We start from the raw sequence: 72,089 nt of genomic DNA, 5'->3' as shown, positions 1-72,089 counted from the left end.
ATATTATCACATTATAATTGGTAATTTGTTATAATTCAATATAGCTTTATTTGATGTTGGATAAACTATAAGAAAATTATTTGTAAGATAATCGTTTATAAAGATTATTTACTTAACTGGCATGATTCTTTTTGTTAGTGTGAATTCACCTAACTTCCTCTGCTATAGCTAATAATATCACCAAAGCATTTTACAATTATATACCAAAAACTTTGAGATGTGGCTCTTTTTATCATTTCTGTTCCCTTTATTTTACTTTTTATGTCTATTTTTGTAAAATATTTCTATGTATATGCATAATCCATGTATTTGAATACTTCTAAAATACTAGGTTTACAAAACACGTCTTTTTTTTCAAAATGTTTCATAATGACTTTTATACTCCTCATGCTTCCTTTATTGCTAGCTAGTTGGAAAAATATATAGGTTACTAGAGTAGAAGTCAGGAAGAACTGTCTTTAAATCTGACATCAAATTTTTATTAGCTTTATGACCTTGGGCCAGTCAGTTAACCTTTGTCTGCCTCCATTTTGTCATCTGTGCACCTCCCAGGGTTGTACAGATAAACTAAGAGCATTTATAAAGTCCTTTGCAAATCTTAAAGTTCTATGTAAATAGTATTAATTTTTTTACAAAGTTAATTTTTTTGTAAATTAATAACTCCTTTTCTCAGATTTTTTTTTCATATTTATAGTCAGATTCCCAGATAAGGAGAACAAACTTACATTTTCCTGAGTACTTTATTGTGTTTGTATAACTCCAACCTTATTAACTATGGAACAAGTACCTACTTTACAAACAAAATTGATCTTTCCCTTTATATAGGATGTTCTTAAGCTGAGATTTATGAAATTCATATTTAAATATTTTGAAAACTGTTTTAGTGTAATTATTTAAATTTTAAGGTATTTTTTCATTATTATCTTATTCATTTAAAAATGTTATTCCAGGAAGGGTTCTCTCAGGCTCACTAGATAGCTGATATCTTGATATCTTAAAAAAAAGTTTAAATAAAACATCTCTAGAGTTCTTATATTTATCAAGTTATACTCACCCCATTCTGCTCCATCTTGTGATTTTTAGAAGACATAACATTTTTCTTCTACTGTTCTCAAATGTCACTAAAACAGCAACCCAGGTTGTCATGCCTATCAGTTGTATACATTTTGCATTACTGTACAAATGTTAAGTCTAAGTTCTAGGCTTATCATCCGGGTTACCATTTCATTGATTTTATGTATCTTTGTTTTGTTTCATTCCAGTTCATTCTTCAATATTGGAATATTCCTTCTTGTGTTAGCTCTCCTCATGCTGTCTTCTTTGAAGCTATCCAGTATAACTCATATATCAACTTTTATAGAAATGAAAGATCCATTTGCCCCCACTTTTTCCGATCTTCTCATTTATTCTTGAATTGATAACATGAAGCAATGAAATTACATTCCATTTAGGGGCTCTCTCCTTTGTATTTTAAGGAGAAGAATTCTCTTGCAGAAGACTGGAGTTTCCTTCTTCCTCATCCAAATCCTTTGCCAGTTGTAACAGGTCATATTAACTACTTTAACAACAATCATAAACACATTGAAAAGGTAGTAATTTGATGGAGAGAATATTATATTTAAAGTCAGAACACTAGAATGTCTTAGCTCTGATAACAAGCTGGGTAAACTTTTGGAAACTTCATCTCTCTACATTTTTGTGTTCTGATCTATCAAAGAAAGAATTATTACTGACTTTTTGATTCCTTGATGACTTTTAAGATTCCTTCCAGTTCTAAAATCCTGAGTTCCTATGTTACATTCATATATACAGGAGCAATAGTTGTCTATTTTAAAAATGGCTTTGTTGCAATTGTTGATTTTTCTTCAAGTTAATTAAGCTGAAAGGTTAATCCTTTTTAAACTGAGCAAAAGTAAATGTTGCATAGCACATAGTACATTGACAAACCCTATAAAAGAAGTATTTTAGGTGGAATTACTAGAATTTGAGATTACTAGAATAATTTTATAGGCAAAAATAAAACATTTTACATGTAAACTTGAAATTCTTAGTTAATCCATGTCTACTTATTCAGTAGCTATAATATTATAATTTTATGTGGATCTGTTAAAATTGAAAAATGCTAAGTTTTAGTTAACCCTGATTTCCTAAGATTTACTGCATGTTTATTTATGTATATCCATACATATAGGCAAACTACATACCATGAGCTCATTTCCTAAATCCCATCATACTTTACTTGTGACAGATGCTGAACAAATTATTTAATTTTAAAATGAAATCTAGTTGCCATCTTCCATGCAATTAGAATACAATAGAATATACATGACACGAGCTATAGTGAACATAATTGAACATAATTTAATACTTCATCTTTGATGACTCCGAAGGCATTTCCTTTACTTGGACCATCTCAGACATGATTAGAAATATCAGTTATTCTAAAATGCTGTAAAAGTGGAAGGAACTGGACATTTAGCTGTATTTTCATTGACTTTATGAAATATCTTGAAAATTGCTTATTTTGATTCAAGGCCTGAATCAACAAGCTTACTTGTATTTATCTTGGTAAATTAGAGTACTGGATGTGGGGGAGAGAATCTCATTATTGATATTTCTATGTGAGTTTTAGTTAAATAAGCAGGGTTTTTCTGTGACATTATTTAACAAACCTTACTGATAACAAAGAGGGAAAAAAAACTCTTTCAACCCCAAAGTATCATTGTTTTTAGCATGAACTATTATAAAAGGACCTATTAATAATGAATAGGTTCATCTCACCTATTAGAAAGTCAACTTTTAAAAAACTTTGATTGTAAACAAAGCAAAGTAACTTGCAAGTTAACTTTGTCAGCTTGATTTGCTCTGTCTTTAATTTGAAGCAAAATGAGGAAAACAAATCGATATTGTGCAAAGCTCAATATTTACAAGCAACATTCTAGTCAAAAAACAATTTGATGTATTGTGTCTTTTATGTAACTTGATTGTTCACAAAGCATAGGGCATATTAAGGTTAGATTGGGAAAATCATACAGTAGTAATATAGTATCTACTCATTGAATGAACAGAGTGAATGTCTAAACATTAGTCTCCATTTCATTTGATTTAATCTTGACAACTTCTCAAGGGATCCTTGGTAATGTTTGCTAGATTTATCATACTGACTGGTATCAATATTAATTAGAGAGCAAGCTATTCTGCTATTTAGAATTTTCAGTCTGTTTGGTTCAGTATTCAATTTTGGGTTGTATTGTGTATGCTTTTTATTCTGGAAAATTGGAATTATATAATGTTCACTCCTCTATGTGAAATACTTTGATGTGGTTCTTATCAATATTCACCAAAACACCATCAGGACAAAAGTAGCAATCAGTTTGAAATCTATTTCTATGCATTTATGTTGTCTTGGTATATATATCTACATATTGACCAGGTCATTAGCTGAGAACAGTAAGTGACTTTTGAGTTTATTTAGACAAAATTGTAATAGAATTTAAAAATCCAAACATTGGGCTTATTATATCTTACAGCAAACCCACTCATCTTTTAAGCTTTCTTATTTTTCTTGATGACATAACCATCATCCCACTCTGTCAACCTCAATGTTACTCAGGTCGCATATCTGATATCAAAGCTTATTGTTTCTACCTGCCTAATGTCCTTCAAATACACAACCTTCTGCATTCAACCACTACTTATTTCTGCCCTAATTGCCTGTCTTCTGAACTGATTGAATAGCCTTGTAATTGCTTTCCACATTTCAAGTCTTTCGCTATTCTAATCAGTCCTTCAAAACAATTGTTGGAGTGATTTTTCTAAGGCATGAACACGATCTATTTAATATTTCAAGTCCTTCACAATTTACCCTCCCGAACTTAACATTTTTACACATTACTCCCATCTATGCTTTCTATATTCCAGTGAAACTTGCCTCCTTCCATACAGATGTATTTCGTACATTTTTTTTTCATACAAAACACTCTTATCTCCTCTTTATGTGTCTTTGTACTGGATTTCTCCCATGATGTCCCTTCTCTGTCTCTTCTTGTTTCTATCTCTCAGAATGCCTAGTATCATTTAAGGCTCAGCTGAAGTACTGTTTTATATAGGACACCTTTCACAGCATTTTATGCTTCTTTCCCCAAACTCTATCACCTTGCAGCTGTATTTATATATACTTATATATGACTATGTTGTGCCCACTGGATACAACTCAGTGACAAAGATTCTCACTCTTCCTTTTATAAAACCAGCACATATCTATATTTGATAGTACCTCCCAAATGCTCAAGGTAAGTAGCAAAGAAAGAAAGTGAGTCCATATTTTTAGAATCCTATTAATTGCTTTTTCATTGTTTGTGGGACTTAAGGAATAACATAAAAAAGAAAAGTAAAAATGTCATAGAATGGTGTGGAGCCAAGATGGTGAAGAAGACACAAACTTCATTCTGAGCTCCCGTCTACTCTCACTACTGATTACCAAATTCAGTCTCTGAAATAATGCTTGACTGGTAGAATCCATGAATACTGGGAGTACAATAAATTACCAGCAGAAGATAATCTGGAAGATCACCAGAAAATGTCTGTCTTGATCAAGTGGGAGGAGACCAGCACAGGCAGGGAGGCAGAACAAGGATGCTAGTGGGGGTACAGTCTCTAAGAGTGGAGAATTTCAGGGAGGACTTTACCACAGGTTGGCTGCTCTGCTTTGGTTGCAAAGCAGTAGATCAGCAGAGAAGTTGCACAAACGCCAAAGGTAGAGTGTACTCCAAAAACACCAGTTTCACAGGACTGGCCAAACCCACCCAGCATGGGGAGTGACTCAGAACCACCACAGCACAGCTGCACAGCCATATACCACAGCATAGGGCTCTGCCCAAGGCAGTCACACTTCCCACAGAGGGGTTCTGCCCAGGGCAGTCACACTTCCACTGTGTAGCCATTCTTCACAGTCTATTCACAGGACAGCTACTGTCCATTTGTCCCTGTTCTGTAGAGGAAGCTGGGAACCTCCTTGCCCAGAAGGTAGACCCCAAGGGCTTTTTAAAAAAATGAGTAAAAAAGCAAAGCAAGTTCAAACTATAGATAGCTTCTATAGAGAAAGAGAGCAGATTTTCAACCCTGAGGAGACTAATAGTAGACAGTCTCCAGACAAAGTGCCAAAGTGGGGTGTAATCTGGTCCCCATCACACAAGGCTCACCTAGAAGAAATTATAAAAAATCTTAAAAGAGTTAGAAGAAAAATGGGGAAAGGAAAGAAAATCTCTGCGAGAGAGTATGGAAAAGGCATGTAACTCATTAAAAGAAATTTCATAAAGTAGAAAAAAAAACAACTTCCTGAAATGTGAATTGGAAAAGGTAAAGAACTCCCAGGAAAGTAGGATTTGTGAATTGGAAAAAGAAAATAACTCAGTAAAAAAACATAATAATAATAATTAGTGAAATGAAAGAAAATTCCATAGAGCAAAACAACTCATTTAAAAACTCAATAGGACATATACAAAAAGAAGTAAAAAAAAAAAAAAAAAAAAAAAAAAAAGCTAATGAAGAAAATAACTCATTAAAAATCAGAACTGAACTTCCAGCCAAGATGGCAGAGAGGACACACTCATCTATCTAAGCTCCTTCTTGCTCTCAGAATACTTTATTTCATGACAAGGCTTCAGAATTAGGGCTTGACTGAAAAAAAACCATGAATACATTACCAACAGAGGATATCCTCAAAATTTGTCAGAAAAATTCTGGTTTTGCTCACAGGTGGGGATGGTTAGATCAGGCACAGACTGAAAGCAGACTGAAGGCAGGCAGCGAGAGCATGTAAGGCAGCACATACTGAGCAGACCAGAGTGGGGTGGGGTATAATCTCAGCTGTTTCTGTGGGGATAATTTTACCACAGTGTGGCTACTTTGCCCTGGTAGCAAGCCAGTAGATCAGCAGAGAAGCTATAAAGACAAGGGGTAAAGACTATAACTCCGAAAAGTTAGGGGATCTCAGGACCTGGCCACATCCACCCAGAGGGACTCAGCACACTTTCAGAGTCTCAGAGTACAGACACAGTGCAGCCACTGCTATCCTGCTAGTACCTCACTGCTGCCACCTTCAGTCTGTAGAGAAAGCTTGGAAATACCATCCAGCTTTCCTCTCCCCTCCCCCAATAAATAAATAAATGGATGAATGAAAGCAGACTGCATTTGCTTTTTTTGTTAGTTTGTTTTCTTTGATTCTTCATTGACAAAATGAGCAAAAAATTAAAGTGCATTCTAACTATTGATAGCTTCTGTATGGATAGAGAGCAGACTTTAAACCCCGAGGAGAGAAAAAAACATACTGTCTCCAGATGAATTCCCAAAGGGGGATATGATCTGGTCCTCAACACCTAACACTCAAATAGAAGAAATTCAAAAGGCTCTCACAAGAGAGGTAGAAGAAAAATGGGAAAAGGAAAGGGAAGATTAGCAAGAGGGTCTGGATAATTCATCTCACTCAAAGATAGAATAGATAAAGAAATCAAATCCTTGAAAAACAATTAGTGAATTGGAAAAGGTAAACAATTCCACAGAAAACAGAATTAGTGAATTGGGGAAAAAATAGTTCTCTAAAAATAAAATTGGAAAAATGGGAAAAAAATTTCATAGAACAAAACAACTCAATTAAAAACTCAATTGGACAATTAGAAAAAGAAATTTTAAAAAATGAGTGAAGAAAATAATTCATTAAAAATCAGAATTAAACAAATGAAATTGAATGACTCGAGGAGACACCAAGAATCAGTCAAGCAAAACCAAAAAAAATGAAACAATGGGGAAAAAAAATGTCAGGTACCTAGTTGGGAAACCATCAGACCTGGAAAATAGATCCAGGAGAGATAATATGAGAATTATTGGACTTCCTGAAAAATATGATGATAAAAAGAGCCTAGACACTATTTTCCAGGAAATTATCAAAGAGAACTGCCCAGATGTTATAGAAACAGAGGGTAAAATCGACATTGAAAGAATTCATCCATCACCTACTGAAAGGGACCCTAAAATCAAAACTCCAAGAAATATTGTGGCTAAATTCCAGAACTATGAGAGCAAGGAAGAAATACTACAACCTGCTAGAAAAAAATTGATTCAAATATAGAGGAGCCACAATAAGGATTACTCAAGATCTAGCATCATCCACATTAAAAAAATCAAAGGGCCTGGAATATGATATTCTGAAATGCTAAGGAACTTGGTATGCAGTCAAGAATAATTTACCCAGCAAAAATGAGCACTTTTTTCCAGGGAAGAAGATGGACATTCAATGAAATAAGTGAATTTCATCTATTTCTGATGAAAAAAACAGCACCAAACAAAAAGTTTGATCTCCAAATATAGCACTCAAGAGACACCTAAAAAAGGTAAAAAGAAATCTTAAGAACTATATTTCTGTTATAAAGATACATAAAGAACATTTGTTCTAGAACAAGGCAAAAGAAACCTATTATATCTGAGAGAAAGAAGGGAGGGGAATGAACATAGTGTGTATCTTACTCTCATCAATTGGCTTAAAGAGAAAAAATATTAGACATATTCTATTTCTGGAAAAACTTCTTCCACCTCATTGAAAAGTGGGAGGAGAAAAGTGAAAAGGGAAGGAGTGAACTAAGTGGAAGGGAATACAGAAATTGTGAGGAAAAGGGGTAAGAAAGAAAGAGGAACTCTAAGATGGGGGGAGGGACACTAAAAAGGGAGAGCTGTGAGAAGCAAGTGGTGCTCACAAGTTTAATACTGGGGAGAGGGGTAAGGGGGAAGGAAAGGAGAAAAGCATAAGTAGAGCTTAACAAGATGGCAAATAATACAGAATTAGTCATTTTAACCATAAATGTGAATCAGATTAAACTCCCCAATAAAGAAGAAGCAGATAGCAGACTGAATTAAAAGCCAGAATCCTACAATATGTTGTTTACAGGAAACACACTTGAAGCAGGGCGATATATACAGAGTAAAGGTAAAAGATTGGAGCAGACTATACTATGCTTCAGGTGAAGTAAAAAAAAGCAGGGGTTGCCATCCTGATCTCAGATCAAACAAAAGCAAAAATTGATCTAATTAAAAGAGATAAGGAGGGGCACTATATCTTGCTAAAGGGTAGCTTGGATAATGAAGTAATAGCAATATTAAACATATATTCACCAAGTGGTGTAGCATCTAAATTCTTAAAAGAGAAATTAAGAGAGCTGCAAGAAGAAATAGACAGCAAAATTATAATAGTGGGAGATCTCAACCTTTCACTCTCAGAATTAGATAAATCAAACCACAAAATAAATAAGAAATAAATCAAAGAGGTAAATAGAATACTAGAAAAGTTAGGTATGATAGATGTTTGGAGAAAACTAAATGGAGACAGAAAGAAGTACACTTTCTTTTCAGCAGTTCATGGAACCTATACAAAAACTGACCATATATTAGGACATAAAAATCTCAAACTTAAATGCAGAAAGGCAGAAATAGCAAAAGGCAGAAAGGCATCCTTTTCAGATCACCATGTAATGAAAATTACATTCAATAAAAAACCAGGGTAAAATAGACCAAAAAAAAATTGGAAATTAAATAAAATCTCATGCTAAAGAATGACTGAATGAAACAGCAAATCATAGACATAATTAATAACTTCACCCAAGAAAATGACAATAATGAGACATCATACCAAAATGTGTGCGATGCAGCCAAAGCGGTAATAAAGGGAAATTTTATATCTCTAGAAGCCTACTTGCATAAAATAGAGAAAGAGAAAGTCAATGAATTGGGCTTGCAACTAAAAATGCTAGAAAAGAAACAAATTAAAAACCCCCAGTCAAACCCTAAACTTGAAATTCTAGAAATGAGAGATTAAGAAAATTGAAATTAAAAAAATATATATTAAATTAATGAATAAAACTAAGAGTTGGTTCTATGAAAAAACCAACAAAATAGATAAGCCCTTAGTAAATCTGATTTTTAAAAAAAGGAAAGAGGAATATCGAATTGTTAGTCTTAAAAATGAAAAGGGAGAATTTGCCACTAATAAAGAGGAAATTAGAGCAATAATAAGGCATTACTTTGCCCAACTTTATGCCAACAAATTCAATAACTTAAATGAAATGGAAGAATACCTTCAAACATATAGCTTTCCCAGATTCACAGAGGAAGAAGTAAATTGGTTAAACAGTCCCATCTTGGAAAAGAAATAAAACAAGCTATTAATCAACTCCCTAAGAAAAAATCCCTAGGACCAGATGGATTTACATGTAAATTCTACCAAACATTTGATGAACAATTAACTCCAATGCTATATAAACTATTTGAAAAAAAATAGTGATTGAAGGACGCCTACCAAACTCCTTTTATGACACAGACATAGTACTGATACCTAGGTTGAAAACAGAGAAAGAAGATTATAGCCCAATCTCCCTAATGAATATTCATGCTAAAATCTTAAATAAAATATTAGCAAAAAGATTACAGAAAATCATCCCCAGGATAATACACTATGATCCAGTAAGATTTATACCAGGAATGCAGGGCTGGTTCAATATTAGGAAAACTATTAGCATAATTGGCTATATCAATAATCAAATTAACAAAAACCATGTGATCATCTCAATAGATGCTGAAAAATCATTTGATAAAATCCAACATCCATTCCTAATAAAAACACTTGAGAGAATAGGAATAAATGGACTTTTCCTTAAAGTAGTTAGGAGCATATACTTAAAACCATCAGAAAGCATCATATGTAATGGGGATAAATTGAAACCTTTTCCAGTAAGATCAGAAGTGAAACAAGGTTGCCCACTATCACCATTACTATTCAATATTGTATTAGAAATGCTAGCTTTGGCAATTAGAGTTGAGAAAGAGATTAAAGGAATTAGAGTAGATAATGAGGAAACCAAATTATCACTATGCAAATGATATGATGATATACTTAGAGAATCCCAGAGATTCTACGAAAAAGCTAGTAGAAATGATCCACAACTTTAACAAAGTTGCAGGATACAAAATAAACCCACATAAATCATTAACATTCTTATATATCACTAACAAAATACAACAGCTAGAGATACAAAGGGAAATTCCATTTAAAGTAACTGTCGACAGTATAAAATATTTGGGAATCTATCTGCCAAGGGAAAGTCAGGAACTATATGAGAAAAACTATAAAATGCTTTCCACACAAATAAAGTCAGAACTAATCAATTGAAAAAATATTAAGTGCTATTGGATGGGTCAAGCAAATATAATAAAGATGACAATACTCTATAAACTAACCTATTTATTTTTTGTTATACCAATCAGACTCCCCAAAACTATTTTAATGACTTGGAAAAAATAACAAGAAAATTCATCTGGAAGAACAAAAGGTCAAGACTTTCAAGGGAACTAATGAAAAAAAAAAAATCAAGGTGGTTTCACTATACCAGATCTAAAATTATGTTATAAAGCAGCAGTTACCAAAACCATTTGGTATTGGCTAAGAAATAGACTAGTTGATCAGTGGAATAGGTTACCTTCAAAGACAAAATAGTCAATAACTTCAATAATCTAGTGTTTGATAAACCCAAAGACTCCAGCTTTTGGGATAAGAATTTACTGTTTGACAAAAACTGCTGGGAAAATTGGAAATTAGTATGGCAGAAACTAGGCATTGACATACACTTAACACTGTATACTACCATAAGGTCAAAATGGGTTCATGATCTAGGCATAAAAATGAGATTACAAATAAATTAGAAAAATATAGGATAGTTTACCTCTCAGACCTGTGGAGGAGGAAGGGATTTGTGACCAAAGAAAAACTAGAGTTCATTATTTATCACAAAATAGAAAATTTTGACTATAGCAAATTAAAAACTTTTTGTACAAACAAAACTAATGCAGACAAGATTAGAAGGGGAGCCATAAACTTGGAAAATATTTTTACATTCAAAGGTTGTGACAACGGCGTCATTTCCAAAATATATAGAGAATTGCCTCTAATATATAAGAAATCAAGCCATTCTCCAAATTGATAAATGGTCAAAGGATATGAACAGATAATTTTATGATGAAGAAACAGAAACTATGTCTAGCCATATGAAAAGATGCTCCAAATCATTATTCATCAGACACCTGTCCAATTGGCTAGGATGACAGGAAAAGATAATTCTGAATATTGGAGGGGATGTAGGAAAACTGGGATACTGATACATTGCTGGTGGAATCGTGAATGCATCCAGGCATTCTGAAGAGCAATTTGGAACTATGCCCAAAAAGTTATCATCTAGCAGTGTTACTACTGGGCTTATATCCCAAAGAGAACTTATAGAAGGGAAAGGAACCTATATGTGCAAAAATGTTTTTGGCAAAAAGTAATTGGAAACCAAATAATCTCATCTTAAAGAATGATTGGGTGAAACAGCAAATTATAGATACAATTAATAATTTCACTCAAGATAATGACAACAATGAGACATCATATCAAAATTTATGGGATTCAGCCAAAGCAGTAATAAGGGGAAATTTTATATCCTTAGAGGCTTACTTGAATAAAATAGAAAAAGAGAAGATCAATGAATTGGGCCTGGAACTTAAAAAGTTAGAAAAAGACCAAATAAAAAACCCCCAATCAATTACTAAACTTGAAATTCTAAAATTAAAAGGAGAAATTAATAATATAGAAAGTAAAAAAAAAACTATTGAACTAATAAATAAAACTAAGAGTTGGTTTTATGAAAAAAACAATAAAATTGATAAACCTTTGGTAAATCTGATTAGAAAAAGAAGAGAGGGAAATCAATTTGGCAGTCTTAAAAATGAAAAAGGAGAACTTACCACTGATGAAGAGGAAATTAAAGAAATAATAAGGGGTTACTTTGCCCAACTTTATGCCAATAAATTTGATAACCTAAGCGAAATGGATGACTACCTCCAAAAATATAGGCTTCCCAGATTATCAGAGGAGGAAGTAAATTGCTTAAATAGTCCCATTTCAGAAAAAGAAATAGAACAAGCTATTAATCAACTCCCTAAAAAAAAATCCCCAGGACCAGATGGATTTACATGTGAATTCTACCAAACATTCAAAGAACAATTAGCCCCAATGCTTTATAAACTATTTGAAAAAATAGGGAATGAAGGAGTCCTACCAAACTCCTTTTATGACACAGACATGGTACTGATACCTAAACCAGGTAGGTTGAAAACAGAGAAAGAAAATTATAGACCAATCTCCCTAATGAATATTGATGCTAAAATCTTAAATAAGATATTAGCAAAAAGACTACAGAAAATCATCCCCAGGATAATACATCATGATCAAGTAGGATTTATACCAGGAATGCAGGGCTGGTTCAATATTAGGAAAATTATCAATATAATTGGCCATATTAATAATCAAATTAACAAAAACCATATGATCATCTCAATAGATGCAGAAAAAGCATTTGATAAAATCCAACATCCATTCCTATTAAAAACTCTTGAGAGTATAGGAATAAATGGACCTTTTCTTAAAATAATCAGTAGCATCTATTTAAAACCAGAAGTAAGCATCATATGTAACGGGGACAAACTGCAACCATTTCCAATAAGATCAGGAGTAAAACAAGGTTGCCCACTATCACTGTTACTATTTAATATTGTATTAGAAATGATAGCTTTGGCAATAAGAGTTGAGAAAGAGATTAAAGGAATAAGAATAGGCAATGAAGAAACCAAATTATCACTCTTTGCTGATGATATGATGGTATACTTAGAGAACCCCAGAGATTCTACCAAAAAGTTATTAGAAACTATCTACACCTTCAGCAAAGTTGCAGGATATAAAATAAACCCATATAAGTCATCAGCATTCTTATATATCACTAAGAAAACCCAACAGTTAGAGTTACAAAAAGAAATTCCATTTAAAGTAACTACTGATTGTATAAAATATTTAGGAATCTATCTGCCAAGGGAAAATCAGAAACTTTATGAGCAAAACTACAAAACACTTTCCACACAAATTAAGTCTGATCTAACCAACTGGAAAAATATTAAATGCTCTTGGATTGGGCGAGTAAATATAATAAAGATGACAATACTACCTAAATTAATCTACTTATTTAGTGCTATACCAATCAGACTCCCAAAAAACTGCTTTGATGAATTAGAAAAAATAACAACAAAGTTCATATGGAAAAACAAAAGGTCAAGAATTTCAAGGGAATTAATGAAAAAAAATCAAATGAAGGTGGCCTAGCTGCACCAGATCTAAAATTATATTATAAAGCAGCAGTTACTAAAACCATCTGGTATTGGCTAAGAAATAGACTAGTTGATCAATGGAATAGATTAGGTTCAAAGGACAAAACAGCCAATAACTTTAATAATATAGTGTTTGACAAACCCAAAGACACCAGTTTCTGGGATAAGAATGCATTATTTGACAAAAATTGCTGGGAAAATTGGAAATCAGTATGGCAGAAACTAGGCATTGACCCACACTTAACACCGTACACCAAGATAAGGTCAAAATGGGTTCATGACCTAGGCATAAAGAATGAGATGATAAATAAATTGGAAGAGCATAGGATAGTTTACCTCGCAGACCTGTGGAAGAGGGAGGAATTTATGACCAAAGAAGAACTAGAGATCACTATTGACCACAACATAGAAAATTTTGATTATATCAAATTGAAAAGTTTCTGTACAAACAAAACAAATGCAAACAAGATTAGAAGGGAAACAATAAACTGGGAAAACATTTTTACAATCAAAGATTCTGATAAAGGCCTCATTTCCAAAATATATAGAGAACTGACCCTAATCTATAAGAAATCAAACCATTCTCCAGTTGATAAATGGTCAAAGGATATGAACAGACAATTCTCAGACGAAGAAATTGAAACTATTTATAGACATATGAAAATATGCTCCAAATCATTATTAATCAGAGAAATGCAAATTAAGACAACTCTGAGATAACACTACACACCTGTCAGATTGGCTAGAATGACAGGGAAAGATAATGTGGAATGTTGGAGGAGATGTGGAAAAACAGGGACACTGATACATTGTTGGTGGAATTGTGAACACATCCAGCCATTCTGGAGAGCAATTTGGAACTATGCTCAAAAAGTTATCAAACTGTGCATACCCTTTGATCCAGCAGTGTTTCTACTGGGCTTATACCCCAAAGAGATACTAAAGAAAGGAAAGGGACCTGTATGTGCCAAAATGTTTGTGGCAGCCCTGTTTGTAGTGGCTAGAAGCTGGAAAATGAAAGGATGTCCATCAATTGGAGAAGGGTTGAGTAAATTGTGGTATATGAACATTATGGAATATTATTGTTCTGTAAGGAACGACCAGCAGGATGAATACAGAGAGGACTGGCGAGACTTACATGAACTGATGCTAAGTGAAATGAGCAGAACCAGGAGATCATTATACACTTCGACAACGATATTGTATGAGGACATATTTTGATGGAAGTGGATTTCTTTGACAAAGAGACCTAACTGAGTTTCAATTGATAAATGACGGACAAAAGCAGCTACACCCAAAGAAAGAACACTGGGAAACGAATGTGAATTATCTGCATTTTTGTTTTTCTTCCCGGGTTATTTATACCTTCTGAATCCAATTCTCCCTATGCAACAAGAGAACTGTTCGGTTCTGCAAACATATATTGTACCTAGGATATACTGCAACATATCCAACATATAAAGGACTGCTTGCCATCTAGGGGAGGGGGTGGAGGGAGGGAGGGGAAAAAAAATCAGAACAGAAACGAGTGCAAGGGATAATGTTGTAAAAAAAAAAATTACCCTGGGATGGAATCTGTCAATATAAAGTAATTATTAAATAAAAATTTTTTTAAAAAGTGAAAAAAAAAAAAAGAAAAAGCAAGGATCATTGAACAATCTTACCATTACTATGTACAATGTATTCCTAGGTCTATGGAAAAGGCCAGAATTCTGGAGAAGTATTCTTGAAGCAAGGATATTTACAACAAGGTGTTAACTTAGTGGAATTGATGAGATCATGGTTCTTTACTATATATATATACTTAGTACTTAGCATGGTGATGTAATGGTTCTCTAGTTCACACATGCATAGTGTGCTGTAATGATATAATCACACCAAGTTATTTAAGGACTAAGAGGAATGGAAATGAGACATTCCATTTTTGACCATCCTCCTGGTGACTCTCCTGTCTCCTGCACTCATCCACTAATATCAAAACTGGCTCAGATTGTGACAGACACAGACTGTGAAGGAGAAAATAAAGACTTTAGACTCTATTCCTGACTAACCTCTGTAAAGTACGGGCTAGGTCCCTGGAGGGCTTCAGGGTCAGCCAGAGTCAGGATGAATTAAAACCCTTGGTCTTTAGGGGAAAAAGTGAAGGAGGAAGGCAAGCTGCCAAGAGGCTTGCCAAAGATCTCTCCTGGATTCTGGAGTCCAGAATCTCCAGCCCCCCTCCTCCTCTTCCTGCTGCCAAGTAACTCTGCTTCTCTCCCCTCCCAACCCCAATCTTCCCTTCTAATCCTTGCCTATGATTATCTTAACACTAAATATTCAGCAAGCACCAATGGTGAGAAGAGCCATTATCCAAAATATATGCTAATAGAGCCATTACCTCACATCAAGCAGGTAATTAGCCTTAAGTGCTCAGTTGTCTGATTCAAGCATACCTTTTGGGAGTTTCAGCCCTCTACAATCTTTTTGGTGACTATCTTGCTGAGTCCAACACCTGTCTGAAGACCTCCAGAAAGCTAGCTCAGACATTACAATTCTGCTTGTTTTGCTCAGCATCAGTTCATGTAAATCTTTTCAGGTATTTCCAGAAACTGGAATTTTGGGATTTATAAAATGCTAGATAATAGAGTCATTGATTATTGTATCATTTGTAACTAACCTAATCCATTGATCCACCATTCTATTTCTTAACCAATCACAAATGGTTTTGATGACTGCTGCTTTATAATAGAGATTTAGATCTGGTACTACTAAACCATTGTCCTTTGTATTGTTTTTCATTAATTCCCTTAACATTCTTGCCCTTTTGTTCTTCCAGATGAATTTTGTTATCATTTATTCTTGCTCTATAAAATAATTTTGGCAGTTTAATTGATATATCACTTAACAAATAGACCAATTTATGTAGAATTGTCATTTTATTATATTAGTTCAGATTACAAATAAGCAATTGATATCTTTCCATATGTTTAGATCTGACTTTGATTGTATGGGAGATGTTTTGTAACTGTGTTCACATAGTTTCTAGGTCTTGGCAGGTATACACTCAAATATTTTATTTTCTCTATAGTTATTTTAAATGGAATTTCTCTTTTTATATGTTGCTACTGGGCTTTGTAAGTCATATATAAAAATGCTGATGCTTTGTGTGGGTTTATTTTATATCCTGTGACTCTGCTAAAGCTGTTGTTTCAAGTAGGTTTTTGGATGGTTTTCTAGGATTCTCTAAGTATATTATCTTATCCTCAAAGAGTGATAATTTTAATTCTTCATTGCCTATTTTAATTTATTTCATTTCTTTTCCTTTTTATTGCAAAAACCAACATTTCTAGTACAAAAATGAATAATAGTAGAGATAATGGCCATCCTTGTTGCATCCAGAGCAGCCATTTTAATTAAATATATAAACTACTTTTGAAATAAGAACATAAATTTTATAGACATAATCACTTTAAAGGAGGAATTATCTCTCCATATACCACATAAATATTCTAGTATTTTAGAAATAAGAGCCAAGAAAAAAGCTAACTAAATTAAGGGAAAACCTTTGCTATTTACCTTTCTGATATTGATATATAGATTATATATGGCCATAAGATTATCAGTTTCTAGTAATCATTACTCTAACACTAGAGTCATTTAACAAGATCATCTTCATTTTTATGTCTTTTGAGGACTTAGGTAATTTTGACATTTCCATGGAACAGCCATGAAGAAATACTTAAAGGTTTTTATTTCTTTGTTTTAAATTTGAAAAGAATACGTCTATTATTAAGAATAATCCCTTAAATAGTAACTGAAGTTGCAATTTGGCTATTTTCCAATGATCTGTTGTGGGAAATATCTGTTGTTCTATGCCTGGTAGATGTGAAATATAAGTGAAATGTAAATGGGACCTGTTAAATATAAAGTATTTCAAAAGCAAGACATGGAGGGAATTATTTCATGTGCTGCAACTGACATGTAAAAGTTAGAAGATATGTAAAAATGCAAACCATATATCACTTTTTAGCACATGCAAAGTATACTGAAAATGAATGTATTACTAACTGCTACACTCTCATTTAAGCTCTTCTCTAAAAATATCTGAATATTATACAGGAGAGAATATGATGTGTCCTAGACAAAAAATTATTAAGTATTCAAAGACATCCTCTATCATATTAGTTCTCTTTAATTATTTGAATTATAGCTAAATAGCTTAAGTCTAGACTTTTACAATTTAAGATTAAACTGAAGAAAAAAAAATACAGAGCTCATTCATATAGCTCATTTTGCTGTGGTCTAAGCCTAGTGACCAGGAACTCTAAATCATTCATTTGATGAATGAGATTCAGAAAAAGAAAAATTGAACTGGCTCATTTTTTTTTATCTTGCCCTTATTTATCATGACACATGTAAAGGCAATGCCTAACTTTAAATCTACCTAGACTCCTTAAGGCTCCAGAGTTAATTATTTTGTCAATGTAATCATACCTTACTCATATTTTTTTTTATTTGAAAAGTTGTCATGTTCATAACTAAATTGAAGTTGCCTTTAATCAGTCTTACTTTTCTAACTGGGAATTGAGAACTATCTGTATCTGTTCAATACTTATTTGTGTGAATTGCTGTGCTAGGCATAATGAAGGATACAAAATTTAAGATCTATTCACTATACTTAAAATGCTTAGAGAATAACTGGGGAGACAACATATATAAAATAAAGTGAGTAATATACAGCAGGATATATATGGTACAGATATGTGCTAGGTAGTATTCCAACTAAGGGAGAAGCCATTTTTGCCACAAATCAGGTATGGCTCCAAAGAAGGGGGTAAGATCTAAGCTGAGCCTTAAAGGAAGAGTAAAGTTTCCATAGATAGATTAAGGAGGGGATAAAAAAAGAAGGGACAGAGAAGGGCATGAACACTTCTATGTTTATGAAAAAGGTCAATAAGGCATAGAGGCTCTTTTGGAAGAAAAGAAAAATAGGAAAAAAATCTACTCTTTGAATTATATCAGTGAAATCCCATCTAGTGTTCCACAGAGTCCAATTCCCATTCCCTTTATAACTCTGAATCATGGCTTCTCAGTAGGTTCAGCACATTTCATGTGGCTATAATCTTCCTGTACCATTTCAAGTCAGCAGAGAATTGAATGGCATCAGAGGCTTACTTCTGACTTCAGATGTTTGAAGCAAAAATGTTTCTTTTTAAAACATTTATTTTTGTTCTCTCCATCCCCAAATAATAAATTAAATTAAAGAGGCCTTGTTATTTGTGTTTTCATTATTCTTTAATTCCTCTTTAATTCAAGGAAATGCTTTTTAATAGTATAAAGGTTTGTTCTTATGTGGTAGTAATATAACCAAAAAAGACAAAATGCCCATTATTGTGACTTTTCCCAATTTCTATGAATAGTGGGGAAACAGAGAAATTCTCTTTTAAAGAAAACAAGTGTTAGCATTTATGTGATAGTTTAAGCTTTACAACATGCTTTTCATTTACTTTTTGATTCTGTCCTCAAAATAATAGGATGAAGGAGGCCTTCAGGGACTATCATATACTGACTTTACAAATGTATAAACTGGGGCACAGAATAGTTAAATGACTTGCTTATAAATCTAATAAGGAAGGTGTAGGAAGAGTTCAAATTAAGGGTGTTTCTAAGGTAAAGTCCAGTGTTTTGTTTATTGGCCGGTTTTTAAATCACTTAACCATCCTAATTCTTATAAGAAAATGAGAAAGGCATTGTGTCTTCCATAATTCTCTAGGGAATGAATCATTAAATCCTGATCACCATCAGAATATATGGACAAGAGAATTTTTTCCAACAGCTAGCTATTGAGTTTGTATTATCATGCTTTCCAGAACCAGTGGCAGAAAAGTGAGGCCATTATTTTTCCTGTGAGAATTCAGAACATTGCTTTATCTGTAATAAAAAACTGAAATCAATTTGCACAGCAATGTCCATCCTTGTTATTAGGGATGTCTGTTGAGAAATAAACATGATTCTTTTTTTCTCTTTCATTGTTTCTGTTTCCCATTTTTTTTTCTTTCTCTTCTCTTTTGGTTCATTTTCCTTCAACTGAAAAGAATTTTTCCCTCCTATTTATGGGGTATGTTGTTATGTTGATTTTTTTTTCTTATACTATTATACTGGTTGCTCCAAAAGATTTTTGGAACATTCTGAGTTCTATCTTATATCATATTATTGTTTATCCTTTATTTAGATTAGAAGCCCCTTGAGTGTGGGGAACATAAAAGTTCAAATCTTAACTCATTTGTACTTGCTTGTATGGCCTTGGAAAAAGCACTCAGCATCTCTACTTCAGGTTCTTCATCTGAAAAATTAATGGGTTGGAGCAGATTACCCTTAAGGTATAAGTTTTTCAATGATAGAGACCACAGTGAAGAAAACTCACTGTAAAATTCCATGTAAATGTGAATTGCTATTATTATTGAGGTTTAGAGAACTTATGTAACATACAATGTCACACAACAAAAGAATGATAGATTCACATTTCAAAGCTGGGTCTTCTGACTCCAAATTCTCAGTGTGTGTATGTACTTTGTTAGGCAATGATTTTTCTTTTCAATTTCCTTCTTGCTTGAGATTTATTTGCTGAACATTCATTTTTCAAACAGTCACATGCATGGTTTATGATAGATTATTACAATAATCAAAACATGATTAAATAACACATAAAACACTAAAAATGTGCACTTATTCCACTTATACCTATTTTCATTACTAGATTTCATGTGAAATAACGTCATTCTCTGGTTTTACTACTGATTAGCAATTAAATGGTTGTATGCATTTATTATATTAAATTCTGAAAAGGTTATATTGCTGATTTCTTTTTTTATTTAAATTATAATGTAGTCCAGAGGCAAAACAATTTATTGAAAATAGATTGACTGACTTATATATGCCACTTTTGTAATATTTTCTTATATTTTGAGCTGAATTATATGTTTGTTGTAGTATTTTGTTGCCTTATGTTAATGTTTCAAATTCAGATATGTAAGAAAACTATCTTGCCTTGTGTTTTTGTTCCTGAAATGAAGTAACCACACTATGATATCATCTTAAACCTTCCTATTTCAATTTATAATCCCCAAAAATATAAATGAGCCATCAGAATGTTAAATGTCATTGTGCTTACATTAAATTGCTGCTGAATCTTCCCTGCATTATTTTAGATGCTCCTAGATTTTTCTACTATGTCTGCTACCAGTTGCCTAGCAACTTTATGCTGTCTTGTGATTTGACTGTTAGACACTAACTATAATTATAATTTTCTTTCATCAAAATTAATAGTAAAAAAAATCAAGGCTCCAAATTAGTCATTTTTCATTTCTGGGGGAGAACTTAGATGTCAAACATAGTATTTTGTATGCAAGTGAATTCATTCCCTTCCCCCCAAAAAATAAATTTCTTTCATCTTGCCTATAATGTCAGTATGTTTTCAGATCAGATGAGTCCCTTCACAAAAGGCTAAGATGAAAAGCTTTATTTAGGGAGTCATAAGTATGTGGATTTTCTGAAGTGGTCATGATGGCACGTTAGGTGCTAGGTGGCATGTCAATGATCAAAGCAGTACTCTAAAATTCCACCGGTTTATACACCATGTAAGGGTTTCAAATCATAAAAATCTCTCATTTCTTGTTTTAGAGACATCAGGGACAGCTTTTTGTAGTTGATTAGGAAATTTGCCACTGGTTTTGATATATCTATAAAACATTAAAAGCACTAGATTAGCCAGTTGAATCTTGCATTTAAAATTGTTTAAACCAAAGATCTATGACCTTATTTTTTAAATGACCAGATGCTTTGACACAGGGCATTTTGCCCTTATATACAAATAAAAATAGGTAAGCCAAGTGGAAAACAACTATTTCAATAAAATAGCAAAAATGTAATTTCAAACTCAAGAAGAATCAGCTACCTTTGCTACCAGGATAGAGATATCATGGGATTTTGAATAGAACCCTAGTCTCAAAATCAAAATACCTGCATCTGAGGTCCAGATCAGCTCCTTATTCATTGTCTAACCTTGGAGTAATTCACGATACATCCCTGGCTCTCATTTATAAAAGAACAGGGTTAGATTGACTGATTGATAATATTTTTTTCTGATTAAAAGCTAAGTAATTTCATGATCATTCGATACGTTCTTTCATTTTGGAATGAACATTCTGATCCCAGGGAACCAAGTCATGTGAACCTTCCCTCTCTTTTAAGCACATAAACAATTGGGGCAGCAATTGCAGTGGCACCAGAAATACCTCTAACAGAGCAAAGATAAGGGGAAAAATATTCATCAACTGGAATCTTAGAAGTGGAGAATTATAGAGAAGTTTCTATAGAAAGCGTAGCTGCTTAATACTTACATAACAGATTAAGACCAAGACTTGAAAGGAAAAAGATCTGTGTTTAAGTGCCACCTCATCTATTTGTTGACCATGTGACACCAGACAAATCACTTAACCTTTTTTTGACACTCAGTTTACACATTCATAAAATGAATATAATACCAACATACTTTCTAAATTGGGAGATTATGTTTGTAAAGCATATTCTATATAATAAAATAAGTCATTAATATCAGCCTTAACTGACATGAAGCTGTTGGCATTGATTCCATAATATTTGAAAAGTACTATCCAGAAACGACATCAACATTATTGATGGGTCCTAATCTAAAGAATAGATCCCATTATTACATTCCTGTAAAGTGATGATTCCACCTCTTCATGAAGAGGCTTAGTGATTGAAAATTTATAAGTTCTGGCATTTCACTATCTAATTCTTAAACTTTTACTAATCTCTCATCTCTATTCAACTTTCACTCATTGGTCCTAATTCCATTCTCAAAGGTCAAGTAGAAAACATAATTTCTCTTCCACAGGAACTTTTCAGATACTATTTCAGAATGTTTCAGATAACAGCTTTCCTGATAACATGTTTCCTTGATACTCTTTTCTTCCTAGATTTTGGTGACACTATTCTCTCCTGTTTTCCCTTTTATCTACTTGACCGTTTCTCAATTGTCTTTGTTAGATCTTCATTTAGATCACATGCATTAAAGATAGGTATCCCAGAAGACTCTGCCATAGGTTCTATTATCTCCATGTTTTATATTATTTTTCTTGGATATTTCATTAGCTTCATGAATTAAAACATCATTTTCACACTTAAAATTCTCGTCCACTTTATCCAGCCCTAACCTCTCTGCTAAATTAATTTTATTCTTCCAGCTTCTTATACAAACACAGATGCAGACACAAACACACACATACACACAGAGAGACAAAGAGACAGAGAGAGACAAATTTTCTTTCCAATTTTATTACAGCTTATATTTCTTCCATAAACTTTTTGGTGACACTGGCATTCTTGCCATTTATCTCAAAAGATACTCTATTTCCCAACTCTATGCATTTTTGCTGGATGTCCCCCCCATACTTGGACCTCCCTGTTAATCTCCATCACCTAAATTCTTTCACTTCCTTTCAATACAGGATAAAATTCTTTAGGAAGCCCTTTCCTAATCCTTCTTAAAGTTGGGACTTTCTCTTGTTGAACATTTCCATTTTATCCTGTATGTATTATGTCTTCATGAATTTACATCTTGTCCTTGCTCATTAGATCATGTTCTTTGTTTTTTTTTCCTAGCATTTACCAGAATGCCATTCACATAGTAGGCATTTAATAAATGTTTATTGACTAATTGACTAATTCTTTTTCCTCCAGGCTTATGTATCTGCTTTAATTCCATAGCATATATAATACTAAAATTGACACATATTCGAAAATTCTGCTCTTTACTTAACTAGGTCTAAGGAGTTTGTATATGTTGTAAGGCAAACCTATATTTATGTCCTCATATTTAAAAGTCAGATAAACAACATGAATTCATAATTCACGCCCAATTAATTTCTAGCCTTCTTGTATCCGACAAACTGGGAAAAGTAACTGTTTCGATTGTTGGTAAAAAAAAAAAATTCAGGAATATAAAAGAAAATAATAATTCAGGGAGTTCATGGTAAGCAAATATCTTTTTTAAGGCAGAGAACAGAAAACATTTAACTTATATAAAAGTTATAGTCCCTTGAAATTTCTTCTGGGATAAATAGAACTCAAATAAAACTTCAGGCTTGGTGTTGTGTTGTTTAATTATAATCCCTACCACTAGGGAGGCTGAGCCTGATTTACTGCTTGAGCTCTGGAATTCTGAATTGCAATAGGGTTAAAATCTAGTAAAGGTCTACTCTACTACTAAATAGTGAGCCTTCAAATACAGAGCCATCAGAAGTAATCTGGCCCACATTGGAGAAATGAAACAAGTCAAAGATCTTGTTTTGTTGTGTTTTGTTTATTTTATTTTGTTTTTTTCTTGCCATTCATGATTGCAATTGGGACCCATGAGTGATCAGTCTCAGTAAGACAGAGACCAGTCCCAAAAACAAAAGTAAAACCAAAAATAATAAGTAAAATTAGAAAAAGAATGAACAAACAACAAGAGAGAAAAACAAAACTAAAATTTGAAGAATCTGAGTATCTACTGTAAGAAAAATCTTATCATCTGAATATCATTTTAATTGGTTCATTTTTTTCCCTATTTCACCAAGTGTGTCAACAAATATATTAGCAGGCTACTATATCTGACTTTGCTTTTTCCAATTTATCTGTTCCTTTCCAAGAATTAGTTTTCATAAATTCAATCAGCAAACACTTATCAAAAACATTATTTACATTATTTGCAAGGCCTCTTTCTATGTCCTGTCTGCAAAGTTAGTTGACTTGAAAAAATACAAAAACAAATAACACAATCCATGTCCCTGTGGCAATGGAAAGTCTTTGTATTGTTATAATTGCGATACAATTTCTGCAGCTTCTACTTATCATTTTTAGAGTTGACCTCATGCTGCTCCTTTTACATCACTAGATTACCATGAGCTCATAAAACTACTTTCTACTCTCTTCTCACAAATGGAAACCAGCCTTTCTGAAGAGGAAAAACAGGAAAATGAGTTGTTTCTTTTAAGAAAAAATCATTCAATAATTCCATGAAAAATCTTTTTTTATCCTTATAGAGTTATTTAAACACTTAAAGATATTTGGCTTTCCCAAGGGATGCCCTTTTGTTATAAATATTATGTTAATTGGTTGGCAGAAAACTTTAAATCCAGTTTTGTGGTTTGAAATATAAAAATCGTACAGACTTTTTAAAATATCAAATTAATGCCAAGATATACTTAAGAAAAGATAACAAAATATTCCACTGGAAGAAATAAACAATAACCATAGATTGTGTTAGAATAGAGTTCAGAAAGCATTTGATTAAAATCCCTCATTTAATTTTTCTTATTTTATTTAGCATTTTGGAAAATGAATTTCCCCATGTCACTCAAGCTGGAAGTGAGGAAGCAATTCATTGCTCCATCATCAAGGTTTTGATTAGCATGGAAGCATAGACCTAGTTTCTCATAGGAATAAGTTCATCCTTTTTTAGTCACCTTGATACCCTTCCATTACCAATGTGCTTGCCCTACTGAAGTGCAGAACTTCTGAGCTTTAGTGATCTTCTGCAACCCCAACCTGTATCTAGGAAGTGACTATCGGCATTAAACTTGATGGAAATCCATCATTTTCCAGAAGAGGAGATTTATCCTTAGATAAGTTAGGTGACAAACCTAGTTCATGAGCATGAGTTTCATAATTCAAACTCATCTTTTCATTCCAATTTGATTCCTTTTATTCTAATATGCTTTTTATCCTCTTCATTAGCAAATTCAAAATAAAACATCCCATTTTACAGTAGGACAAATATTGAAACTTGAATTTCTCTTCTCACCACTAATATCCATTGTAGAATGGTAGATTGTGGATTCAAAGAAATCACTGACAACAAGGTCTTATAGAACTGGAAGACCCATTCAAGAATCCTAAAACATCAGCTCCAGTCTCTAAGAAGGAATAGAAAAATTGAAGAAAAAAAGAATTAAAGTATGAACTGGAGCCATACACTCTTCTTCTTTTTCTCACCACAATCTTTAAAAAATTTTTAAAACTAGGTAATTGTTCAGAGAGAGTCTTTTCTTGAGATTTTTTCCTTGGCCCATTTATTATTTTTTAATATATAAAGACACATGGTAAAAATCAACAAATAGCAAAGGTAGCTAATGGTTAAATAGGACAATAGCATGAATATGTCATATAAAGCAACATTTTGGAAATCTGGATTTTTTTTTTACCATGCCAGAAATTTGAAGATACAGCTGTAAAAAACTATTTTCTTTTGGTCTGCCTTTTCAAATTTCAGCAAATGGTCATTTCTATAGGCACACAAAGAACTCTCTGTAATTATATGTAAGTCTCAAAATTGTAGAATTTTTTGAATGCATTTTTAAAATGTTATTTAATACTTGATGCACCCAAAACTTTTTTGAATGAAAGCTTAAAAATCATAAACCATATTGTTTAGCTCAATAAAAACCTATCCACCAAAAGTGGAATTGACTCACAGATGAATCCTCTCCCACCCCTTCTTTTTTTTTTTAACCAAACCAGCTGCTTGCTGACAGAACTAGATGTGTTCTTTTCATATCAGACACATTTTCTTTTTCTTTAGTGTTGTGACAGTGTATAGTATATACAACATGAGCCTGCTGACATATATAGTGACATTCAGATGACAGAGAAACTGGAATCAAATATTTATTTGATATTCTCTGTATGTGTATTTTTTCTTTAATATTTTATGGCAACTTTTTTAAATGGTAGCAGTGTGGCTTGAGCACTGTACTCAGAATTAGAAAGACTATATTCTTCTATTCAGCCTCCAAACTTGGCTGTCTGGACCAAAGTGATTCAATAAGAATAACAGTACCTATGGTACATACCTTACAGACAGCTGCAAATAAGTTGTTTGTGAAGTATACTGTGACATTAAAATATTATTTGTAACATATGAAACTATTATTAAATAAATAATACATAGTCTTTGTAACTAAGTGATATATTGGCTATCAACAAACTGACACTTTCTGAAATAGATGAGAAAGCACTAATCTTGGAATAAGATTTATAAGACATTTCTCTGCTATTTATCAACTATGCATTATCTCCTATTTTTACAATCAAGGATCTTGGTTCAAATGATGCCATTATTGTTCACTACTTGCACAATCTATGGCCTTCAACTGTAAAGTAAAAGTGTTAGAGGGTTGTGATAAAACTTATAGTTCTAATTAAAGGATGTAAATGATATGACCTATGTGTGCGTGTATGTGTGTGTGTGTGTGTGTGTGTGTGTGTGTGTGTGTGAAAGAGAAGGGCCTGAAAAAATTTCCAGTTCAAGACAATTTAAAAGGTAATTTAAATTTAAATTTAAAATTTAAAAGGAAAGTTCTGTTGCAACAGGGTGAGAAAGAGGTGCAGTCTAGTACAGATAAAACACAATACAGACCAGTAAAACAAGAGCAACCCTCTAGGTGATTACATCAGTGACAGTAGTTTGCAAAACTAACAGGCCAAAAACAATAATTGTATTAGACAATGGATCAGAAGATTTGCAAAGCTCCCTTTGCTGACATCAGAGTTAAGGCCATCTTACATTGTTTATTATTGGATCAGGGTTGTAGTCCTAAATAGCAATCCTAGCCACAATGTGAGGAGGAACACTAGTGACTAGAGCTTGCAGCCACAGGGGAGCAGGGACCCTGATCACCCATTTCAGGTCAGAAAAGAGTATTTTTGGTGGCTCACAAACCAATGCACAGTACAGAAGAGTAGCATATCCATTTCCCCCTGAACTACAATACCTTGAAAGAATCAGATACTTGGAAGTTCCCAAAATTATCTCTGAAAACAGCTATTCAAAAAACCTGAACCTTGAGACAGTGTCCCTCCATTTGGAAAGCAGAACACCACTTTAAAACAGAGTGAAAAGTCAAGAAATAGACTGGTAAATGAGCAAACAGCAGGAAAAAATTGATCATATAAAGTTATTATGATGACAAGGAAGATCAAAATAAATACTCAGAAGAAAATAATAAAGTCAATATTCCTGCATCCAAAGCCTCAAAGAAAAATATTTAGTTGTTGATCACAAGCCATGGAAGAACTCAAAAAGTTTTAAAATTCAAGTAAGAGAGTTATAGAGAAAAATTGGGAAGGGAAATGAGAGTGCTGCAAGAAAAGTATGTTTATAACAAAGTCAACAGCTTGGTCAAGGAGGCATAAAAAAGACTAAATAAAGAAAATATTAATCAATTTGTAAAACAGGCATAAAAATCCAATAAAGAAAAGAATGTCTCAAAAAAGTGGAATTAGCCAAATTGGAAAAATATACAGAGAGAGAGAGAAAGAGAGAGAGAGAGAGAGAAAGGGAGGGAGGGATGAAGGGAAGAAGAGGGAAAGGGAGAAGGAAAAAAGGAGAGAGAGAGAGAGAGGGAAAGGAAAAAGGAGAAGGGGGAGAGAGGGAGAGGATGAGAAAGAGGGAGAGAGAGATGCACACACAAATTCACTGAAAAAAAGCTCCTAAAAACTTCTAAGAATTGACCAAAACAAAAATTGACTTACTAAAAGCTTGCCAAAAAAATAATTCCTCAAAAGTTAGAATTGGGCAAATGGAAGCTAATGACTTTATAAGACATCAGGTAACAGTACAATAAAATCAAGAATGAAAATATAAAACATCTCATTGGAGACATGAAAAATAGATCCAAGAAAGATTAATTAAGAATTATTGGACTACACAAAAATCATGATTAAAAAAAAAAAAAAGAGCCTGGATGTTATCTTTCAAGAAAGTATCAAGAAAATTCCTATGATGTTCTAGAACCAAAGGGTAAAATAGTCATTGAAAGAATCAACCAACCACCTCCTGAAAGAAATCCCAAAAAGCAAATTCCCAGAAATTTTATAGTCAAATTCCATATCTACCAGATCAAGGAGAAAATACTGCAAGCAACCAAAGAAAAATCAATTCAAATACTTAATTGAGCCATAGTCAAGATAACACAAGATTAGCAATTTCTATTAAAGGATCAGAGACCTTGGAATATCTTATTCTGGGGGGCAAAAGACCTAGGATTACAACCAAGAATCACTTACCCAGCAAAGCTGAGTATACTAATTTCTGATGAAAAGAAAAAAAGTTGAATAGAAAATTTGACTTTCAAATACAAGATTCAAAAGAAGCATAAAAAGGTAAAAGAGGAAAAAGAAACCATAGAGGATTTAATAAGGCTAAATTGTTTATATTTCTATGTGAGAAAATGATATTAATTATTTCTAAAAAGTTTATTATTAGAACAGTTAAAGGAGTATACAAAGGCATAAAGCAGGGAGTTGAATTGAATGTGATGGTCTGATTATCTAAAAAAAATTTAAAAAAAAAAAAGGATAAGATAGAAGAATGCACTGGGAGAGGAGGAAAGAAAGAGGTAGTAAGTTATCCGACACAAAAGAACTGAAAGAGATTTTAGAGTGCAGGAAAAATGGGTGGAGGGAAGAGGGGAGGACAAGAACTTTATTATCACTGGAATTGACCCAACAAAGAGGTAATAATATACACATTCAATTGGATATAGAAATCTATCTTACTTTTCAGAAAAATAGGAAGGGAAGGAGTTGAGAGAAGGGGGGAGAAACAGATAGAAGAAAGAGAAGTTTGAGGGAAGTAAAAGTCAAAAGCAAAACACTTTTGAGAAAGGACATGAAAAAAGGAGAGAGAAAGTAGCATAAATAGGAAGGAATAGGATGGAGGAAAAATACATATTTGATAGTCATGACTATGAAAAAAATTTCCATTACTGTAATAAAGACTTCATTTCTCAAGCATGTAGACAACCCAGTCAAATTTATAATACAAACCATTGCCCAACTGATGAATACTTAAAGCAAATGAACAAGAAGTTTTCAGATGAAAAAAATGAAAGATTTCAATAGGAATAAACAATGTTATAAATGAGTATTGATGAGAGACATGCAAATTAAAATATCTCTGAACTACTATATCATATCTCTCATATTGGCAAATATGACAGAAAAGGAAAATGACAAATGGTGAAGGGGATATGGAGAAATTAAAACACTAATGTCCTATTGGTAAAGTTATATATTGATTCAACCATTGTGGAGAACAATTTAGAATTGTATCCAAAGGGCTATAAAATCATGCTTAACCTTTAACCAAGCAACATCATGACTTCTATATCCCAAAGCAATTAAAAAAAAAAAAAAAAAAAAAAGGAAAAGTATCTATGTCTGCAAAAAGTATTTATAGCAGCTCTTTTAGTTGAGGCAAAGAATTAAAAATTGAGGGATGTTCAGCAATTGGGGAAAGGCTGAACAAGTTTCTTTTATATGATTGTGATTGAATAATATGATGCTTTAACAAACGATGAGCAAGATTCTTAGAAAAAACGTGCAAAGACTTACATGAACTGATGCAAAGTGAAATGTTCAAAACCAGGAGAGCACTGTACACAGTAACAGAAATATTATATAATGACCTTTTATGAATAGCTTTATTATTCTCAACAATACAATAATCTAAGAAAATTTTGTAAGACTCATGATAAAAGGAGACTTTCCATCTCCAGAGAAAGAAATGGTAGAGTCTAAATAGAGATCAAAGACAGGTTTTTTTTCCCCTTCTATTTCTCTTTGTGTTTTTTTTTTTTTCCTGGTATTTTCTTTCACAAAATGACTTACATGGAAATGTGTGTATTACTTATGTCAAACTGCTTCCCTTCAAGGATATGTAAAGAGAGCAACCAAGAGAATTTGGAACTTCAAATTTCAAAAGAAAAATTGATATAATTGTCTTTACATTTAATTTGGGGAATATATTAATAAGTTTTTTTTGTAAAAATCAATAAAAAAAGAAAAAGAAAATATTTAATACATTTTCATTAAATTATCAACTTTCTTTCCCCCTTAAATTTCCAAAATGATAATTGCACAAATTTTAAGGTTGCTAATAAGATAATTTTTAATACTTTTAATTCTATGTTAATTTCATTGTGATTTGATGAAAAGAGAATTAGATTTATATCCTACCTGAGATATTTAATTGCTAAATGACTTTCAGTAAATCACTTACTTTTTCTGAGCTTCAGTTTTCCCATGTAGAAAATCAGTCTATCAGTTAATTAGAATTTTTAAGTACCTAGTAAGTGCTAGCTATTGTGCTATTAAGTCTATTTAAAAAAAAAAAAAAGACAAAATACAATCTCTGAACCTATCTAACAGAATTGTTGTGAATACCAAATAATAAATAGAGATAATGTACTTTGTAAACATAAAATTATAGAAGGAGAAGGAAAAGAGAAGATGGAAGAAGAACAAGAACAAGAAATAGAGGAGAATAAGGAAGAGGAAAATGTGTAAGAGGAAGACGAAGAGAGGAACATGATGAAAATGATGATGATGATGATGATGATGTTCATAGTAGTGATTGTAATGTAAAAAAAAGGACTCTGTACTTCATCCACTGTTAATTCCATGAAAACTGATTGTGAGCATGCATGTGAGAGAGAGTATATTGTGTGTGTATCTGTGTGTGTTGGGGAAGACAATAGAAAAAATAGAGAAGCGCCTCACAATGTGATATACAAAAGGAAGATTGCTCAAATAAACCCTGAAGAATTTGTGACCTTTGATCTGGAAATACCATTTATTTGATTAAAACTCCAGACTTCACTGTTTCTTAGGGTCATCAAAATAGATGATAAATTATAGCATTGCTTGTTGCCATATCTGCAATCCTCATAATAATCAATAATCTTTATGTTCTGGTATCATATAAAAGCAAGATACAAGAGAAAAATGAAAAATATTCATACTTTATGTTTCCATGCTCATGCTACTTTCATTATGCACCAATATATCCTTTAAAAACTGGAAACAAAACTCAGAAACTATAGGAAAAGACTTCATACCATTTTTTTTTGTCATTAGTATACTCAACTGCAAGTCAGTACAATCATTAAAGGTAGGAAAAGGGGTACATTGGGAAAGACTTTACAGCAAAATTTACTTTTGATCCAGGGCATAATAGAATCTGGAATTTATTAATTAGAAAAGTGATATGGTCAGAACTTCCCTTTAAGACAATAATTGAACAGGTAAATGAAGGATTTAATGGAGTAGGGAGAAATGTCTAAAAGAAACTTGATAATTAAAAGTAACAATTTAGGAGATTGATTATGGCAGGTTAATTTGGGAATCATCTGCATAATGATCACTGAGACCCATGGGAGCTGATGGGATGATCAGGTGTACATAGGGGGAAAAAAAAGCTTTCAGGACAGGATTTTGGGGGTCATCTATGATTAATGGGTATGACCTAGATGAAGAACCAGGAAAACAGACTAAGAAATTGTAGGAGAGTCAGAATGAAGACATATTACAAAAGCCTAGAGGGAAAAGAGTATCCAAAAGTAGATGATCTATAGATTCAAAGGCTACAAAGAAGTCAAGGATATTGATTAGAAAGTGTGATTAGGTTTCACAATTAGAAATAATTGTTAATTTTGGAGAAGGATGTTTCAGTTGAAAGATATCAGCCAAACTGAAAGTAGGTTTAGAAGCTAGATGAGATAGCTAATATAGTTTGAAGATTTTAGCTGAACAGCAGGTAACTTATATGATGCCATCTACAAAAAAATGAGGTTCAGGTAAGATTTCTTTTTAATCATGGAGGAATATTGGGTGTGTTTGTAGCCATAAAAGAAACAATAAAGAGTAACTGAAGGAAAGAAAGAAGTAGAGAGAGAAGATAGGATTTTTGTTGAGACTTTTTAGTAGAGAAGATGAGTTGTGAATTGGGATATGATAAAGTTATACATGCATATGTGTGTATATGTACATATATACATTGTATGCATAGTCATATGTATATAGATATACATGTGCACATAAATTTACCTTAGCAAGAAGAATAACCACCGTTTCATGTGATATAGGGATTAAAAAGCATATAACAAGGGAAAGTGTCTGAGTGAAATTAGAAAAGGATTGGAGAATAAGGTGTCAATCAAATGACAGCTTATCCAGCTTAGTCAAGCTTCCTTTCCCAAATGATTCGTCCTCTTCCATCTGCCAGATAGATCAAAAAAACTCAAGTCTTTTAGTCTCTTGAGTTAATCAAATCACAAAGACATTTAAAAACTTGTAAGGAGAAAAAAAAAAAACACTTCATCTACCTTTCATGAGGGAGGAATAAGATATTAATATCAATCCTACCCACCAGGTTTCCAGTATACCAAAAAATACAAACAACAGAAGGTGGAGACTAGATGGCATAGTGACACTAGGAAGCTGCTTGAACTCTCCCAGTTTCCCTCAAAATACATGTGAAACCAAGCCTCTGAATAGAATCTAATGGAATGAAAGCGCTCTCCAGCTCAAAATACATTGGGAAAACTTCAAGAAAGGTCAGTCTTTGGAGGCAGAGCAAAGATGGTGGAGAGGAGATACAACCTTTATCTGAGCTCTCTCAGATGTCCCTCAAACTTAACAGCAAATCAAGGCTCTAAACTGGTTTTGGAGTGACAGAACCCACAAATAGGTGAAATGTAACAAATTTCCAGCAGAAGATATTTTGAATGAACTTCAGAAAAGATCTGTTCAATCACACATGTAGAGAGGCAAACTGAGTGCAGGCAATACAGAGACCCGGGCAAAGTTGGCTCTGTACCTCAGGGAATCTACTGGGAGGAATCTACAACAATGTTGGCTACTCTGTCCTCATTGCAATTCAGTAGATCAGCAGATTAGCTGTAAGACATGCAACACAAATGAAAAAGGCAAATAGTGAGCCCCTAAACCCCAGAATAATGTGGGACCTGGCCCACACCAACCCAGCACAGGAAGTTAGTCAGCACCAACACAGTGCAACAACTGGAGCCTGTAGAAGAAACTCAGAAAATCTTCTCTTTACCCTAAAAACAGACTTCAAATTTTTTTGAAAAATGAGCAAAAAAACAAAAATAACTCTGACCACATATACTTTTTTTTTTACAAAGAGAAGAGACCTAAACCTCTGAGGACACTAAAAGCAGACCACCTCTAGATGAAGCCCCAAAGGGGGATATGGATAAGTTCTCATCTCACAAGGCTCTCTTGGAGGATTTCAAAAAAGATTTTAAAAGAGAGTTCAAAGAAAAATGGGGGAAAGAAATGAGAACTTTGCAAGAGGGTTTGGGAAAGGAAACAGAAATTATCTGAAGAAAACTCATTGAAATGGATTTAGTGAAATGGAAAAATATATAACTCCTTAAAAATAGATTTGACAAAATGGAAAGAGAAAACAACTCCTTGAAAATCAGAATTAGTGAAATGGGAAAAACCCATTGAACAAAATATTTAAAAATTCAATTGACTGAAATCAAAAAGAACTAAAAAAAGTTAATTGAAGAAAATCATTCACTAAAATTGCAAGTGAAAAAGTGAAAATTAATAACTAAATGAGACATCAAGAATCAGTCAAACAAAACCAAAATTAAAAAAAGAAAAATAGAAGAAAATATAAAATATCTCATCAGATTATCAGGGCAGTTTTCCTTGATCATCTCTTGAAGAATGTTATCCAAGTTTTTGTCTTTTTGTTTTTTGTTTTTTGATTTTTTTGGTCAAGGTCTTCAGGTAGACTAATAATGTTTAAATTTTCTCTTCTCAATCTACTTTCCAGGTTGGCTGTTTTTTCTAATGAATATTTCAAATTTTCTTCCCTTTTTTCATTTGATTTTTTTTTGTTTGACTCATTCTTTATGTCTCATAGAGTCATTAGCTTCCATTTGCTCCATTCTTGTTTGTAGTGTGTGATTTTCTTCAGTTAGCTTTTGTATCTTTTTTTTTTCCAACTGGTTAATTTTATCTTTAAAGGTTTTGTTTTCTTCAGTGATTTTTTTTTTTTTTTGCATTTGACCAAATGTATTTTTTTAAATAAATTACCTTCTTTTCTAACCTGGTGACTCTCTTGTGCATACTTATCATTTCTTTTCTCATTTCTTTCTTCTATCTCTCTTATTTGCCTTTTCAAGTCTTTTATGAGCACTTCCAAAAAGGTTTTTTGGGCTTGAGAACAATTCATATCACTCTGAGATTTGCTCTGTGGACATTTTGTCCTAGTCTGAGTTAGTATTTTGGTCTTCACTATCACCACAGTAACTTTCTATGGTCAAATTTCTTTTCTCTTTCTTGCTCACTTTCTTTTCCTTTTGGTATTTCCCCTTTTTTACTTTTATGATGGAGCTTTGATCCTGGGATAAAGGTAATGCTGTCCCAAGCTTTCATTACCTCTTAAGGCAATCCATTTCATTTCCAATTCAGAGTGTGATTCATATTACAGCACAATTTATGTAAAGTGAGCACATGATAATATGCTCTGCTCACAAAAAGGAGTCATTGATAGGGCAAAATAAATGCAATTCAAAAAATAGTATTAGATTATTCATAAGATTTGATATTAACTATGATCTATTTTTGGAAGATCTTGGAGCTATGACTAAAAGTTATAAAGATATAAATTTTATTTAATATAATAGGAAAAATCTTAAACATTAAGTTCTTCACAAAAGAAATGGATTGCCTTAAGAGGTAATGAATGTATTGTCATAAAAACTTAAAATTGAGAATAAATAACTCTATATCTATATATTTATATCTAATATATATATATATAATAATTTTGGAAATGTCATAAATAATAACCATTCTTTGCTTAATGATTGGTATAAAGACCATTTGAAGTAATTTTCAAATGTCAAGTTCTGTGATTCTGTGCTTCTATCATGAGTCAACTCTTCTTGATATGGACAGCCATCTTTATTGTTAGGATAACTGAAGCATAAAATGTTTTCTGCCAGTCATTTATAAAATAAAAATATAATCCATCAAATAATTTAGGTAGCAGGAAGTCAAGATGGTAGAATATTAGGAAAAAGTAAGATGAGCTCTTACACCTCAACTTCTCTAAATACACTTAGAAAATGTGCTAGAGTAAATATTGATCATGAAATTAAAGAAAAAATTAGTGTGAGTCATTATTCCAGTTCAGGTTGGAACAGGGAGACTAACAGAGCGGTCTGTAGATCCTAGGAACTGAGTTTGGTCAGGAGCTCACTAAATGGGGCATTCCACCACAGAAAGAGACTATTCACCAGGGAAAAAGGTCCCAGAACAAGCATATAGAAGCTTAAATTTATGTGAAGTGCAAGAAAAAATGCTGCTTGAGAAGGAAATCTATAGTTAGAATTAGGAAAGATCATAGTGTTTCCCCAAGTCTTCAATTTTATGTAGGTAGTAATTCAAGGTTCAACTGTGTAAAGGACCCAATTATCCTTTGATGGCTAGTATTTCTATAATAGGAAGTTATATTGTGAACATGTTCAATGGAATGTCATCACCACAGTTTCTAAGATGTTTGGTGAAGTTAGGGAGGTTTCAAAATCAAGAGGATTTAGACAATGGACAGAGTACATGGTATTTGTTAGATGGATTCAATTAGCTGATGTTTATTGTTTGAGACCTTGCTAAAAAACTGTTTTACCCAGAAATCTTTGAAGGGAAAGCAATCAGTTAACATTGTTAAACCCAGTTAGATCTTTATAGAGTAGTTTGGAAAACATTTGTTAAGATTCAAAATATGTGAATAATTATAGATAGATATAGATACACACACACATACACACACACACACACACATACACACACACACACACACACACACACACACACATATATATATATATATATGTATATATATATATATATCATATGTAGAGAGAGAGAAACAGAAGCAAAGAGAGAGAAGAGACAAACATTCAGAGAGAGAGAGAGAGAGAGAGAGAGAGAGCACGAGTGAGCTGGGAAGGAGGGAGGGAGGGATGTCGATATTTGTTATACATCATCACAGGAAAGAAATACCAGTAAGATCAGTAAAAATAGGAGAAAACAAAGTATATGACTATATTGACTTAGTTGAGTTGGAATAAGGACATAGATATTATAGTACCTTATTTTTCTATACCACATTGACTCCCTTTTATTACTTCTTTGAAGCAAGAGGTAATTTCCTAAAGGTCCCAACATCTTTTGCATTTATAGACCTTATTTGTGTCTCCTTGTCTACCCATTCATCCATGAAGTTCCTGAAAACAAAAAAGATGATTGCTCTGTTTGTCTTATATTCAAAAGTACCAAAGCATATAATTATCTTTTTACCAATTATAAAAGATTTCTCAATCACTTTATATAATATCCTTCTGAAGTCTCCTTCTAATTACATATTTTCTTGACTTTAGAAACACTACTGTTTCCCTGCAATGCTTATATACTGTCTTCTTTTAAAAAGCTCTCTATGCCTTATCTATTCTACAATTTGGTTGTAAAAAAGGATAACTAAAATATATACATTTAATCAACCACAACCCTTATTTTAAGAGTGAATGATGATGGATTTTTGTTCCACTTTTGTTTTCCTTGAATTTGGAGTTAATGATAATTATGAATAGGTTGTTATCACAAAATTAGTCTTAAGCAATGGGTTCTTACACATTTCATGAAAATGGGATTTGCTAGGTAGCGCCAAGATAGCAGAGTGTAGGCAGATCTTTATCTAAAATCTTTCTGGCTTCCCTCAGATCAACACACTAGATCAAACTTCTGAATGCATCAGTCTGGAGTGATAGAACCCACAAATTTTGAAGTATTAAAAAAACTCCTTGAAAAACAGAATTGGTGAAATGGAAAAGGAGAAGGACTTATATAGAATTGGTGAAATGAGAAAAAAATTGAATTGAACAAATGGAAGTGAATGATTCAATGACAGATCAAGAATCAGTTTTAAAAAAAACACAAAAATTTAAAAAAATGAAAGAGAATGTAAAATAACTCAACAGAAAAAAAAAAAAAAACAATTGACCTGGAAAATAGATAGATGCAGGAGAGACAATCTAAGAATTATTGGACTATCTTAATACCATAACAAAAAAAAGAGCCTAGATAACATTTTTGAAGAAATCATCAAAGAAAACATCCCTGATGTCCTAAAACCAGAAGGCAAAATAACCATTGAAAGAATCCACCAATCACCTTCTAAAAAAGACCCCCAAAATGAAAGCTTCAAGGAATACCATCTCTAAATTTCAGAATTATCAGATCAAGGAGAAAATATTGCAAGCAGCCAGAAACAATCAAATATTGAGTAATCACAATCGGAATTATGTAGGACCTAGCAGTTTCTACTTTAAAGGATTGAAGGCCTGAAATATTATATTTTGGAGGGCAAAGGAGCTTGGACTCCAGTAAAAAATCAACTATCCAGCAAAATTAAGCATTATCTTTTGGGGGAAAAGTGAACATTCAATTAAACAGATGAATCTCATTAATTTTTGATGAAAAGACCAGAGCAAAACAGAAAATTTGATCTCCAAATATAGAACTCAAGAAAAGCATAAAATCTTAAAATGGGGGGGGGAACTATTTTTTTTTAAGATTAAAAAGTGTCCATCCCTATATAGGATGGTAATATGTTTAACTCTTAAAAACTGTATCATTATTAGAAGTATACTTAGAAGGTGTTGTTATAATTTCACTTTATTGTATTAAAAAGAACTAAGGTTGGAAAAAGAAATTGTACTGGAAAAAAGAGAAAAGGGGAAGTAAAATGGGATAAATTATAACATATGTAGAAATTATTTTCTACATGTAGAAAAAGAAATTATTATAATTGAGGGAAAGAAGAGAAGAGGATGAGCACTGTGTGAACATTAATCTCATTGGAATTGACTTAAGGAGATAATAATAAAGTATTTAGTTAGAGAAACTTGTCTCGTCCTGTAGGAAAGTAAAAGGGTAAAGAGAAAAGAAAAGAGGGAAGCTAATAGAAGGAAGAATGCAATTATAAGGGGAAAGGTATAAGAAAGGGGAAAGGGAATATAAAAGGAGAGGGCTGGTTGAGGAAGACGGTGAACAGAAGCAAAACATTGGGGAAGAGGGAAAAGGGGAAAAGAAAGAAAATTATTACTTGGGGGGAAATAAGCTAGCAGGAAATTCAAAGTTAGTAATTTTAACTGTGAATGGGAATGGGATGAATTCTCCTAAGAAATGGAAGGAAATTGCAGACTGGATTAACCAGAATCCTACAATATGTTGTTTACAAGAAATACATTTAAAACAAGTGATACATACAGAGTAAAGGTAAAAGACTGGAGTAGAATCTATTTTGCTTCACTTAAAATTAAAAAAAAAAAAAGCAGAGATAGCAAGCCTGATTTTAGATCAAGCTAAAGCAAAAAAAAAAAAAAAAAAAAAAATCTAATTAAAAGAGATAAGGAAGGAAATTGCATCTTGTTAAAGGGTACCATAGATTATGAAATAATATCAATACTAAAAATATATGCATATCATCTGAATTACTAAAGCAGATGTTAAGAGAGCTGTAAGAAAAAATAGACAGCAAAACTATACTAGTGGGGAATCACAACCTTGCTCTATTAGAACTAGATAAATTGAACCACAAAATATTTAAGAAAGAATTTTTAAAGGTAAATAGAATTTTAGAAAAATTAGGTATGATAGACCTTTGGAGAAAATTGAATGTAGACATAAAGGAATATGTTTTTTTGTGTTTGTTTTTTGTTTTTCTCAGAGGTACATGGAATCTACACAAAAATTGACCATATATTAGGTCATGAAAACCTCAAAATCAAATGTATCTTTTTCAGACCATGATGCAAATAAAAATACATCTAAAAAAAGGCCAGAGAAAAATAGAACAAAATTAATTTGAAACTAAATAATCTAATCCTAAAGAATGAGTGGTGAAACAACAATTCATAGAAACAATTATTTCAACCAAGAGAATGACAATAATGAAACATCATACTGAGTATGATGCAACCACAGCAGTTCTAAGGGAAGATTTTATATCTCTAGATGCTTACTTGCATAAATTAGAAAAACAGACATTCAATGAATTGGGTATGCAACTAAGAAAAATAGAAAAAAAAACAAATTAAAAATCTCCAATTAAATAAAAAAATTTGAAATTCTGAAAATAAAAGGAGGGATTAATACACTTGAAAGTAAGGACACTATTGAACCAATAAATAATACAGACTTAGTTTTATTAAAAAAAAAATAATAAACTTTTAGTTAATTTGGTTAGAAAAAGGACAGAAGAAAACAAAATTGCTATTATCAAAAAAGATACTAGTAGCTAAACTAAGTTGGGTCAAAACAGAGAAAGAAAATTATAGAGCAATTTTCCTAATGAATATTGATGTAAAAATCTTAAGTAAATTATTATCAGAATATTACAGCAAGTTATCACTAGGATAATACATCATTACCAAGTAGGATTTATACCAGGAATGCAGAGTTGGTTCAATACTTTTTTTAATGTTAGCATAATTGACTATATCAATAACCTAACTAACAAATCATATGAATATCTCAATAGATGCAGAAACAACATTTAACGAAATCCAACAACAATTCCTACTAGAAATACAATAAAGAATAAGAATAAATGGAGTTTCCTATAAAATGATGGCTAGTGGGGGGCAGATAGAGGAGTGGGGAGTTGGAGCTAAGATCATAGACAGTAAACAGGTCTTTATCTGATCCCTTCCTGGAGTCCTTCAGATCAACACCAGATTAAGCCTCTGCATTAGTTTTGGAATGACAGAAGCAACAAATCCTTGGAGTATAACAAATTTCTAGCAGAAGATATTTTGGAAGAACTTCAGAAAAGTTCTGTTTCAATCAGGCATGAGGCAGGGAGAAGGAAGGGAGGAGGCAGCCGAATCCAGGCACAGTGCAGGGACCCAGGGTGGTGTGGCAATTGCATGCTGACAAATCTACTGGGAGGCTCTTAGCTAAAATATAGCTGTGTTGGCTACTCTCCTGGTTCAGAAGCCAGTGGAACAGCAGATTAGATAATGAGCCTCTGAATCCCAGAATAACAAGGGACTTGGTGATGCCTACCCAGTACAAGAAGAAAGTCATCAGGACTGACCCAGTGCAATGAAAAGCCACTGTTGACTGTAGAGGAAGCTTGGGGCAATGCCCTCTTTGCCCTAAGACCAGAACTTAACCTTTAAAAAATGAACAAAAGTGGAAAAAGAACTCTGTCCTTAGACAGCTTTTATAGAAAAAGAGAAGGACAGACCTCAAACTCTGAGGACACTGAAGGCAAATCATCTCCAGCTGAAGCCTCAAAGAGTAATATGAATTGGTGCCCATCTCACAAGGCTCTCTGGAAATAATTCAAAAACAATCTTAAAATGAGAGTTAGAAGAAAAATATGAAAAGGAAATGAGAGTATTGGAGGAGAGTTTGGAAAAGGAAACAGAAATGATCAGAAGAAAACAAGAAAATAGATTTGACAAAATGAAATATATATATATATATATATATATAACTCCTTACAAAATAGATTTGAAAAACAAACCAACTTGTTGAAAAACAGAATTTATGAAATCAAAATATCCAAGGAATAAGACATTTCATTTAACAATTTAATTGACCAAAAGTAAAAAAAGATTTAAAAAGCTAACTGAAGAAAATGATTCACTAAAAATTAGAATTGAACAAATTCAAGTGAATGACTCGATGAGATCTCAAGAATCAGTCAAACAAAATCAAAAAATGAAAAAAAAATTAGGAGAGAATGTACAATATCTCATTGAAAAACAACTGATCTAGAAATAGATCGAGGAGAGACAATCTAAGTTTAATTAGATTTCTTGAAAACCATGATGAAACAAAAAAAGACACTATACATTATCTTTTAGGAAATCATCAAGGAAAACTGCCCTGATTTCCTAGAACCAGATGGTACGATAGGTATTGAAAGAATTTGCCAATGACCCCCTCTAAGGAGAATGCAAAATGAAAACTCCAAGGAATACTATAGCTAAATTTCATAATTATCAGATCAAGGGGAAAACATTGCAAGCAGCCAGAAAGAAACAAATCATATATCAAGGAGCCACAATCAGGATTATTCAGGACCTAACATTTCCACTCGAAAAGATTGAAAAGCCTGGAATCTGAAATCAGAGCTGAACAGAAAATTTGATTTACAAATACAGAACTTAAGAGAAGCATAAAAAAAAGAAAAAAGAAAGAAAAAAAAACTTTGTTTTAGAAGTTTAAAAGCTTACATCCCTATATGGGAACATTTAACTCTTGAGAACTGCATCTCTGTAATAGGTATACTTAGAAGGTGCAGGGATAATATTATTTTATTGTAATAATACAAAAAAAATAGAAGGGAAAGGGAATTGTATTGGAAAAAGAGGAAAATGGAGTGTAAAATGGGATTTATTATATTTCATGAAGAAGCAAAAAAGATCTATTACAATTGTTGAAAAGAAAGCAGGAGTATAAGTATTCCGTGAATTTTATTCTCAAAAGATTTGGCTCAAAGAGAGAATATCAGACCTATTTAGCTTCATAGAGAAACTTTTCTCACCCTATAGGGAAGTAGAAGGAGAAAAGGGGAAAGAAAGAAAGAGGCTAATAAAAGGGAAAACAGAAGTAGAAAAGGAAAGAGAGGAGAAAGAAGGGGGGGGCTGTAAAAGGAGAGGACTATTTGAGGGAGGTGGTAGTCAGAAGGAAAATGCTGGGAAGGAGGAAAAGGGGGGAAGGAAAGAGAAAAGTGTAATTTGAGGAAAATAAAATACCAAGAAGTACAGAGTTTGGTAATTTTAACAGTAAATGTAAACAGAATGAATTCTCTCATAAAACAGAAAGAGATAGCAGACTAGATTAAAAGTCAGAATCTTATGATGTGTTGTTTACAAGAAACACATTTAAAGTAGAGCGATACATACAGAATAAAGGTAAAAGGCTGGAATGAAATCTAATATGCTTTGGTTGGAGTAAAAAAAAAAAAGCAGAGGTAGCAATTCTGATCTCAGATCAAACAAAAGCAAAAATAGATCTAATCAAAAGACATAAGGAAGGAAACTATATCTTGCTAAAAGGTACCATAGATAATGAAGTAATATCAATACTAAATATATATGCATCATGATATAGCACCAAATTCCTAAAATGATCAGCAGCATCTATTTAAAACCATCAAAAAGCATCATATGTAATAGAAATAAAATAGAACAATTCAGTATAAGATTAAGTTGAAAACAAGGTTACCTACCATCACCATTGTTATTCAATATTATCTTATAAATATTAGTATTAGCAATAAGAGAAGAAAAATTCTAGAAATTACATTAGGTAATGAGGAAACAAAATTATCACTCTTTGCAAATGCTATGATGGTAAACAAAGAATATTACAGAATCAACTAAAAACTACTAGAAACAATTAATAACTGTAGCAAAGTTACAGTGTACAAAATAAATCAACAGAAATAATCAGCATTTTTTATGTTATCCACTAAGTCCAGCAGCAAGAGATACAGAAAAGAAATTCTATTTAATATAACTATAGATAATATAAAATATTTGAGAGTCAGTCTTGCAAGACAAAATCAGGAAATGTATGAACTCAATTACAAAACATTTTCCACACAAATAAACTCAAATCTAAACAATGGAAGAATAACAAGTGCTCATAATTAGGCCAAGCTAATATAATAAAAATGAAAATTATACCTAAATTAATCTTCTTATTCAGTGCCATAGAAATCAAACTGCCAAGAAATTGTTTATGGAGCTAGAAAAAATAATAACAAAGTTCATTTTGAAGAACAAAAGGTTAAGAATTTCAAGGGAATTAATGAAAAAATGCAAATGAAGGTGGCTTAACTTTATTAGACCTAAAGGTATATTATAAAAAGGTGATCATCAAAACCATTTGGTATTGACTAAGGAATAGAGTAGCCAATCAGTGGAATAGATTAAGTTCATAAGACATAATAGTAAAAGATCATCTGTCAGACTGACTAAGATGACAGGAAAAGATAATAATAAATGTTGAAGGAAATGTGGGAAAACTGAGACACTAGTACATTGTTGGTGGAATTGTGAACTTATCCAATTATTCTGGCAAATAATATGGAACTATGTCCAAATGGCTATCAAACTGTGCATATCTTTTGATCCCATAGTGTCACTGTGCATGTATCACAAAGAGATAATAAAAGAGGGAAAAGGACTCATGTGCAAAAATATTTGTAACTGCTCTATTTGTAGTGGTAAGGGGGAACTGGAAACTGAGTGGATGTTCATCAATAGGAGAATGGCTGAATAAGTTAAGACATATGAACGCAATGGAATATTATTTTTCTATAAGAAATGATCAGCCGGATGATTTCAGAAAGGCCTGGTGAGACTTAGATGAAGTAATGCTAAATGAAGTGAGTAGAATCGAAGGAACATTATACATAGCAACAGCAAGATTATGTGATTAGTTTTGATGGATCTTGGTCTTTTCAACAATAAGGTGATACAGTTCAATTCCAACTTGTGATGGAGACAGCCATCTGCATCCAAAAAAGAGGATTGTGGGACTAAATGTGGGTTACAATATAGTATTTTCATATATATGTTGTTCTTTACTTGCTTTTTGTTTTCATTTTTATTTTCTTTCCTTTTTGATCTGATTTTTCTTGTGTGACATGATAAATTTATAAATATGTATAGAAGAATTACACATGTTTAATATATATTGCTTTCTAAGGAAGAGGTGGGAGGATTGAGGAAGAAAAAAGTTGGAACATAAGATTTTGCAAGGGGGAATATTGGAAACTATCTATGCATATATTTTGAAAATAAAAACAAAAAATAAAGAAAATGGGACTTGCTAAGCAAGTGAGTGGTATCTAGAAGTAAATCTGCTTATATGAGAAAGCATGACATAATGAGGAAATATGGGACTTGAAAATGACCTGAGTCTAAGCCCCTCATTAGTTCCACATCATAACCTCTCTGAACCTCTCTTCTTCTATAAAATGTAAATAATGTGTTATCTCTCTTTTCCCATTCCCTGGAGTTTTAAGAGTATTAAAAACTAGATAGGGACTATAGTATATTATGTAAATGCTAGATATTTTTATTATTAAACTATTTTAGGGCATATATTAGAATGTTCCCTCTATGTGATTCTGAAGGAGAACACTGTTTTGACTCCTACTTTGGTAGGCCAGTTATAGGTCATTTTCCTCAATATAGAGCAGAGCTACTTTATGACAATTGACCTAGTTCTGATTGCTCTATATTGTTGAGCATGAAATTTTATGACTTAAATAAATTAAATTCTACTTCTTATAATATCCAATGAGGTTTGTAGACACATTCTCCACATATTAAAAATGAGTCAGATTTTTTTGTTTATAATTTGTATAAATCATAGCAGTAACTTAGAATTATAGACACAAAAAATTTCATAATTGAAGCCATGAAGTAGAAGTTTCTCCTTTTCAAGATGAGAAAAATGAAGCTTAGAAAGAAGAAATAGTAACTCAGTGTCTCAAAGCTACATGGTGATACTAAGGACTTGAATGGCTTGTTTCTCACACTTCTAACTAAAAATCCCACCTTCTGAAAAAAGCTGTCTTAATCCCTTAATTCCTTTTTTCCTGAACCTGTCTTAATTCCAGTGTTTTCCCTCTTTTACTCATTTCCTACTTACCTTATATACATAGCTTGTTTTGTGCATATGTATTTGCATTTCTTTTCCCATTAGGTTGTAAGCACTTTGAAGGCAGGAACTATGTTTTGCCTCTTTTTGTATCTCTAGCACTTAGTACAATACCTAGCACTTAAGAGATACTTAAAGAACCTTTGTTGAATTGAATTGAATCTAGTGGTTTTTCCTACATAAATCATAGCTTATCCGTGATTAATACAAATGAATCTCCTCAAACTGGTTGCATGAATCAAATTAAATGATTTGAAATTGTAATTATGTAAAATATAGTAATTGGTTACAGCCTAATGAAAATATGCACTGTGAATTCAAATATATGGCCACTTAAGGGATTAATTATTCACATGAAAAGGTACCCAGATATATTATAATGTTTTCCTTTATGGGTAGCATAGCATCACAATAATTATAAATATTTTACTATGAAAATCAATCAGTACTTATTTGCAATAATCCATTGTGATTTCCCAGTAGAATAATAGCAGGACAGAAGAAATGAAATAAAAACAATTTTGTGTCTCAGTGCAACTAATGCTATTTGAATCTTACACTGGAGAGAGAGCCTCTAGAGACCAACAAATAATCATTCAATCTTCATTCCTATTCAAGCCTTGGTACTCCTTTATAATAATTATGGTGGTATTTCAGTGATATTGACAATAACTTACTATAAATTGGGCTAAAATTATACATCCCCTTTATTTTTATCTAACCAAAGCCCATTAGACACTCATTACCAGCCTATCAATCTACAAGAGGAGACCTCTACTTTACTTATCCTCTAATAAACCCTTCTAAGTCGCATTTATTTTTACTATAGTTTACATTTACAGACAATGCACAGAAATGCCTCTCTTCTCTAGAAAAAGCTATAATTGTTCATCCTTTTGCTTAGTATTTTGATGTCATGAGAGGCAAAAGTAATCAACTAAAACTTAATTTTTTTTTCCTTCTGGAATCTATACTTGCTTTAAATGAATGGAAATTTTTTCCATGTCACCATTGTTTATGTAGAATAAAGGATTTCCAAATATTATTAACTATTAATTCATTTAAAATTTATATATTCTATTACATCTCTATTCGTACTTTTTTGAAACATTATTGACATAATTGATGTCTAAAATAAAAATAAATAATGCCTTGGTCTGATATTTTACATTTCTTGCTAATCCCTTTCACTTTTCTAGATGCATCACTGATTTCTGTGTTTTTCTTTCAAAAAACTGTTCAAAGGCTCATAGAAGTAAACCTGGAAGGAATCTAAAACACATCAAGTACAACTAAATTTCATAGATGACTAATAAGTGGCACAAAGAGGTGGCATAGTAACTTTCCCAAGGTGACAGAAGAATTCATGACAAAGCCAAAATTCAAAAGGAGACAATTTTGTTCCAGTTTTGGCACATTTCTACCACATTATGATATAAATTATATTTCTATTCCCCCTCTACCATAAAAACCATTTGGGATTTGTTTGTATTGAAGAAGTAATTTTAAAATGTTGGTTAGATCATTTTAGAATGTAATCACAGAAAAAAATGAAATTAGGTCTTAGGTCAAATAAATCATTTGCCCATACCTATATACTATGATGATAATCATCTTGATTAGGTTTATTTGTTTAGATTAGAGGGAATGTAATGCTATGGAATGATTCTGCCAAATGTAGATCTATTTACTCAATCCCATAAAGATTTAAGTCCCAAATTATTCAGGTAGATAAAACAAGAAATTAGATTAAAATGGTAACAGATTGGTTATACTGTTTTGACTTTGTTAATTTCATAATTTCTTTGCGTGTGTTTGTGTTTGTAGGAGTTGAAGAATTGTCAGTGGATATCTTAAAGGGTGAAATGCCAAATTCAAGACATGCTAAAGACAACTAAAACTATGACCCTTTTTTTCTTTTCTTAAAACTCATTTCCAAATAATTTTAGTGCTTTAATTTAGACTAAATCTTAAATTGTGGTATATGCCAGAAGTTTCTTTAACTTCTCACTTCCATTTAGTTTCAGCATCTGATAGAGATGCACCTAAGATATTGGACAACCACTAAACTGATTTTGTTATGCAAGAACTGACATTGGAATCCAAATTCAACTCTCCAATAACCTTGTTGTTATCTTTTCCCAAGGCTTTTGGAAGTTTGTAGCTTGGCTAGGAATATAAGATTTAGTCAGGGCAAACAATAAGAACAAAACTCAGGAAAAATCACCCAAGAATAATTGGTGCCCAATATTTCATTCCTGTACCTCAAAGAAATTTATTTGGCTCATTATCTTGCTATCTTTCCCCTTTCTTTTTTTTCTGAGGAAACTGGGGGTAAGTAACTTGCCCAGGGTCACACAGCTAGGAAGTATTGGCCTCAAGTCTGAGGTCAGAGTTGAACCCAGGTCTTCCTGACTTCAGGGCTGGTGCTCTACCCACTACACAACCTAACTGCCCCCTATCTCTCCCCTTTCTTAACAAGCAAGCATCACAGTAGCAGAGGAAGAAAAACCCTTTTAGCCAACTAAAATGTTCAAGTTCTAGGTTCTTCATATTTCTATCTGCCCTTCACTTGGAAAAGAGTTTAGTGCTTTGTTTAGCCTATGTCAAATTGCTTGCTGTCTTGGAGAGGGGAGAGATAAGAAGGGTAGGGAGAAAAATTTGTAACATAAAGTCTTACAAAAATGAATGTCAAAAACTATCCTTACATGTATTTGAAAAAATAAAATATTACTGATGGGAAAAAAAGAGTTTTCTGCTTTTGTCAATGTTAATAGATACAGCTGCTGACTTCCTAACCCTACTGTTAAATTCAAATTTCTAAAATTTTCCCTATCTTGTTAATTTAGGAAGTTCTTGATTCCACTGAAGCTATTGACATCGATTAAATGCTTGCCATTGATTTATCATTGCCATCATTATCCATAATAAAGTATACAGATCATATAATATTTATGAAAACAGTATATTAGGCAATATGGATTTTGTAAGAACAAATTATTCTGGCTCATCCAGTTTGAATGAATTTTGAGAATAAGCAGATCCACAGTAGGAAAATGTGTTTCTAAGCTACTAAAACTGCCACAAATGTTGCTGTTTGGTGTAGCAGAAAGAACACTGTACAGGTAACCAGTCTTTACCACAATTATCACATAATACCTTTATGGTCATGGTTTAGTCATTTAAGATCTCTGTCTTCTGTCATCTTTCCCAAAGAGATCAAGGAATAACAAGGTTTTTTTTATCATTAATTTGTGAAGGAAAATTAATAAACTGAGTTCTTAAATAATCTCATTGTAGAAGTCTATAATATATACCACTTTTATTGGTTCTCTAGTTAATTTGTAAATGAATTTTAATGATTGGAAGCCTAATCATATCTAATATTGAGATCAATGATACTGTAGTATTTGTTTGTGGTTATATGTTCAGGGAAGGTTATATCCATATAGTGGAGAGAAAATTGAATAGAGAGAAAGACATCCTTATATATTCCTAAGCCAAATGCAGATAGAACAGCAATGGAGGCTGTTCTAGATAGCCATCTGCTTGGGAGACACATGATACTCACTATATGGGCCACTTTTCAAATTCTAGTACATGATGACCAAATGGTTGCCATTTCCTAACTGTGAGTAGGTGATAACTGGACAACAAAATTTCAAAGAAGATAAAAATATGATATACAGATAGAAATGTTTTAAGTCTTATAATTCAACTGGCATGAACACAAAACTTCTATCCAGGTAGAAATATCCAGTTAGTCTTGGTTTTTTGTGTGTGCATGCTTTTTTTTTTTTTTTTAGCGCAAAAGAATTCATTAAACAGCAGAAGCAGGATTTTTTTTAATGTGAAATAAAAGTGAGTTTTTATTTTACAAATCAACATTTAGAAAAACTCAGTGACAAAAAATACAATTCTTGTCAATTCATTCATGATGTATTTGTGTTTGTTATACTATTTTGCTTTCTCTCAATTACATATAAAGACAATTTCTAGTATTCATTTTGGAAGATTTTGAGTTCCAATTTTTTCTTTCTCTTTCCCTTTTTTCCTCTTTTCTAAAAATGTAAGGTAATTTTATCCAGGTTAAATATGAGCTATCGCAGAAAGAATATTTCTATATTAGTCATAATTGGGAAAGAAGGAACAGATCAAAAAGGGGGGAAACACAATAAGAATAAAGTAAATGAAAATGAACATGCTTCATTATGTCTTCAGAGACCATCTGAATCTTAATGTAGATAGAATTTTCCTTCTTGAGTGTTTTGTGTTTTTGTTCCATCATTGTGTTGCTGAGAAGGGCTGAGTTATTCATACATTGTCATCCACAATGTTGCTGATACTTTGTACAATGTTATCCTGGTTCTGCTTATTTCAATTTGCATCAGTTTATTTTTCTAGTAAATTTATCTATTTTAGTACACATTGTTTTATGAATCATATTGGGAGAGAAAAATCAGACCAAGGAAAACTATGGGAAAGATTTTTAAAAACACGCACAAAAAGAGAAGTGAACATAGCATGTGTTGATTTTCATTTAATCTCTTTAGTTCTTTTTCTGGATCCAGATGACATTTTCTGTCCAAAGTCTGTTAGGATTGCTTTGGATCACTGAACTGCTGAGAAGAACCAAGTCTTTCATAGCTGTTCTTCACACATTTTTGATGTTAACGGTGTACAAAGTATAACTGGTTCTGCTTTTTTTCTCAGCATCAATTCATGTAAATCTTTCCAGGTCTTTCTAAAATCAGACTATTCATCATTTTTATAAAACAATAATATTTCATTACCTTCATATACCACAACTTGTTCAGCTACTCCCCAATTGCTGGGCATCTACTCAGTTTTCAATTCTTTGCTACTACAAAAAGCTGCTACAAACATTTTTTACACATACGGGTCCTATTTTCTCCTTTATGATTTCCTTGATATACAGACCCAGCAATGGCACTGCTGGGTCAAAAGGTATGTGTTATGGGCCAGAACTTGAAACAAGCTGCTAAGTAAGTGGAATTGAGGAGACGATGGTTAAATCTAGTTTAGCATTGATTTAATCCTACAACAAATAATGGTTTCCTAGTGATATAATGATTGGTGTATACTCAGTGTGGGGCTAGAGGGAGAAGCTCTCAGAGCCTGAAGGACAAGCCCACTAGAAGCTCTTGGAGCCTCAGCCAGGATTCGGTCGAGGAGATTCACAAGCCAGAGAAGGCAGCTTAAACTCTTGGAACCAAGATTACAGAAGGCCTCTAAGAAAAACTAGCCGAGCCCCAAGTGAAGGAGATAAGACTTTGAAGGAGACAATATAGGATTTGGATGTTGTTTAGGTCCCCTTTATAATTATGGCTTTCATTTATTCCAACGACTTTCATTTCATTTTCATCCAATGAAAGAATTTTACATGTTTTTCTATTTTTTCATTCATTTGAATTTTTTAATTAATTCTTAATATCTCATAGAGTCATTAGTTTCCACTTGCCCATTCTACCTTTTAAGGAGTTATTTTCCTCAATTAGTTTTTGTACTTTCTTTACCATTTGGCTAACTGTACTTTTTAAGCTGTTCTCTTTTTCAAAGCTGTTGACTATTTTTTAAAAATAATTCTCTTACATTGGTCTTTTTTTCCCCAATTTTTCTTCTACCTCTCTCATATGATTTAAAAGCTTCTTTTTCAGCTCATTCAGTTGTTTCTGAGCTTGAAGCTACTTCCTGTTATTCTTTTTGGTTCTGTCCATGGGTGTTTGATACTGTTTTACTCTTCTGAATTTGTGTCTTAATCTTCCCAATTGCCATAATAAGCTTCTATTACCAGATTCCTATTTCTTGATTTTTTTTTATCTTTTTTGACCATTTACCTTTCTTTTAAATTTGAGCTCTTCTCCCAAAATATAAGAAGCACTAATTCAGCATTGTTGGCTACTTACCTGGTGTTTTCCTGATTTTGCCCTGAGGCACCTGGGGATACTTAAATCTGGTCCTTCACTGAGGGAATGCTGTGGGAAGTGGATCTTGCTTCTGAAGGCTATAGAAATTTAAAAGCATCCCTGGTATTGAGCCACGGACTAGTAGTGATCTGTACTGATTCCATTGGATGTTTAAATTTCTCTGGAGATAAACTGAAGCATATGGTGAATCTCAGAGCTGGAATCTGCCCATTTCCCCAGCTATGCTGATGCACAGAGGAGGTCCTAATGTTTGTTTTCCCTACTCCCCTATCCTAGGGTTCTAGACTTTCTGCTGTTTTGTTAAGGTGTGACATGTTGTTGATTTGCAGGATTGCTTCCTGTCCTAGACTGTGAGCCCTTTTTCCTTGAATGAAAGACCTTTCCTGCTGATCTTTTAAGTTTCTTGGGCTAAAATATTATGTCCCTTCATGTTTTTACTAGTTTTGCTGTCCCAGAAGTTGTTTGGGAGTACTATTTTATGGTTGTTTGGATGTGAATATGAGAAAGGTATAGCAATTTATTGGTTAATCTACCATTTTACCTCAAAGAAGTCACTTTTGCTCTCATTGTCTTTTATTTACTCATAAATACCTAAATATATAGTTTTAATAGTAATAAAAAACATGTCAATCTTGCATCCTTAAAATATTTCACTAGGAACAAAGTTCTAAGGATTTAAAAATATATTTGAGTGTGTGGGGAATAGATAAGGTGAAGAACTTACAGGAATGTATGAATTCTTTTTCTGTATTTTATTATTTCTGTGTCTCCCCTATAACCTGTATATGTGCAGGCTCATATCTACTTGAGCCTTGGCCAGCTAGAAACATATTTACTTAACCTGAACTGATGACATTTATTGGTATTTGACATTTATCAATATTTAGTCTATTAGCTGGACCACTGTCTGCTTGATTAAGCCTGAAGGCCTGACTTTGTTTCCCAGAAATCAGGAGATTTTAGGGAAACAGAAACCTTCCATTCCAATCTCCCCAACTAGCAACAACCAATTAGATGCCTCCCCCTCCCCTTCTCAATGCTCTCTTACTTGTGATGTAATTTCTTGTATAAAAGCTATGTATCTTTACTACTTCTTTAGCCCTCCTACCGCGAGCTTATCTTGCGATGGGATGGCTCATCCTCCGGAGGTTTTTCAATAAACAACTTTTCTGCCTTCTACTGAGGGATCTCTGAGTAGTCATTTTGGGTAAGGGTCTTCTACATCCCTCACAAGTGTTTAAGATTAACTAATAAATTTCACTTGAAATCAGCCTGTTTAGGAGATCTCGAGATAAATACAAGGTCTTTTCCCATAAATGATCTCTTCTTGCTTTAGATGTATTGCCAAGAGAGTGTATTGGATTAAATTTCATGGTACCTCAATCTATCTCTCATTTTAAGAATAAAAGAGAAAATATAACAAAGAAACATCAGGGATTTAGGTGCTATTATCTTCTGTTTTCAATACAAAAAATGCTTGTATATTTGTTTTTCTTCTGAGGTTTTTTTCTTCCTTTCTAGGTCCTATTTTCCTTATGTAGCAAGATAACTGTATAAATATGTATGCATATATTGGATTTACCATATACTTTAACATATTTAACATATATTGGACTACATGCCATGTAGGAGAGGGATTGGGGGGAAGGAGAGGAAAAGTTAGAACAGAAGGTTTTACAAGGGTCAATGTTGAAAAATTACCCATGTGTATGTTTTGCAAATAAAAAGCTATAATAATAACAAAAAGATTGTATCCCCAAGTATTTAACACAGTTCCTAATATATAGTAGACACTTAACATATGCTTGCTGCTTTAATTTGATTCTGTGGGCCTGTTTCATCATTTGTTTTGTAAAATATGCTAATAATAGCTAAAGGTGTTGACTCCTATAATTTTGTGAGGTTCACATGATTTAACAAGAATGTCAGACTATGCCACTATCCCACACCCTATGCGAAATAAGGTACATGAACTATTTTTCAGCCATTCAAGTGCTCAGAAAATTGTTATTGTTGTTTTTTTGCAATAGCTTCCAGATATTACATTATTAATCATGACTATGATATGTAAGGAGCAGTATGTCTCGAAAGTCAAATTACTTTTTACCTTAAAATCATATAACTTTTATTAGAATCAGTGTTTGCTTTCTGTTTTTTTATTATTTTGGCTGGAAAATCATAGCATATCAAGGTAAACATACTGGATAAAAATCAAAATGCCTAAGTTTTATTGTTGATTTATTTTCACAGCTGATACTGCAGCTAGGCAGGCAGCAATAGTCTGAGGATAAAGGCTGGTAAGCTTCACCACTTCCAGGACATTCTTTCCTCTTGGTCTGCCCTGGTTTTATAGTTTTGGGGTCACCTTTCTTCTCAATATGGGAATTAGGTCCCTAGTTACTTTTTCTTTTCTCCCCCAATCCTTACTTCTGATTATATTTTGAGTTTTAGTCTGAGAGATCTTCCCCAGTAAGAAGGGTAGGGGAATAAAAAAGATACCCAGAATATAAACAGGAATCTTTATAGTACAAGTAAATGTATTATCATACAGAAAAAGAAACACTACCTAAAATGGAATCATAAAATGACTATCTTTACTTGTTGCAGATTGTTTTGAATTTTGTAAAATTCTTTTCTAAGGATACTACTTAGCCATGATACATTATGCCTCTATAAAAATACACATGATAATTGCTAAATGGGCTCTTTCTTTCTGGTGCTTCTCTGTGGGTAACTCATTTCAATTATTATGCCTTTGATGCTGTTAGTATCACAATTAAAAGCAGTTGTTTGGATACCTGGGAAGGGGAAGAACCTGGCTTTCTTTTAAGATCTCAAAAAGCTGCACCAAATTTTAAAAGTCAATGATGAGAGGCAATCTCACACCAGACCTAGCCTTTTATAAGAGTCTATGAGTTCAGAGGTATGTCTGAGGAGGGTGTTTCCCCTCACCAAATACTGTTCAGCTTAGAGAAGTATCATTTTTAAGGCATTCTTCTTTTTATCTTTTTGTATTTCCTTTTGCACTACTCTCAATTATTTTCTAATTTTTCCTCTAGCTCTTTTATTTGATTTTCAAAATCCCTTTTAAACTCTTCCATGATGTGAGCCCAATTCTTATTTTTCTTGAATGCTTTTTTTTTTGTAGAGGTTTTGACTAATGTGTGATTTGATCTTCCTTGTCACCATAGTAATTTTCTATACTTAGAATTTTTTTATTGTCTGCTAATTTTCCTGGCCTATTACTCAGCTTATAACTCTTTGTTAAAAATTGGGCTCTGTTTCCAGGGAGAAGGGTGCACTGCCCCCAGCTTCAAAGATTTTATGCAAATGTTTTCAGAAATCCTTCTTATACACCTGATCACAAGTATGATTTTTCTGCCTTGAAACTGTTAGCTGTGTCCCCACCCCACTGTCTGACATTTGTGCCAGAGCTGGGGCTGGGTCCAGGACCAAGGGCTGTGCTAGCATGGCCTGCACTGGAATTGTGAGGTAGACATCCAACCTGTTGTCACAGACCTTTTCTCTTGATCTCTTTGGTGTCTCTGGACTGAGAGGTCTCAAAACTACCAATACTGTCATTGATTCAGAGGTCCCTGGACCAGTTCCTGCCTTACTGCCTTTACTGAGACTGGGGTTACCGCTGGAGCTTCACTGTCCAGGTCTCCACCAGGACTGCACAGCTGGATTCCCAACCTGCCATCACAGATCTTTTCTGCTAACCTTCTAAGTTGCCTTTGGCTGGAAAATATTCTACTCTGTCTTTTGGGCATTAGGACTCTTCACAATTTGTTTAGAGTCATTATGAGCAGTGTGGGAGAGAGGATGGGTGAATTCCTGTCTTTATTGCACCATCTTGGCTCTGCCTCCCATCAGAGAATTATCTTTTTACATTAAGGACAGCCGAGGAGGTTTCCAATTGTTCCATAAGTAATTAATACTTATTTAAAATACTTATAGTTGCCATATAATATGCACCCTTTATTCATCATGGTAGAGAGGAAGCAATCAGAGGATATATATTCCTGATCTGAAATGAGGAAATACCACTGTATCACATACATGCCTTAAAGTGGACTGTCCTACCTTCCTTTACCCACCCAACAAAGCTTTCAAGTACTTTATACAATGTTGACATCATGCTAGAAAAAGTTAGGGTAGGAGAGAACTTCAACAGGTTGCTGGACATTAATTAACTATATTACCTTTGGCAAACCATGTAACTTATATTTTATGGGTTCTCAAACTTTTTAGTCTTAGTAATCTTGCACTTTTAAAAATTATTAAAGACCACCCAAAGAGTTTATCTTTATGTTTGGATTTTTATTTTATTTATTAATAAGTTATTAATAAATATTTATTAATATTTATATTAATGTTGGCTGTATTGGAATTGAAATGTTTCGAAATAATGAAAAGTAGTTTTACCTTACTGACCCCTGAAATAGTCTAGGAACCCTCAGGGGTGTCCTGATAATTGTTTGAGAATTATTATCCTATTTCTTTATCTATTAAGTAGGAATGATTTTTTTTTTTAGGAAACTACTATAGTCATCCTAAGCCTAGAAATCAAATGACACTTTCTAAACAGATGTGAACAAAAGGTATAAATTGATAATTTACTTAGTTTGTGACTTTAGAGATGTCAAACACAAGCCAAGAATGTTACTGGCACTCTTGTTCCTTATTCTGGTGAATGGTGCACTCATCATTGTCTCCCTCCTCCTGATGGTGGTGGTAGTGAGATAATGATGATGATGATTTAAGTTTATAAATCACTTTACAAATGTTTCTGCCAGTGGATGGGCTAAATATTCTGCCGGGTGAAAGGAATCCTAGAGTCTTCATGTCAGATACTTTTAATGCCTCTATCAAGGAACACATCCCCAGTACAAATCCTTTTGCTGTGCTTCAAACATTTATGTTCTTCTCTCTTGGTCTCATAGACCAAGGATTCCCTCCTGAAATTCCCCCTGCTCCATAGGGTCTACTTCCTATTTTCTAAAGTGCATGGATTTGGACATATTCTGTTACAACCTGATTAATTCTATTAAAAAGAGTTGTTGCAAAGATTAAATTAAAAAAAAAAAACTATGTGAACCTCTACATAAATGGGGGAATATTTTAAAATATAAAATGTTATCTAAACCTTTTGATTAAAAAAAAACTCCATTCCTTTTTGCCTCCTAATATGGTAGTCTGTTCATGTCTATTTCCCAATCTATATATATATATATATATATATATATATATACATACATACATATTTATATATGTATGTATGTATGTGTGTATATATATCTTGTTCCTTTAAGCCCCATTTCCCTTGATAGTTACAGTATTTCTTTTTCTTTTCCTGTTTTGATACATTATCCTGCTTTTTTTATTCTAATAAATCTTTGGCTCAGAATAATTGGATTTTGAAGACAATTGTTCTAGAACTGAAAAATAGGCCTTTGTACAATCATAGAACATTAGGCTCAGAAAAAACTCAGAATCATCTTCTCCAATTACCTTTGTTTCAGAGAAGAAACATAGGCTTACAGAGGGCTAGTGACTTTGCTTAAGGTCACAGAGATAAAATGTCTGAGGTAGTAATTTGACAACAGTTTTTCTCACCTTAAATCCAGTGTTTTCTTCCCTGCAATTCTAGTGTCTTATCATTGTTGCTCTTATCCTGCTATCCCAAGAGACCTTCAATGAAAGAATTTAGTCTATTATAAGCTTACAAAACTTCATATTACTGTGATCATGAAGACAGGGCAGCTGATCTACAATGAGACAAGGCTAAAATTGTTGCCAATAATTTATCAAAGAGGCCACCAGGTTTTCTGACTGTAAGTCATTCTTTAAAAATAGAAAGAATTTGGACCTTTGGATCAGTGTTAGGATGATATATTATGTGTGATAACTGAAGTATGTGTTTTAGGGTAATAAGGAAGGTGGTCAACTATAACTTTTCTGGAGAACAGTAAAATTCTCAGGAATGGCAGATAGATAGACAGACAGACAGATAGATAGATGCTGATATAGATATAAATATATATTTCCACGTGCTATGCCATTATTTGATTGAGATCTTAAGCAAAGTGGAACAAAAGGAGGATAGATAATAATGCTGTTGTGACATTAAGTCATCAATATCTTCATCTTTGGCAACATCTCTAAGCTTTTCCTTATTTCTAAGGAATAAGGCTTTTCTGTCACAGGTCACAATAATCATAGTGACGAAGTGAAGGTAAAGGTGATATATTATTAAGACCTTTCCAGTAGCAATGCTATTATCCATTTTATTGTTCCCAGAACAATAGATGAAAATATAGTTAGGAGGTGGTACATACAAGGACAAGGAATGTGGAGAAATGTTCATGCTGGGAAAGGCTGAATAGGATATTAATTAGCAAAGGGAAGAAGTAGGATCTCTTCTATTCCCAGTTCTCATGGCAAGCAGGAACTAACTAATGGATACTACTTCACTTATTCCTAAAAAGCTGAATCTTGCCTAATATCAACAATAAAACATAACCAATGTACACTTCATTAATAAGTCATTTTCTTTTTCTGTATCAAAGAAAAATTATCTGTTGTATTATCTGAGATTTCAGTTGTTATTATGTATGTATCATTTTATGATAGAATTGGCAAAGGCTGGGTCACTAGTGTGAAAAAATACAAATTCAAGTCCATTCCATTTTTGGATTCTCAGTCTTCCATAAGTAAAGTGCAACTTATTTAAAAGAAATGCATATTTAGCCTTCATATTGGAAAAATGAAGAATCTATCAGTTCAAGCATATGCTGATTGCTCTATCTTCTGGTCACTAGCTGATTTTCTATCTTTAGTTATGAGCAATTGAATAATAGGATGGAAAAGATGTTCAAGAGTCAGCTAGTCCCTCTCTTGGTTTTTAGGAAAGAACATACTTAAATGATCTCAGGCAGGTGAGAATAAATCTTTTTTTTTTTTAAGATCATTAAAAAAGTGAGTTCAGACAACCTTCCTTGTTAATCTGTTCCACTGTTCAACAACCCTCATTGTCAGAAAATGTGTCCTTGTCCCTAATCTAATTCTGTCATACTGCTGCTTGAGTCCATGTCCTTTTGTTCTCAGTTTGGATGGAAAGCAACTTGTCATCCTCCTGTGAATAAGCCTGTCACAATCTCGAAGACCATTATTTAATCATCCTTTAGATCATTCTTTTCTCCAGTCTCTTGCAAAAGTCTCAAAGCACTTTCCCATAGATTAGTTAATGTATCCTCACAACAGCACTTCTAACTGGATCCATTTCATGCTTATTAAGAAGAAGGAAAAAGCTTCAAAAGACATTTCAACTCACTTTCATGATGCTTGTGATTGAACATTCTGTGAAAAATGGTCATGTGATGGAGAAGTCAGTGTTCATCTTGCAGAAATGTCTAGACTTCTTTTAGCTATATGAAACACTTATTAAGATGATCAAGTCTACAGGACTTGTTAATTAAATAAATTCAGATTATTGTAAGAAATGATTCAAGGACATTATTAAATCTTTTTTTTTTAATTATGATAGCTATGTAAATACTCTGGTATCAGAATAAGTGTTGCTCTATCTAAATTTGTCAAAGTCAATATGAAAAATAAGAAATTTTTCTTTAAAAAACAGTATGTTTTTGAGAATAGCAGAACCAGTTAAAAGACAAATTAAAATAATATTCTAACCCAAGATATTTGGCATATTAGCAGCAAAGATCTGTTTCATTGACATAAAAGGAGAGCCAAGTAAAGAACAGGTAGCAGCTCAGCAAGCCAACAGCAAGTCCCACCTCAGCAAATCAGCAGTAGATCCTGAACCCCAACTATGAGTAGCAGAAAAGTCACCACTAGGAGCCCCACATGCCTCAAGACAGCCAGGGGAATGACAGATAGCCCTGAGAATCACCACATGCTTCAATGTTTCTTGAAAATTGTACCACTAATAATATAACTAAAAGAAATATACCTAAACAGAAAATACATATATAAGATGAATTTGAGGGAATGATATAAAATAATTAAGGCTTAGAAAGAAGTGGTCACTGGGAGCAGAAGGAAGGAAGATGTATAATGGAGTAAATTATTTCATATGAAAAATATAGAAAACTATTACAGTGGAAAGAAAGATGGGCAGATGAGAAATGGGTGATGCTGGAATCTTACTTGCATCAGTATTGACTTGGAGAAGAAAAATATACAACAGTTTAATATAGATATCTATTTTACCAGCCATGAAAGGGTAAAGAATTAAGTAAATGGGAATGAGGGAAAGGAGGATAAGGCACTGCAGCTCAGGAGAGGTGGTAATCAGGAGTAAAATATTGTCCAGGATGGAAAAAAGTGAAAAATGAGAGAAAACAAATGGAAGAGGAGAGGAGGATAGAGGGAAATATACAGTAATTTTAACTGTGACTGTGAATGATATGAAATCCCCCATAAAATGGAAGAGGATAGCAGAATGGGCCAAAAACCAGAATGCTACGACATGTTATTTACAAGAAACACACCTGAAACAGAAAGGCACAGACAGAATAAAGGTAAATGGACTGAAGCAGAATCTATTACACTTCAACTAAGTTTAAAAAAAAAATAGGGGTTGCAAATTAGAAGAGAAAAGAATGGTTTGCTTGTCAGATATAGGCAGAATAAGAATTCAAGACCAAACAAGAGAGAGAGAACATTATAAAATATAAAACAGATAATTTTGATTATATTAAACTAAAATTATTTTCCACAAACAAAACCTATACCACCAAAATTAGATGGAAAGCAGAAATCTGGGGAATAATCTTTACAGCAAGTGCCTTAGATAAAGGAATCATTTCTCAAATATATAGAGGACTGAGTCAAATTTATAAGAACACAAGCCATTCCCCAAACTGATAAATAGTTAAAGGACATGAACAGGTTATTTTCAGATGAAGAAATCACTATTATCTGTAGAGATAGAAAGAAATACTCTAAATTTCTTTTGATTAGCGAAATACAAATCAAAACAATTCTGATATAACACATCACACTTAACAGATTGACTAATATGACAGAGGAAAAAAGAAATATATGTAAGAGAGGATATAGGAAAATTGAGATACTAATGCCTTGTTGGTGGAGTGGTAAACTGATGCAAGCATTATGGAGAACAATTTGGAACTAAGCTCAATGGCAACCAAACAATGTATGTCCTTTAATACAGAAATCCCACTACAAGGTCTGAATCCTAAAGAGATTATTTAAAAAAAAGGAATAAAGGATCCACATGTTCAAAATTACTTATAGCAGCCCTTTTTATGGTGGCAAAATATTAGAAGGTGAAGAGATGCCCATCCTTTGGGGGACTGAGAAATTGACTTAGGTGTGATATATGATTGTAATGGAATGGTGCTGTGCAATAAGAAATGATTAGCAGTCAGATTTCAGAACAATCTAGAAAGGTTTTTATCAACTGGTGCAAAGTGAAATGAAAAGAACCAGGAAAACATTGTGGACACTAACAGGGACACTATATGATAACTGTGAAAAACTTAGCTCTTCTCATCAATGATCCAAATCAAGTAGAAAGGACTCACAAATGAAAATGATGTGCTTATCCAAATAAGGAACTGATGGACTCTGAATGCAGATATAAGCATGTTTTTTTTTCACTTACTTTATTCTTTTTCGTGTTTTTTTACTTTTGATCTGTTTCTTCTTTCTCAATTGTGATTAATATGGAAATATGCTTTAACTCATAACACATGTATAACCTATTTAAAATTGCCTACTCTTTTAGAAGGGGGTACAAAAGGGAAGGGAGTAAAATTGGAACTCAAAAAATTTTATAAAAATGAATGTTAAAAATTGTCTTGACATGTAATTGAAAAAATGATTTTTAAATGGGTATTGTTGCATTGATATTTAATTAAAATTAGAATGCAATAATCACAAATATAAATTCTAAATATGAATGTATTGTTACATAAATATGAATGCTGATCAACTCACATTTGTCCATTACTATACCTTACTGTACAAGACAAGGACAGTCTTTAATTTTTTCATTCTCAGTTCTTAGTGCCTCTGACTAACACATGTCCTGTTCATAGTTTACTGTATGTTAATACAACAGCGAAAAGAAGATTTGTTTGGTTCTTTGATCTCATTATTTCATCCTTTACTTGAAAATCTCATTGGACTATGGTGAAAAAAATTCCAAATATTAACCATAGTTTATAGTTAGATTTTATTAATTCGTGTAGAATATGAGATCCTTAAAGACAGGGAACTTTTTTGACTTTCTTTTCACTATCACACTTATAGTACCTTATATTTGCTAGCTGACTGGAGGAAAGCAGGTTAAAGTACTAGAAAACAATTCTCAAATTATCAGGGAAAATGAGCAACACACTTTTCTTGTTACTCTACATTTATCTGATGAATGTGAAGATAGAGGAAATTAACATGTAGTATCAGTTCGTCTAGAAATGAAAATTCCGAATGAAAGCCAAAATTATGTTCTTTTTCAAATATTCTACATACAAAATCTAATAAAAACAAACTGAAGAAAACAGTAGTTTATCATAATCAGGACTGGAAAAAATGAGGAAAACATTCAGAATCAAATAGTGAGTCAAAGTGATTAAAAATACAAAAGTAAAATATTTCTCCCCTCAGATTTATACTTACAAAATATTTATTTATCCAACTATTTAGAAATTTATATGCAATTTTGCTTATTCAGAAAAAGTTATGCTTATTGATTTGAAGACTAGTCAAAGTTCTAGAAAGGTCACCTGCAGTTTGGCTGTCTGAATTCAGCTTTATTTTACTATATGTTATGAATTGTATATGTTCTGCATTGGTGAGGAGTTTGTTATCAAAACATAATAGAGACTTAAAGCCTTGAAGTCCTGAACACATTAGGGAATAAATCAATATCTTTCCTTAAGTGAGAATTCACACTTTCTCAGTCTGGGTATCCTGGTGACTCCTTCTTGAAGACCATATGTTCTTTGACAGTAGGACCATTGTCTTATCTATACTTTGTACTTTCCCCAACATCAAGCACTGCACTGGCATTTATTAATGCTTGTTGTTGTTAAAAAAAATCATGAATGTGAATTCCAGTTATTATCACCTTCTATATGGCAACAATGTCTATGGGAGCAATTATTCATTTGAGCAAAGTGAATGTTTCTGTACATGGTTCCCATTTAAAGTGACCCGTCATTTTTTGATTCATTATTTTTTGTATAAATTAATTTTCACTGGATCCCACAACCATAGTTATAGAGTATTAACACTTTAAGATGTGGAGGGTATGGAGTTGGAGAGAGAAGCATTTTTCTCATTGTCCCACATATCATTAGGATCAGAGATGGATTTGAATCCAGGTTTTCTGATTCCAGAGATAATATGCTTTCCTCTGTACCACACTGATTGCCATTTTTCTCCCATTTTCTCATTTATAACATGTGCTTATATTCAGTTAATAGATTTAAGTAGTAAGAAGGATTATCATCCCTAATAATAATACATATCAGAGTAGAGATCTTAGTGCACTATTGTCCATTTAAAGAAATATTTAAACCCTGATTGTTTGGTCCAAAGTCACACCAAGATAAGTGGCAGAGTTGAAATTAAAACAATGGCAGTTTCTAAATCTGATTTCACTATTACTATCTAGAAAATTATAGCTGTTATCTGTGAAAAGCTGAGGCATGTAACTTAGACAAGTACGCCTCCTTTTCTAATTGAAAAGATGGTAAAGAAGTGTATTGGAGTGAGGATAAAGAAAGCACTCTTTGTAACTTCCTGAAGTATCTACAACATTAGAGATTCTGTCCTCTAGTGTCTTTTTGTGAAATAACAGGATTATAAAAGAGAAATTGCTAGGGACCATTGTATGATATAGTAGTTAATGTGTAAGGATATGGAATAAACATTGGCCAAATGTTTGTTATGTACTTACCTGTCTTCAAGAAAATTGAATTCAAATGAAGGAAGCACACACATAGGAAAAAAACTCAAAAAGTCAGGAGAGAAAGTATGGAGGAAAGGAGAGTGTTGTCTTGAGAGACAGAAGCAGAGCTGGGAAAAGAATGAAGTATAAACTGTTGGACCTCAGAAGGACCTCACAAATGGGAGGGATCCAAAGGAAAAGGAATGTTGTAAAGTTCTAAAGTCCACAGTGTCAAGGGAAGTTCTAGAGTGAAAGTATGGTTCAGGCATTGTGTCAAAATCCTGAGAATCAAAATTAGCGCAGAATGCTTTAATCATAAAATTTAGCTTATTATTTTCTTCTATAATCATAGCATTGAGAAATTTCATCAGATTAAAGAACTTCAAATGATTCTTTTTTCTCCTTGGAGATTCATGTATACTAAGAATGGTACATATATTGTATATGTATACAAATGTATAAATTTCCTATTAGGAAATGCCTAATAAAGTAAGTCAACAACTGGTATATAACTGCTAGTCTTAAAAAGTTGTTTGTAGCATTAAGAAGTTGCTTAATATGTGTTTGAGATGGAACTTAAACTAGAATTTTCTGACATGCAAGGTCAGAATATCTGATTTGCCCCTAGTTTCATTTCCTTCAGAATTATATGATAGGATTACAAATTTAGAGGTCATTAAGTTCATAGTAGTTTGCCCAAGATCACAAAACTGTTCTTTGTCTGAGGCCTGATTTAAATCCATATCTTCCTGATTTGAAATCTCTTTGTGTCTATTTTCCTATATCTCTTATTTTCTTTCTGTCTTTCTTTCTCTTGCTCTACACACACACACACACACACACACACACACACAATTTCATCTTTATAGCCTTCCTGTGAGAAAGATATTGCAAAAACTGTAATAGGTTTTTTGGGGGGTTACATCTATCTTATAGATAATGAAACTAAGGTTTAAAATGATTGTTTGTTCCAAAATCACACCAAGATAAGTGGCAGAGCTGAAATTAAAACAATGAGGGTTTCTAAATCTGATTTCACTGTTATTATCTATTGAGGATTCTCTTGAATCAAGAAAAACATGTTGTGATATCTTCTTTCAGTATTCTGATTCTATCTAGTGCTTCTGATTCCATCAGTAATCCATTTCTATAGTATTTTGTTTTAAGCTAAAAACATTTAGAAAAATACTGGCTTGGGAGTCAGAAGACCTCAAAATTATATAATCTAAACTGATCATTTTGTAGATGAACAGATTCAGCAGAAAAAAAATTTTTAATGTCATGTAAGGAATACAGTGGGTATTTAATAAGCATTTATTGAACTTAATTAAATTGAAGTGACTTAAAGTTTGACCTTCATCATGCTTGTTCCAGACTACAGAATTGTTAGTTTCAACAAGTTTAAATATTCTTATTTTTTAAAATATTTTTAACAAATTAGTTCTATTCAATCCTTGTGAAGGATTCCCTCTGTCTTCCCCCTCTTCCACTTCCTTGCTTCCTTCCTCTTTCTTGCCTTGATTAATAATATATATTTATAGAGGATAAAATGATTTTTGCATTCAGTAATCTTTATAACAACTAATCATTTAAAAATATTAAATACCTCTTCTCTTAATCTTTTAAAGGACATTCATCTCCTTTTAATTAGCCAAGACTTACTGAAACTTAACTTTTCATACAAAATAAAAAAAGATGTTTTCACCATACTTCACCAAATAAAGCTACACAAAATAGAAAAAAATAGCTTTCATGAACATTTCTTATAAAATTGCCACTTTTCCTTTTTATGTTCTGGCAGTGGCTCTCAATTTCTCAAACACTATTTAAAATCCTGATATTAGACTTAAAAGTATTTTCTGTACTAGTAGTTCTCAAAGGGTGATTTAGCAACCCTGGGGGATTTGGAAACATTTGTGGGGTTCTAAACTCGAGATTATATTCATAATAATACAAATATGTTTTATTTTTAATATAATAAATATTCTTAGATATAGCTAACATAAACAAAAACTCTTGGGAGGGGTAGGGATTTGGCATTTAATACAAATTTAAGAATATAAAATGGGATCTGAAACCAAAAAGTTTGAGAACTACTCTATACAAAAGTTCCCTTATCTCCTATAGAAAATTTTACATTCAATATTGCTTCCTAACATCTACAAGAGTGTTGGAATCCTTACTAACTGCTAAGTAATTAGAGTTGATCTAATCTTACAAGAAGATGTTTTGGCCAGAACCTGAAACAAGGTACTAAGTAGAACTAATCAATACAAGGCTTGTGTTCACACCTTTACTCATTGGAGTCCACAAGTATGCTAGCTTCACAAAGTACACTTTCTAACTTCAAGGGAGTCCACACCTCCCTTAAAGCTCATTGGGCCAGAGAGCACTATGGGAGAAAACCCATAATCCCATTCTCTCAGAAGAGGCAGATAAAAGGCCAGCGATGAGGGATCTATGGCAGAATACATTTTTTCCTCTTGGCTGGCTGGTCGCGCTGGACTAGAGAGGAACGACTCTGGTGCAGAAAACACTTTGACGGATTTCAGTGGAGCTATGCCAGAAGCCCTCTCTCCCCGGCAAGTTGGTGGCTGGGCTCCCCAGAAGGAGATAAGAGAGACCTTCCATCTCTGTCTTGGTTGGAGGCAGAAGAAAGCAGAGGCAGAGGCTGAAGGACAGAACCTTTGGATTTGGAGACATCCGAAGGGCTCCAAGCCTCTAAACCGGCTTTGCCTTGAGAAGAACAGGAACTCCAACATTTGAACTCATAACACAAGAGTAACACTCCTTCCTCCATTTTTGAGAAAATAAAAGGTACCCACTATTTCACCCTATTATCCTCTTTTAATCTATTTAATCATGTCTTTCCACTCCTTTAACACTTTATTCAAAATGTACAATTTCCATTTAAGCTTTTCTAAGTATTTTCTCTTCCCTTCTCCAATAATTTTAGAAACCTTCCCACCATCAACTATTTTTTTGTTCCTCAAAGTTTTATGCTAGTAGAATCACCCCACCACCTTTTTATAGAAAAATTATGAAAGGACATAGACACAAATGGAATGAGGTGGATTGATATCTGAGTTCGATGGAATAACCACAACAATATTCTTCACAAATGGTGAATTCACAAATAATTCAGAGAATTAGAGACTTCTTTGGACTTGTAGGTATCTTCATTCAGCTGCAGTTGTTATTTATTTTATCCCTTGTTATATAAGACACAAGGGAGGAAAAACTATATTTCTATTTTTAGCTTCAAAGAGTACTTTAGTTAAATGACACTTATGACTTTCAGAAACATTGACAATATTAATATATATGACCACTTAGGTAATCTAGATGCTCATACCAATTAATAAAATAATTTGTTGTTCATCAGCAATTCCACAATATTACATTGGTTTATGGGGATGTTAGCCATGATAGCTGAGTCCTGCACTTTTTGTTAAGTGGTTAAGTGCTCCATTCTTTTGCCAAGATGCAATAAACTTAATCTAAAAATTACTTACTTAACTAAGTATTTTGTCTTTTCATATGCATAATTTTCAGACAAATTTTACATGATTCAATAAGGATTTTATTAAACCTCTTCAAGGTACAAATGACACTGCTTGGCAGCAATGATTCAAAAACAAGATGAAAGATGATGCCTTATGAAAAGGGCATTAGATTTTATGAGTACTTTATAAATATTGTGTTTGTCATCATTCATAATGCATAATATTTTCAATGGATTGCAAAACTCTACCCAACTTTATCTTGAAGACCATAGTTCAAATAATAACTCAAATTAAATGGTTACAATGAAGAGATAATATTAACTAATATATGGTTTGTCAAGTTTTTAATTGGTCCAACTCTTATAGAAAACAATTTGAAATTATGAGAAAATTATTTAACTTTATCCTTTTTGACTTAGAAATCCTGTTATTTGGCACATATCCCAAAGGAAAAAAAAGTGAGAATGAAATGTTCCTCAGTACAGCAAATGATTTATAGAAAGATTGTGTGTTTGTGTGTGGGGGGGCGGGGGGGAGGGAAGGTTGTATGTGTGTCTATGTGTGTGATAGCAAAAAACTAGAAACAAAATAAGTGACCATTAATTAAGAATGCATGAACAAAATGAGGTGCATTCATATAATGAAATATTCTTGCATATAAAGACTGATAAATATTAATTCTGCATAGCATAGGGAAAATAACACATATTAATGAAAAGTGATATAAGCTGAAATGAAATTTTCCCTTCAATGGATAAGATCTCCCAAGTCAGTCCAACTTAAAGACCACAGTATGACAAATACTAACCACTTATTATGTGCCAGATACTATATCTGTATCACTACAGAAAATCCTAAATTTTTCTGACAATAAATTTCTAGTTAAAATAGAAATATTATCTCCTGGAAAAAATCAGTGCCTTAATGGATACATACAATTATCTTCTCTATACCTATTCTAGCAAAAACCTAAAAATAATACCAGACTGAATAATGATAAAGAAATTCAGTAAATCACTTCATCAGTCTCAGAACAAAAAGTTAGTAAGAAGTATACAGGTAAAGAAAAATGAACCCACCTGCAAGCACCAGAATTAGCTTACCAGATGGAAACCTCCTAGCTCAATCATAAATGAATTGAAGAAATTCAAAAACCATTATCCAGAGACAGAAACAACCAGCAGCTCCTATTTAAAAAGCCTCAAGATGACTGGAAACATAGAGCATGAATCCTAGGAGCTACCAAGAGTGCTAGTACACACTCCAAAGTATGTCTCCAATATCTCTAGTACTAGTTTGTGACATCTGATTTTCAAATACTAAAGAAGCACAATCAAGATCACATACCTTTTACAAAAACTTTTATTTAAAATGAGAAGATATATTGGAATACTACATTCCAAAAGGCAAAGGACAAAGGCTGCTAACTAAAAACAACTTATATTGCAGATTTGAGCATGATCCCATGTGGAATGTGAGGGAAGAGATATTTAATGAAGCAGAGGATTTTCAAACATTTCTAATGAAAATTCAAGAGTAAAGAAGGAACTTTGTCAAGAGAAACCTAGAATTGTTCATTTTAAGCAATCAGAATGTTAGTCTGTATTTTGAAGATTCGTTAATATCTTAAGAGAGAGAAAAAACAAGTTATTTAAAGGATTATGGCAAAGAAGACAGAAAACTTGAGGAAGAGGAGAGAGATGTCAATTAGTTCTGTTCTGATAGTTTTAGGAAAAGAAACAAAAGATAAAGTTTAAAAAGTGCTAGTGAAGAAAAAGATAAGAGGAATTTATTATTTCTCATAATTAAAGTGCTGAGAAAAAGAATATTCACATTTGAAGGAAAAGATGGGGATAAGCTGGAAACAAATATCCCTCACTGTTACCTGAACCAAATAATGGAAAGTTGTATACACTCACACACACACATTATTGTTGTTATTAAATATAACTACATCACACTCAGCAGGAAAAAGGGAGAAGTAAGAAGTACTTAAAAGGCAGAATAATACCAGAAAGAAATAGTCACACACATACAGAAAAAATTACTAATCCCAATCAATAAATCAATAAATATTTATTTAGTGCCAACTAGGTATCAGGCATTATGCTAAATACTAGGGATGCAAAAAGAGGCAGAAGTCATTCCATCTCCTCTAGGTGCTTACAATCTTAAAAAAAAGAGGCAATATGCAACTATACCCAAAACAAGCTGTATAATTGACACTGAGATTAAGAGAGCTTGGGGAAAGCATAGAAAAAGAAGGGATTCAGTTGGAACTTAAAGGAAGTCATTGAAGTCAGTAGACTAAACTAAGGAGGGAGAGCCTTCTAAGCAGGAAGGACAGTCAGAGAAAATGCTTGGAGCCAAGACACCAGTGTCATTAGATCAAAGAGTTAATTTGAAAGGAAATAAGGCATTATAATAAGCTTTGAAAGGTAGGGAGAGGCTAGGTCATGAATGGCTATGAATGCCAAACAGAACTTTTTTTATCCTAGAAAATTTCATTTGGAGCCATTGGATTTTATTTTGGGGAAGAGACAGGTAGGCAAGAATTACATGATTAGATCTGTGCTTCAGGAAAATCACTTCAGTGGCTGAATGAAGGATGGATCAGAGAAGAGATGTGAGGCAGACAGAACCATGAGGAGGTTCTTGTAATTATCTGGGTATTTAGGACCTACACTAGAGCAGTGACAGTGTCAGAGGGTACAAATATACTAGAATATCATTGTGCTATGAGACATGGTAAATGTAAAATATTAAGCACCTAAAAACTTACGTGAATTGATGTGATGTAAGAAATAAACAGAATGGTGCAGCTAGACATCTCATTGAATAGAACACTAGCCCTGGAGTCAAGAAAACCTGAGTTCAAATCTGGCCACAGATACTTCATACTTACTAGCTGTGTGACCCTGGGCAAATCATTTAAACCCAAATGCTTAAACAAAAAAAAAAAAAACAAAAAAAAAAAGGAAAAGAAAAAGTAAGCAGAACCAAGAAAACAATTACATACTAACTATAACATCCTAAATGGAGACAATAATAATAACAAAATTATGAAGCTGAATATTGCATAATTATAATGATCAAGTTTGACCCTGAAGAAGCGGAGAATTCATCTCCTTCCCTTGCTTGGCAAAATTTAAACTCTTTAATAAATCCATCCCTGTTCTGTGACCCAATTTTTGTTTCTATGACTCTATTTTTAACTTTCTGTAGCCTTTTTTCTAACTACTCTCTTCAAAATTACCACTATCTTAATTACCAATTTCTATCAAAATTACCAATATCTTAATTTCCAAATAGAATGATCTTTTCTCAATTTACATTATTCCTGACTTCTCAACATACTTTGGCATAATCAATTAACATATTTTCCAGTATACCCTCTCTAGGTTTTTATGATACTTCTTTCTCCTGCTTCTCCCAATTGACAGATGAACTCTTAATCTCCTCTGCTTGTTCTTAGGACAAGCCCTGACCATTACCTAAGAATTTCTCCTAAGGCTCTATCTTCTTGCTGAGTGATCTCATCAGCTTCCATTAATTCAATTATCATCACTTTGTAGATGACTCTGAGTTATTTAGCTATAACCCTTTTCTTGATTCCAGTTTCACATCTCCATCTGCCTATTGGACATTTTCAAGTGGATGTCCCAAGGACTTCTTAAACTCATCTTGTTCAAAATGGAATTTATTATTTTTTCCACAAAAATTTCTTCCTAACTTCTTTATTACTGCTAAGCATATAATTATCCTCCCAGTAACCCAAATCCATGATTTAGGTGTAATCCTTGATGCCCCTTTCTTATTTTCACCTCTTGCATCTAGCCTATTGCCAACTTTTCTCTTAAACTATTGTCATATATCACACTATTATACTAATGTAATATTTGGTCTCTCCGCAGTCTATTTAGTCATCTTCTTAAAGAACAGATCTGGTCATGTCATCTCCCTACTCAATAAATTCTAGTGTCTCCAGATTACATCCAGGATCAAAATAAAATCTTCTCTTTGGCTTTCAAAATACTTTTACACCCTGGCTCTTTTTTTTAACATTTCAATCTTTTCAACCTTTGCTCCTTTCCACATACTCTATGATTCAGTGTTACTGGTTTACTTGATGTTCTTTCTCAAGTAAAACATTCTATCTCTAGATACATATTAACGGGATTCCCCCAAACTTAGAATATTCTTTATTCTGGCCTTTACTCCCTGAATTCTCTAGCTTTGAGCAAATCTCAGCTAAAATCTCACTTTCTGCAAGATTGTCCAGGTCATTCTCAATGCTAAAATGTTCTCTGTGAAATTACCTCTAATATACTTTGTCTTATATTAAACTGTATTGTATTATAGTGTATATGCTGTACTTTAGCATGTTACATAATATCACATCACATATCATGTCATATGTTATGTTTCCCATATGGATGTAAGTTCCTTGAGAACAGTGACAGTTTTGTTACTGTTGTGGTTTTTTTCATTTTGTTGCTTTTCATGGTTTCTCTTGCACAATGTTGGCATATAGTTACTACTAAATAATTGCTGTTCATTTGACTTGATATATAGAGGTGGAGGGTTACTGGATATGTACCACTATATATATTTTCAGACTAAATTGGTGTTATCAATGTTATTTATTTCTCCCCCTTTCCTATAAAACATGACTCATTGATAATGGAAGAGGAAATGTGTTTGTAAATGAAGGTAATATCAATAACAAATATTGTTTTGAACTTTGACAGATTGTCTCTTTAAAGTTTAACAGAAGTTCCTTGAGAAGCTCCAAACAATTGCTTGAAATTTCATAAAGGAAAGACATTATACTTATAATAGTTGCTGATATGTTAAACATTTTAGTTTAAAAATGAATTACCCTAAGTGAGATATTCCACAAAATGTACATTTTCAATTGTCATTGCATAATTTTATTATAGATACATATCATAAACTACTTAAACATGTTTTTAAAAGCATGAGTTTAGGTTTGGGACTATATAGGAGATAACAAAATAACATGTTGTAGATCATCAATAACTCCATCAAAGACAGGTCAAAGGAAAATACATGTATTTACTACACTATCCTTAATGACATATTCAAAGAGAATATAAACCAAATAGATTTTGATTATTATAAAGATTCATTTTTTTAAACAGAACTATCAACAACCTTTAGTTCAAAATGATACTTCAAATTTTATTTGATAAGCTATGACTAATTTACAATGAATCATGGAGCTCAGGACTTCCAAAGGAGAAAAAAAGTCATTTGATGGTTTGGATTATACGTTTCTGTGCTAAGGGAAAATAAGAAGGTATTTATAAATAGTTAAGTAGGGAGAAAATAGCACTCCCTAAACAATCAAACACTAAGCTATTTTGCCACTATCAAAGTAACACATTGAGTTAATAGTATGCTAGGTAGAAAACTCAGCAACTGAATGTTCAATTCTGAATAATTTTTCTGTATCTCTCCACAGATTTCAGCTACATACAATATTTTGGGGACTCTTATCTAAAATTTCAGGGGATGCTTCTTAAGCTACAAAATACTTTCTCCATCGAATTTCAGACCTATAAATCTCATGGACTCCTTCTTTCTATCAAAAATGACACACCCACAATGGAAAATTTTTTTATTCAATTATTTGTTGAAAATGGCATTTTACAGGTAAGTTGTTAATTTATCTAAATAAGAAAAATAAACATAGTGATAATCTGATGCAAAACTTAGTGATGCCTTCTTTTTTTAATTTATGGAATAAAACAAGCATTTCCATAAAATACAATAAAAAGATGATTGCACATAAAACTGCAA

This window comes from Antechinus flavipes, chromosome 4 (assembly GCF_016432865.1).
Source record: "Antechinus flavipes isolate AdamAnt ecotype Samford, QLD, Australia chromosome 4, AdamAnt_v2, whole genome shotgun sequence".
Lineage (NCBI taxonomy): Eukaryota > Metazoa > Chordata > Mammalia > Dasyuromorphia > Dasyuridae > Antechinus > Antechinus flavipes.
This window is presented reverse-complemented; position numbering follows the sequence as displayed.